This window comes from Thermobia domestica, chromosome 4 (genome assembly GCF_964235325.1).
Source record: "Thermobia domestica chromosome 4, izTheDome1.hap1.1, whole genome shotgun sequence".
NCBI classification, from domain to species: Eukaryota; Metazoa; Arthropoda; class Insecta; order Zygentoma; family Lepismatidae; genus Thermobia; species Thermobia domestica.
In genome coordinates, this window is record NC_137457.1 from 99,562,599 (window position 1) to 99,634,687 (window position 72,089).

Genomic DNA, 72,089 nt, shown 5'->3' on the forward strand with positions numbered 1-72,089 from the left:
ATATGACACTTACAAACCTCACTGTAACCAACAGAAAAATTTTAGCAACCCCAACAATTCCTACAATGAAAAACAAAAGTGGGGTAATACTGTCCCGTAATATTTTTACCCCCGTTCCATATTACTCATACTAGCGAACATAGGTAAAAGTTTAATACATATGTAACACCTACATCCCACAATAAAAACAACACCAAATTTCACCTCCAATAAAAATTCCAACAATGAGAAACACAAGGGGGTAAAACTGTCCCGGGAAATTTTTACCAGCTGCCATATTATTCATACTAGCGAACATAGGTAAAAGTTTGCTACATATATGAAACCAATATCCCTCGCTAAAACCAACAACAAAATTTCACCTCCCCTAAAATTTGCTAAAATGACAAACACAAGTGGGTAAAACTGTCCCGGAAAATTTTTACACCCTTGCCATATTATTCATACTTGCGTACATAGGTAAAAGTTTACAGTATACGAAACTTACAAACCTCACTGTAACCAAAAACAAAATTTCACTTCCCCCAACAATTGCTACAATGAAAAGAAGAGGGGGGTAAATCTGTATCGGGAAATTTTGCCCCCTTCCATATTATTCACACTAGCGTACATATATAAAAGTTTACTACATATAGGACACCTACCTCTCTCACTAATAGGTAATAGCTTACATAGGTAATAGCTTATTACATATATGACAACTACATCCCTCACTGATACCAACAATGAAATTTCTTTTCCCCCAACAATTCCAACAATGAGAAAAAAAGGTGGGTAAAACTGACCCGAAAAATTTTACCCCCTTTCCATATTATTCATACTAATATAGATAAAAGTTTTCTACATACATGACAGCTACATCCCTCACTAAAACCAACAGAAAATTTCAACTCCCCCAACTACTCCAACATTGTGAAACACAAGGGTGTTAAAACTTACACGGCAATTTGCCCCCTGCCATAATATTCATAGAAGCGTACACAGGTAAAAGGTTACTATATATGTGACACCTGCCTCCCACAGTAAAACCAACACAAAACTTCACCTTGTTCAACCATTCCTACAATGAGAATCTTAAGGGGGTAAAACTTTCCCGGAAAATTGTTACCAACTGCCATATTATTCAAACTAACTTACATAGGTAAACGTTTACTCATATACGACACATATATCCCTCACTAAAACCAAAATCGAAATTTCACCTCCAACAATAATTCCTGCAATTAGAAATATAAGAGCGATAAAACTGTCCCGCGAAATCTTTACCCCTGATATATTATTCATGCTAGTGTACATAGGTAAAAGGTTACTACATATATGACCCCTAAAACGCCCACTGAAAACAACAACAAAATTTCACATCCCTCAAAAATTCTTACAATGACAAACACAAGAATGGTAAAATTGTCCCGGAAAATTTTAACACCCTGCATATTATTCATACTAGCGTACACAGGTAAAAGCTTACAACATATATGACACCTACATCCCTCACTAAGACCAACAACGAAATTTCTTTTACCCCAGCAATTCCAACAATGAGAAACAGAGGTGGGTAAAACTGACCCGAAACATTTTAACCGCATGTCATATTATTCATACTTGCGTACATAGGTAAATGCTTACAATATATGACACCTACATCCCACACTAAAACCAAAACTAACGAATATAGGAAAAATTTACTACATATATTACACCTACATCCCTCACTAAAGAAAGAACAAAATTTCACCTACCCCAACCTCTCATACAACGAGAAACAAAAGGGTGGCAAAACTGTCCCGGGAAGTTTTTAACCCCCTGCCATATTATTCATACTAGTGAACATAGATTAGAGTTTACTACATACATGACACCTACATCCCACTCTTAAACCAACAACCAAATTTCACCTTCCCCAACAATTCCAACAATAAGGAACGCGAGTGGGTAAAACTCACCGGGAAAATTTTTACCTCCCCCTGTCATATTATTTATACTAACGTAAATAGGTAAACGTTTACTACAGATGTGATAGCTACATCCCACACTAAAACCAACAACAAAATTTCACCTCTCCCAACAATTACAACAATGAGAAACACAAGGGGGTAAAAGTGTCCCAGGAAATTTTTACCCCCCTTCCATATTATTCATACTAGCGATCATAAGTAAAAGTTTACTACATATAGGACACCTACATCCCTCAGTAAATCAAAAACAACAAATTTCACCTTCCCCAACAATTCCAGGAATGACAAACACAAGGTGTGTAAAACTGACCGGAAAAATTTTTAGCCCCGGCCATATTATTCATACTAACGTACAAAGGTAAAAGTTTAATCTATATATATAAAAGAGAACGTACAAATCCTTTGTTAGCTCATCACGCTAATACGGCTGAACCAATTTCTTTCATTTTTGGGGGGTTATTAAGATTTGGACCCTAGATGGTTTTTATCATATCACTTTAATTTTCAATTACCAGTGTCTTGAGATAATTGACCATTCAAGTGTCCATAACGTAGAAATCCTTTGTTAGCTCATCATAGCTAAATCTAACCGTATTTATATGCAACCCACATGACCGTGTCACTCGGCGGGTTAACATAAATGACAGGCGATATAATGTTAACATTTACTGCAATCTTCTATGGTTTTTATCATATCACTTGAAAGCGAAAAACTAAAAATTATCTAAGTAACAAAGTTTATTGCGTTCCGAGGTGACCCCAGCGAAGCGGGGTGAACGCTGCTAGTACATATATAAAACCAAAATCCCTCACTTAAACCAACAGAAAATTTCACCTCCTCCAACAACTCCAACATTGAGAAACACACGGGTAGTAAAACTGATTCGGAAAATTGTAACCCTCTGCCATAATATTCATAGCAGCGTACACAGGTAAAAGGTTAATATATTAATGGCACTTAGATCCCACAGTAAAACCAACAACAAAATTTCCCCTGATCAAACAATTCCTACAATGAGAAACACAAGGGGGGTAAAAGTGTCACTGGAAATTTTACCCCTGTCATATTATTCTACTAGCGTACATAAAAAATGCTACATACATGAAAAATCCATTCCTCTCCAAAACAAAAAACAAAATTTCACCTCACTCAACAATCCCTACAATGAGAAAAACAAGGGGGGAAAACTGTCCCGGGAGATTTTTACCCCTTCCATATTATTCATACTATAGTACATAGGTATAAGTAAACTACATATATGACACGTACACCCGTCATTAAAACAAACAACAAAAATTCCCCTCCCCCAGCAATTCCAACAATCAGAAACACAAACGGGGTAACACTGTCCCAGGAAATTTTAACCCCTTGCCATATTAATCATACTAGCGTACATGGGTAAAAGTTTACTCTATATGTGACACCTACATCCCACACTAACACCAACAAAGAAATTTCATCTCCTCCAACAATTCCAACAACGAGAAACACAATGGCAGTTAAACTCTCCCGGGAAATTTCTACCCCCTGCCATATTATTCATACTAGCATAAAATGGTAAAAGTTTACTACATATATGAAACCTACTTCCGCCCTAAAACCAACAACCGAATTTCTGTTACCCCAACAATTCCAACACTGAGAAACACTAGAGAGGCAAAACTGACATGGGAAATGATTACCCCTGCCATATTATTCATACTAGCGTACATAGGTAAACGTTTTCCACATATATTACACCTACATACATAAGTAAAACCAACAACATAATTTGACCTCCCCCAACATTTCCTACAATGAGAAAGACGAGACGGTAAAACTTTCGCGGTGGTTTTAACCGCCCTGCCATTTTGTTCATAATATCGTACATAAGTAGAATTTTACTACATATATGAAACCTACATCCCTCACTAAAAGCAAAACCAAATTTCACCTCCCCAACAATTCCAACAATGAGAGACACAAAAGGGTACATCTGTCCATGGAAATTTTTAACCCCTGCAATATTATTCATACTAGCGTACATAGGGAAACGTTTACTCATATACGACACCTATATCCCTCACTAAAACCAACAAAAAATTTTCACCTCCCTCAACTATTCCATCAATGAGAAACAAAAGGGGGGTAAAACTATCCCGGGAAATTTTTACCAGTGCCATATTTTTCATACTACGTACATACGTAAACGCTTACTAAATACAATAAACCTACATTCCTCATTAAAACCAACAACAAAATTCCACCAGCCCGAAATATTCGTACAACGAGAAACAAAAGGGTGGCAAAATTGACACGGGAAACTTTTAACCCCCTGTCATATTATTCATACCAACGTACATAGGTTAGAGTACACTACATACGTGACACCTACATCACACTCTAAAATCAACAAAAAAAATTCACCTCCCGCAACAATTCCAACAATGAGAAACTCAAGTGGGTAAAACTCTCCGGGATAATTTTAACCCCAGTCATATTATCCATACTAGCGAAAATAGGTAAAAGTTTACAAGATATGTTACACCTACAACCCACACTAAAACCAACACATAATTTCACCACTGCCAACAAGTACAACAATGAGAAACCAAAGTAGGTAAAAGTTTCAGGGGAAATTTTTACCCCTTCCATATTGTTCATACTAGCGTACATAGGTAAATGTATACTACATATATGAAACCTATATCCCGCACAAAAGCCAACAACAAAATTTTACCTCTCCAAATATCCCTATAATGAGAAACAAAAGGGGGAAGATCTGTCCCTGAAAATTTACAGTCCGCTGCCATATTATTCGTACTAGCGTACATAGCTAACGTTTGCTACGTATATGATACCTACATCTATCACATTTTTAACCCCACCCAATATTATTCATACTAGCGTACATAGGTAAACGTTTTCAACATATATTACAAATACATACATTACTAAAACCAACAACATAATTTGACCTCCCCGAACATTTCCTACAATGAGAAACACGAGACAGTAAAACTGTCGCGGGAAGTTTTAACCGCCCTGCCATATTGTTCATAGTATTGTACATAGGTAAAATTTACTACATATAGGACACTTACATCCCTCACTCAAGCAAACCAAAAAAAATTAACCCCCCCAGCCATTCCTACAATTATAAACTTAGGGGGGGTAAAGCTGTCCCGGGAAATTTTTACCCCTTCCATATTATTCAAACTAGAGTGCGTAGTTAAAAGCTTATATGAAGTTATAAGTTACATATATGAAACCTATATCCCTCACTAAAACCAACACCAAATTTCACCTCCCCAACAATTCCAACAATTAGAGACACAAGGGGTAAATCTGTCCCTGGAATTTTTACCCCCTGCCATATTATTCATACTAGCTTACATAGATAAAAATTTACAATATATGACACATACAAACCTCACTGTAACCAACAACAAAATTTCACCTCCCCCAACCATTCCTACAATGAAAAACAAAAAAGGGCTAGAAACAAAAGGGTGGCAAAACTGTTTATTCGTACTAGCTTACATAGATTAGAGTTTACTACATACACCCACTCTTAAACCAACAACCATATTTCACGTTCCCCAACAATTCCAACAATGAGGAACGCGAGTTGGTAAAACACTCCGGGAAAATTTTTACCTCCCCCTGTCATATTATTTATACTAACGTAAATAGGAAAGGGTTTAATACATATGTGACACCTACATCCCACACTAAAACCAACAACAAGATTTAACCTCTGCCAATAATTACAACAATGAGAAACACAACGGGGTAAAACTGTCCCATAAAATTTTTACCCCGCTTCCATATTATTCATACTAGCGTTCATAAATAAAGGTTTACTACATATAGGACACCTACATCCCTCAGTAAATCAAAAACAACAAAATTTCACCTTCCCCAACAATTCCAGCAATGACAAACACAAGGTGGGTAAAACTTACACGAAAAATTTTTAACCCCTGCAATATTATTCATACTAACGTTCATAGGTAAAAGTTTAATACATATATAAAACCAACATTCCTCACTAAATCCAACATAATGTTTCACCTCCCCCAGCAACTCCAACATTGAGAAACACAAGGGGGGTAAAACTGACTCGGGAAATTGTTAACCCCTGCCATATTATTCACACTAGCGTACATAGGTAAACGTTTACTGATATAAGACACCTATATCCCTAACTAAAACTAACAACAAAATTTCACCTCTCTAAACAATTCCTGCAATGACAAACACAATGGGGATTGCTCTCCCGGGAGATTTTAACCCCCTGCCATATTAATCATACTAGCGTACATGGGTAAAAGTTTACAACATGTGTGACACCTACATCCCACACTAACACATACAAAAGAAATTTAATCTCCTCATACAATTATAACAATGAGAAACACAATGGCGGTAAAACTGTCCCGGGAAATTTCTACCCCCTGCCATATTATTCATACTAGCGTAAAATGGTAAAAGTTTACTACATATATGTAACCTACTTCCGCCCTAAAACCAACAACCGAATTTCTGTTATCCCAACAATTCCAAAAATGAGAAACACAAGAGAAGCAAAACTAACATGGGAAATGATTACCCCTGCCATATTATTCATACTAGCGTACGTAGGTAAACGTTTTCCACATATATTACACCTACATACATCAATAAAAGCAACAACATAATTTGACCTCCCCCAACATTTTCTACAATGAGAAACACAAGGTGGTAAAACCGTCGCCGGAAGTTTTCACCGCACTGCCATATTGTTCATACTATCGTACGTAGGAAAAATTTTACTAGGACACCTAGGAATATTTTACCCCCATGCCATATTACTCATACTAGCGTAAATAGGTAAACGTTTACTTATATACGACACCTATATCCCTCACTAAAACCAACAACAAAATTTCACTTCACTCAACTATTCCAACAATGAGAAACAAAGGGGGGGTAAAACTATCCCGGGAATTTTTTACCCCTTTACATATTATTCATACTAGCGTACAGAGGTAAAAGTTTATTACATATGTGACACCTATATCCACCACTAAAACCAACAACAAAATTTCAGCTCCCTCAAAAATACCTACAATGAAAAACACAAGGAGAAGAACTGTCCCGAAAATTTTATAGTCCTCTGCCATATTATTCGTACTAGCGTACATAGGTAAACGTTTACTATATATATGACACCTACATCTATCACTAAAACAAACAACGAAATTTTACCTCCCCAACAATTCCTAGAATGACAAACACAAGGGAGGAAAGCTTTCCCGGGAAATGTTTACCCCATCCCATATTATTTACACTATCGTATATAGGTATAAGTTTACTACATATAAGACAGGTACATATGTCATTAAAACGAACAGCAAAAATTCCCCTCCCCCAACAATTCCAACATTCAGAAACACAAACGGGGTCATACTGTCCCGGGAAATTTTAACCCCCTGCAATAGTAATCATACTGGCCTACATTCCACATTAACACCAGCAAAGAAATTTCATCTGGTCCAACAATTCCAACAATGAGAAAAACAATGACGGTAAAACTGTCCCGGGAAATTTTCAACCCTTTCCATATTATTCTTAGTAGCGTAAAAAGCTAAAAGTTTACTACATATATGACACACAATGTCGGTAAAACTGTACTTGGAAATTATTACTCCTTGCCATATTATTCATACTACTGTAAAAAGTCTTAAAGCTTACTACATATGTGAAACCTACATCCCTCACTAAAAGCAAAACCAAAATTTTCCCACCTCCAATATCCCTACAATGAGAAACACAAGGGGGAAGAACTGTCCCGGAAAATTTATAGTTTCCTGACATATTATTCGTACTAGCGTACATAGGTAAACGTTTACTACATGTATGACACGTACATCCATCATTAAAACGAACAACAAAAATTCCTATTCCCCAACAAGTCCGATAATCAGAAACACAAACGGGGTAATACTGTTTCGGGAAATTTTAACCCCCCTGCCATATTAATCATACTAGAGTACATGGGTAAACGTTTACTACATATGTGACACCTACATCTCACACTAACACCAACAAAAGAAATTTCATCTCCTCCAACAATTCCAACAATGAGAAAAACAATGACGGTAAAACTGTCCCGGGAAATTTTCACCCCTTTCCATATTATTCTTACTAGCGTAAAAAGCTAAAAGTTTACTACATATATGAAACCTACTTCCACCCTAAAATCAACAACCAAATTTCTCTTACCCCAAAATTTCAACAATGAAAAACACAAGAGAGGTAAAACTGACATGGGAAATGACGGTAAAACTGTCCCGGGAAATTTTCACCCCTTCCATATTATTCATACTAGCGTACATAGGTAAACGTTTTCAACATATATTACACCTACATACATTACTAAAACCAACAACATAATTTGACCTCGCCGAACATTTCCTACAATGAGAAACACGAGGGGGTAAAACTGTCGCGGGAAGTTTTAACCGCCTGCCATATTGTTCATACTATCGTACATAGGTAAAAGTTTACTACATATAGGACACCTACATCCCTCACTTAAGCAAACCACAAAATTTCAACTTCCTCAGCCATTCCTACAATTAGAAACTAAGGGGGGGTTAAACTGTCGCGGGAATTTTTTACCCCTTCCATATTATTCATAATAGAGTACATAGTTAAAAGCTTACTACATATATGAAACTTACATCCCTCACTAAAACCAACACCAAATTTCAACTCCCCAACAATTCCAACAAAGGGAGAAACAAAGGGGTAAATCTGTCCGTGGAAATTTTTACTCCCTGAAATATTACTCATACTAGCGTAAATAGGTAAAAGTTTACAATATACGACACCTACATTAGATACTATAACCAACATGAAAATAAAAACTCCTACAACAATTCCAACAATGACAAACACAAGGGGGGTAAAATTGTCCCGGGAAACTTTTACCTCCTGCCATATTATACATACTAGCGTACATAGATAAACGTTTACTCATATACGACACATTTATCCCTCACTAAAACCAGAAACGAAATTTCACATCCCCCAACAATTCCTGCAATTAGAAATATAAGAGCGGTAAAACTGTCCCGGGAAATTTTTACCCCTGATATATTATTCATGCTAGCGTACATAGGTAAAAGGTTACTACATATATGACACCCAAAACGACCACTGAAAACAACAACAAATTTCACCTCCCTCAAAAATTCTTACAATGACAAACCAAAGAAGGGAAATATTGTCCCGGAAAATTTTAACCCCCTGCATATTATTCATACTAGCGTACATAGGTAAAAGCTTACAACATATATGACACCTACATCCCTCACAAAGACCAACAACGAAATTTCTATTTCCCCAACAATTCCAACAATGAGAAACACGAGGTGGGTAAAACTGACCCGAAAAATTTTTACCGCATGCCACCTTATTCATACCTGCGTACATAGGTAAATGCTTAAAATATATGACACCTACATCCCACGCTAAAACCAATACTAACGTACATAGGTAAAAGTTTACTACATATATGACAGCTACATCCCTCACTAAAAGAAACAACAAAATTTCACCTACCCCAACCTTTCCTACAACGAGAAACAAATGGGTGGTGAAACTGTCCCGGGAAATTTTTAACCGCCTGCCATATTACACGTACTAGCGAACATTGACTAGAGTTTACTGCATACATGACACCTACATCCCACTCTTAAACAAACAACTAAATTTCACCTCTGCCAACAATTACAACAATGAGAAACACAAGGGGTAAAACAGTCCCAGGAAATTTTTACCCCCCTTCCATATTATTCATACTAGCGTTCATAAGTAAAAGTTTACTACATATAGGAAACCTACATCCCTCAGTAAATAAAAAAAACAAAATTTCACCTTCCCCAACAATACCAGGAATGACAAACACGAGGTGGGTAAAACTGACCCGAAATATTTTTAACCACTGCCATATTATTCATACTAACGTACATAGGTAAAAGTGTAATACATATATAACACCAACATCCCTCACTAAAACCAACAGAAAATTTCACCTCTCCCAACAACTACAAAATTGAGAAACACAAGGGGACAAAACTGTCGCGAAAAAATTTTTAACCCCCCCTGCTATATTATTCATACTAGCGTGCATAGGTAAACGTTTACTCATATACGACACCTATATCCCTCACTTAAACAAACAACAAAATTTCACCTCTCTCAACAATTCCTAAAACGACAGCACAAGGGGGGAAACCTGCCCCGGTAGATTATTACGCCCTTCCATATTATTCATACGACACATACACCCGTCATTAAAACGAACAACAAAAATTCCCCTCCCGCAACAATTCTAACAATAAGAAACACAATGGCGGTAAAACTGTCCCGGGAAATTTCTACCCCCTGCCATACTATTCATACTAGCGTAAAATGGTAAAAGTTTACTACATATATGCCACTTATTTCCGCCCAAAACCAACAACTAAATTTCTCTTTCCCCAACATTTCCAACAATTAGAAACACAAGAGAGCAAAACTGACATGGGAAATGATTACCCCTGCCATATTATTCATACTAGCGTACATAGGTAAGCGTTTTCTACATATATTACACCTACATACATCAGTAAAAAAAAAAAAACATAATTTGACTTCCCCCAACTTTTTCTACAATGAGAAACACAATAGGGTAAAACTGTCGAGGAAATTTTAGCCGCCCTGCCATATTGTTCATACTATTGTACATAGGAAAAATTTTAGTACATATAGGACACCTACATCCCTCGCTAAAGCAAAAAACAAAATTTTACCTCCCCCAGCCATTCTTACAATTAGAAACTTAGGGGGGTAAACTGTCCCGGGAAATTTCTACCCCCTTCAATATTATTCATACTAGCGTACATAGGTAAAAAAAAATACAATATACGACACCTACATTAGACACTATAACCAACATGAAAATAAAACCTCCTACAATTCCAACAATGACAAACAAAAGGAGGGTAAAATTGTCCCGGGAAACTTTTATCTCGTGCCATATTATACATTCTAGCGTACATAGGTAAAGTTTACAATATAGGACACATAAAAAACTCACCGTAACCAACAACAAAATTTCACCTCCCGCAACAATTCCTACATTGAAAAACAAAAGGCGGTTAAAACTGTCCCGGAATATTTTACCCCCATGTCATATTTCTCCTACTAGCGTACATAGGTAAACGTTTACTCATGTACGACACCTATATCCCTCACTAAAACCATCAACAAATTTTCACCTCCCTCAGCTATTCCATCAATGAGAAACAAAAAGGGGGTAAAACTATCCCGGGAAATTTTTACCAGTGCCATATTTTTCATACTAGCGTACATATGTGAACGCTTACTACATACATGAAACATATTTCCCACACTATAACCGACAACAAAATTTCACCTTCCCAAAATATTCTTAAAATGAAAGACACAAGGGGTAAAACTCTCCCGGGAAATTTTTAACACGTGGCATATTACGCATACTGGCGAACATAGGTAAAATTTACTACATATATGACACTTACATTCCTTATTAAAACTAACAACAAAATTCCACCAGCCCGAAATATTCGTACAATGAGAAACAAAAGGGTGGCAAACTTTCAACCCTCTGTCATATTATTCATACTACCGTACATAAGTTAGATTATACGTGACACCTACATCACACTCTAAAATCAACAACAAAATTTCACCTCTCCCAATAATTCCAACAATTAGAAACACAAGTGGTTAAAACTCTCCGGGAAATTTTTACCCATATTATTCATACTAGATAAATAGCTAAAGTTTACTACATATGTGACTCCTATAACCCACACTAAAACCAACAACAAAATTTCACCACCGCCAACAATTACAACAATGATAAACACAAGGTGTGTAAAACAGTCCCGGGAAATTTTTACTCCCTTCCATATTATTCATACTAGCGAACATATGTAAAAGTTTATTACTTATATGAAACCTATATCAGCTGCTAAAACCAACAGCAAAATTTCAGCTCCTTCAAAAATACCTACAATGAGAAACACAAGGGGTAGAACTGTCCCGGAAATTTTATAGTCCTCTGCCATATTATTAGTACTAGCGTACATAGGTAAACGTTTACTATATATATGACACCTACATTTATCACTAAAATAAACAATGAAATTTCACCTCCCCAAATTCCTACAATGACAAACACAAGGGGGGAAAACTGTCCCGGGAAATGTTTACTCCATTCCATATTATTTATACTATCGTACATAAGTAAAATTTGGTACATATACGAAACGTATATCCGTCAATAAAAAGAATAACAAAATTTCACCTCCCTAAAATTTTTCTAAAATGACAAACACAAGAGGATAAATTGTCCCGGGAAATTTTTACCCCTTGCCAGATTATTCATACTATCGTACAAAGGTAAAGATTTACTACATATAAGAAAACTAGAAACCACACTGTAACAAGCAACAAAATTTCACCTCCCCAACTATTCCTACAATGAAAAACCAAGGGGGGTAAAACTGTCCCGGAATATTTTTACTCCCGTGCCATATTACTCATACTAGCGAACATAGGTAAAATTTCAGTACATACATGACACCTTCATCACTCATTAAAACCAACAAAATTCCAACTCCTCCAACAATTTGTACAATTAGAAACAAAAGGCTGGCAAAACTGTACCGGGAAATTTTGAATCTCCTGCCATATTATTCATGCTAGCGTACAAAGGTTAGAGTTTACTCCATACGTGACACCTACATCACACTCTAAAACCAACAACAAAATATAATCCCCCCAACAATTTCAACAACGAGAAACACAAGTGGGTAAAACTCTCCGGGAAAATTTTTACCCCATTCAATATTATTCATACTAGCGTAAATAGGTATAAGTTTACTAGATATGTGACTCCTACAACCCACACTAAAACCAACACCGAAATTTCACCACCGCCAACAATTACAACAATGATAAACACAAGGTGGGTAAAACTATCCCGGGAAATTTTTACCCAACTTCCATATTATTCATACTAGCGTACATAGGTAAATGTTTACTACATATATTAAACCTATATTCCGCACAAAAACCAACAACAAAATTTTACCTCCTCAAATATCCTACAATGAGAAACACAAGGAGGAAGAACTGTCCCGGAAAATTTATAGTCCCCTGCCATATTATTCGTACTAGCGTACATAGGTAAACGTTTACCATGTATATGACACCAACATCTATCACTAAAACTAAAATCGAAATCTCACCTCCCCAACAATTCCTACAATGACAAAAACAAAGTGGAAATCTGTCCCGGGAAATTTTTACCCCCTCCCATATTATTCATACTATCGTACATAGGTAAACGTTTTCAACATATATTACACCTACATACATCACTAAAACCAACAACATAATTTGATCTCCCCGAACATTTCCTACAATGAGAAACAAGGGGGTAAAACTGTTGCGGGATGTATTAACCGCCCTGCCATATTGTTCATACTATCGTACATGGGTAAAAGTTTACTAAATATATGACACCTACATCCCTCACTCAAGCAAACCACAAAATTTCACCTCCCCCAGCCATTCCTATAAATAGAAGCTTAAGGGGGGGCTAAAACTGTCCCAGGGAATTTTTACCCCTTCCATTTTATTCATAAATGAGTACGTAGTTAAAAGCTTACTACATATATGAAACCTACATCCCTCACTGAAACCAACACCAAATTTCACCAACCCAAAAATTCCAACAATGAGAGACACAAGGTGGTAAATCTGTCTCTAGAATTTTTTATGCCCTGTCATATTATTCACACTAGCGTACATAGGTAATAGTTTACAATATACGACACCTACATTAGACACTATAACCAACATGAAAATAAAACCTCCTACAACAATTCCAACAATGACAAACACAAGGTGAATAAAATTGTTCCGGAAAAATTTTACCTCCTGCCATATTATACATACTAGCGTTCATAGGTAAAAGTTTACAATATATAACACATATAAAACTCACTGTAACCAGAAACAAAATTTCACCTCCCCCAACAATTCCTACAATGAAAAACAAAAGGGGGTAAAACTGTCCCGGAATATTTTTACCCCCATGCCATATTACTCATACTAGCGAACATAGAAAAAAGTTTACTACATATGTGAAACCTACTTCCGCCCTAAAACCAACAACCGAATTTCTCTTACCCCAACAATACCAACAATGAGAAACACAAGAGAGGTAAAAATCACATGGGAAATGTGTAACCCTGCTATATTATTCATACTAGCGTACATAAATAAACGTTTTTCACATATATTAAACCTACATCCGTCACTGAAACCAACAATATAATTTGACCTCCCCAACATTTCGTACAATGAGAAAACCAAGGAGGTAAACTGTCGCGGGAAGTTTTAACCGCCCTGCCATATTGTTCATACTATCGTACATAGGTAAAAATTTACTACCTAAAGGACACCTGCATCCCTCACTAAAGCAAACAACAATCTTTCATCTCCCCCAGCCATTCCTACAATTATAAATTTAGGGGGGTGAAACTGTCTCGTGAAATTTTTACCCCATTTCATATTATTCATACTAGAGTACATAGGTAAAAGCTTACTACACATACGAACCCTACATCCCTCACTAAAAGCAACACTAAATTTCACCTCCCCAACAATTCCACAAATGAGAGACACAAGGGGGAAAATTGTCCCTGGAAATTTTTACCCCCTGCTACATTATTCATACTAGCGTACATAGGTAATAGTTTACAATATACGACAACTACATTAGACACTATAACCAACATGAAAATAAAACATCCTACAACAATTCCAACAATGAAAAACACAAGGTGGGTAAAATTGTCCCGGAAAAATTTTACCTCTTGCCATATTATACATACTAGCGTTCATTGGTAAAAGTTTACAATATATGACACATATAAAACTCACTGTAACCAGCAACAAAATTTCACCTCCCCCAACAATTCCTACAATGAAAAAAAAACGAGGGGTAAAACTGTCCCGGAATATTTTTACCCCCATGCCATATTACTCATACTAGCGAACATAGAAAAAAGTTTACTACATATGTGACACCTACATCCCACAGTAAATCCATCACCATATTTCACCTGCCCCAACAATTTCAACAATGAGAGACACAAGGGGGTACAACTGTCCCAGGAAATTTTTACCACCTGCCATATTATTCATACTAGCGTACATAGGTAGGAGTTTACTCCATACGTGACACCTACATCCCACTCTAAAACCAACAACAAAATTTCACCTCCCCCAACAATTCCAACAATGAGAAACAAAAGTTGGTAAAACTCTCCGGGAAAATTTTTACCCTCTTCAATTTTATTCATACTAGCGTAAAAAGGTAAAAGTTTACTACATATGTGACTCCTACAACCCACACTAAAACCGACAACAAAATTTTACCTCCTCAAATATCCCTACAATGAGAAACACAAGGGGGAAGAACTGTCCCGGAAAATTTATAGTACCCTGCCATATTATCCGTTCTAGCGTACATAGGTAAACATTTACTATGTATATGACACCTACATCTATCACTAAAACTAAAAGCGAAATTTCTCCTCGCCAACTATTCCTACAATGACAAAAACAAAGTGGAAAATTGTCCCGGGAAATGTTTACTCCATCCCATATTATTTATACTATCGTACATAAATAAAGTTTGGTACATATACGAAACCTATATCCCTCAATAAAACAAACAACAAAATTTCACCTCCCCAAACATTTCCTCAAATGACAAACACAAGGGGATAAATTGTCCGGGGACATATTCACCCCTCTGCTATATTATTCATACTTGCAACTATAGGTAAATGTTTACAATATATGACACCTACATCCCACACTAAAACTAACAACAAAATATCACCTCTCCCAGCAATTAAAGAAATGAGAAAAACAAAGTGGGTAAAACTGTCCCGGGAAATTTTTACCCCCTGCCACATTATTCATACTAGCGTACAAACGTAAAGATTTACTACATATAAGAAACCTAAAAACCACACTGTAACCAGCAACAAAATTTTACCTCTCCCAACTATTTCTACAATGAAAAACCAAGGGGGGTAAAACTGTCCAGGAATATTTTTACTCCCGTGCCATATTACTCATACTAGCGAACATAGGTAGAAATTTACTACATTCATGACACCTTAATCCCTCATTAAAACCAATAACAAAATTCCACCTCCCCCAACAATTTGTACAATGAGAAACAAAAGGTTGGCAAAACGGTCCCGGGAAATTTTTAATCCCCTGCCATATTATTCATACTAGCGTACATAGGTAAATGTTTACTACATATATAAAACATATATTCCGCACAAAAACCAACAACAAAATTTTACCTCCTCAAATATGCTACAATGAGAAACACAAGAGGGAAGAACTGTCCCGGAAAATTTATAGTCCCCTGCCATATTGTTCATACTATCGTACATAGGTAAAAGTTTACTACATATAGAACGCCTACATCCCTTGCTAAAGCAAACAACAAAATTTCACCTCCCCCAACCATTCCTACAATTAGAATCTTAGGAAGGGTATAACTGCCCTGGGAAATTTTTAACCCATTCCATATTATTCATACTAGAGTACATAGGTAAAAGCTTACTACATATATGAAACCTACATCGCTCACTAAAACCAACAACAAAATTTCACCTCCTCAAGCATTTCCTAAAATGATAAACACAAGGGGATAAAACTGTCCGGAGAAATTTTTACCCCCCTGCTTATATTACTCATACTTGCAACTATAGGAAATGCTTACAATTAATGACACCTATATCCAACATTAAAACTAACAACAAAATTTCACTTCCCCCACAATTAATGAAATAAAAAAACACAAACTGGGTAAAACTGTCCCGGGAAATTTTTACACGCTGCCAAATTATTAATACTAGCGAACATAGGTAAAAGTTTACTACATACATGACACCTACATCCCTCATTAAAACCAACAACAAAATTTCACCTCCCCCAACAATTCCTACAATGAAAAACCAAGGGGGGTTAAACAGTCCCGGAATATTTTTACCCCCGTGCCATATTACTCATACTAGCGAACATAGGTAAAATTTTACTACATACATGAAACCTTCATCCCTCATTAAAACCAACAACAAAATTCCACTTCCCCCAACAATTTGTACAATGAGAAACAAAAGGGTGGCAAAACTGCCCCGGGAAATTATTAATCCTCTGCCATATTATTTATACTAGCGTACATAGGTTAAAGTTTACTCCATACGTGACACCTACATCCCACTCTAAAACCAACAACAAAATTTCACCTCCAGACAATTCCTAGAGTGACAAAAAAGGGGAAAGTCGTCCCGGGAAATTTTTACCCCCTCCCATATTATTCATACTATCGTACATAGGTATAAGATTACAACATGTATGACACGTGCATCCATCATTAAAACGAACAACAAAAATTCCCCTCCCCCAACAATTCCGATAATCAGGATCACAAACGCGGTAATACTGTCCCGGGAAATTTAAACCCCCTGCAATATTATTATTACTGGCGTAAAAAAGGAAAGGTTTATTACATATATGAAACCTACTTCCACCCAAAAACCAACAACCGAATTTTTCTTACCCCAATAATTTCAAAATTGAGAAACACAAGAGAGGTAAAACTGACATGGGAAATGTTTACCCCTGCCTTATTATTCATACTAGCGTACATAGGTAAACGTTTTTACATATATTTTACCTACATACATTACTAAAACCAACAACATAATTTGACCTCCCCGAACATTTCCTACAATGAGAAACACAAGGGGACAAAACTGTCGCGGAAAATTTTTACCCCCCTGCTATATTATTCATACTAGCGTGCATAGGTAAACGTTTACTCATATACGACACCTATATCCCTCACTAAAACAAACAACAAAATTTCACCTCTCTCAACAATTCCTAAAACGACAGCACAAGGGGGGGAAACCTGCCCCGGTAGATTTTTACCCCCTTCCATATTATTCATACTATCGTACATAGGTATAAGTTTACTACATATAAGACACGTACACCCGGCCTTAAAACGAACAATAAAAATTCCCCTCCCGCAACAATTCTAACAATGTGAAACACAATGGCGGTAAAACTGTCCCGGGAAATTTCTACCCCCTGCCATATTATTCATACTAGCGTAAAATGTTAAAAGTTTATTACATATATGCCACTTATTTCCGCCCAAAACCAACAACTGAATTTCTCTTACCCCAACATTTCCAACAATTAGAAACACAAGAGAGCAAAACTGACATGGGAAATGATTACCCCTGCCATATTATTCATACTAGCGTACATAGGTAAACGTTTTCTACATATATTACACCTACATACATCAGTAAAACGAACAACATAATTTGACTTCCCCATACTTTTTCTACAATGAGAAACACAATAGGGTAAAACTGTCGCGGAAATTTTAGCCGCCCTGCCATATTGTTCATACTATTGTACATAGGAAAAATTTTAGTACATATAGGACACCTACATCCCTCGCTGAAACAAAAAATCAAAATTACACCTCCCCCAGCCATTCTTTCAATTAGAAACTTAGGGGGGTAAACTGTCCCGGGAAATTTCTACCCCCTTCAATATTATTCATTCTAGCGTACATAGGTAAAAAAAAATACAATATACGACACCTACATTAGACACTATAACCAACATGAAAATAAAACCTCCTACAATTCCAACAATGACAAACAAAAGGAGGGTAAAATTGTCCCGGGAAACTTTTATCTCGTGCCATATTATACATTCTAGCGTACATAGGTATAAGTTTACAATATAGGACACATAAAAAACTCACCGTAACCAACAACAAAATTTCACCTCCCCCAACAATTTCTACATTGAAAAACAAAAGGCGGTTAAAACTGTCCCGGAATATTTTACCCCCATGTCATATTTCTCATACTAGTGTACATAGGTAAACGTTTAGTCATGTACGACACCTATATCCCTCACTAAAACCATCAGCAAATTTTCACCTCCCTCAACTATTCCATCAATGAGAAACAAAAAGGGGGTAAAACTATCCCGGGAAATTTTTACCAGTGCCATATTTTTCATACTAGCGTACATATGTGAACGCTTACTACATACATGAAACATATTTCCCACACTATAACCGACAACAAAATTTCACCTTCCCAAAATATTCTTAAAATGAAAGACAAAAGGGGGTAAAACTCTCCCGGGAAATTTTTAACACGTGGCATATTACGCATACTGGCGAACATAGGTAAAATTTACTACATATATGACACTTACATTCCTTATTAAAACTAACCAGAAAATTCCACCAGCCCGAAATATTCGTACAATGAGAAACAAAAGGGTGGCAAACTTTCAACCCTCTGTCATATTATTCATACTACCGTACATAAGTTAGATTATACGTGAAACCTACATCACACTCTAAAATCAACAACAAAATTTCACCTCTCCCAATAATTCCAACAATTAGAAACACAAGTGGTTAAAACTATCCGGGAAATTTTTACCCATATTATTCATACTAGCGTAAATAGCTAAAGTTTACTACATATGTGACTCCTATAACCCACACTAAAACCAACAACAAAATTTCACCACCGCCAACAATTACAACAATGATAAACACAAGGTGTGTAAAACAGTCCCGGGAAATTTTTACTCCCTTCTATATTATTCATACTAGCGTACATATGTAAAAGTTTATTACTTATATGAAACCTATATCAGCCGCTAAAACCAACAGCAAAATTTCAGCTCCTTCAAGAATACCTACAATGAGAAACACAAGGGGTAGAACTGTCCCGGAAATTTTATAGTCCTCTGCCATATTATTAGTACTAGCGTACATAGGTAAACGTTTACTATATATATGACACCTACATTTATCACTAAAATAAACAATGAAATTTCACCTCCCAACAATTCCTACAATGACAAACACAAGGGGGGAAAACTGTCCCGGGAAATGTTTACTCCATTCCATATTATTTATACTATCGTACATATGTAAAATTTGGTACATATACGAAACCTATATCCATCAATAAAAAGAATAACAAAATTTCACCTCCCCAAAAATTTTCTAAAATGACAAACACAAGAGGATAAATTGTCCCGGGAAATTTTTACCCCTTGCCAGATTATTCATACTATCGTACAAAGGTAAAGATTTACTACATATAAGAAAACTAGAAACCACACTGTAACAAGCAACAAAATTTCACCTCCCCAACTATTCCTACAATGAAAAACCAAGGGGGGTAAAACTGTCCCGGAATATTTTTACTCCCGTGCCATATTACTCATACTAGCGAACATAGGTAAAATTTTAGTACATACATGACACCTTCATCCCTCATTAAAACCAACAAAATTCCAACTCCTCCAACAATTTGTACAATTAGAAACAAAAGGCTGGCAAAACTGTACCGGGAAATTTTGAATCTCCTGCCATATTATTCATGCTAGCGTACAAAGGTTAGAGTTTACTCCATACGTGACACCTACATTACACTCTAAAACCAACAGCAAAATTTATCCCCCCCAACAACTTCAACAACGAGAAACACAAGTGGGTAAAACTCTCCGGGAAAATTTTTAACCCATTCAATATTATTCATACTAGCGTAAATAGGTATAAGTTTACTAGATATGTGACTCCTACAACCCACACTAAAACCAACACCGAAATTTCACCACCGCCAACAATTACAACAATGATAAACACAAGGTGGGTGAAACTGTCCCGGGAAATTTTTACCCACCTTCCATATTATTCATACTAGCGTACATAGGTAAATGTTTACTACATATATTAAACCTATATTCCGCACAAAAACCAACAACGAAATTTTACCTCCTCAAATATCCTACAATGAGAAACACAAGGAGGAAGAACTGTCCCGGAAAATTTATAGTCCCCTGCCATATTATTCGTACTAGCGTACATAGGTAAACGTTTACCATGTATATGACACGAACATCTATCACTAAAACTAAAGTCGAAATCTCACTTCCCCAACAATTCCTACAATGACAAAAACAAAGTGGAAATCTGTCCCGGGAAATTTTTACCCCCTCCCATATTATTTATGCTATCGTAAATAGGTAAACGTTTTCAACATATATTACACTTACATACATCACTAAAACCAACAACATAATTTGATCTCCCCGAACATTTCCTACAATGAGAAACAAGGGGGTAAAACTGTTGCGGGATGTATTAACCGCCCTGCCATATTGTTCATACTATCGTACATGGGTAAAAGTTTACTACATATATGACACCTACATCCCTCACTCAAGCAAACCACAAAATTTCACCTCCCCCAGCCATTCCTACAAATAGAAGCTTAAGGGGGGGCTAAAACTGTCCCAGGGGATTTTTACCCCTTCCATTTTATTCATAAATGAGTACGTAGTTAAAAGCTTACTACATATATGAAACCTACATCGCTCACTGAAACCAACACCAAATTTCACCTCCCCAAAAATTCCAACAATGAGAGACACAAGGTGGTAAATCTGTCTCTAGATTTTTTATGCCCTGTCATATTATTCATACTAGCGTACATAGGTAATAGTTTACAATATACGACACCTACATTAGACACTATAACCAACATGAAAATAAAACCTCCTACAACAATTCCAACAATGACAAACACAAGGTGGGTAAAATTGTTCCAGAAAACTTTTACCTCCTGCCATATTATACATACTAGCGTTCATAGGTAAAAGTTTACAATATATGTCACATATAAAACTCACTGTAACCAGCAACAAAATTTCACCTCCCCCAACAATTCCTACAATGAAAAACAAAAGGTTGTAAAACTGTCCCGGAATATTTTTACCCCCATGCCATATTACTCATAATAGCGAACATAGAAAAAAGTTTACAACATATGTGAAACCTACTTCCGCCCTAAAACCAACAACCGAATTTCTCTTACCCCAACAATTCCAACAATGAGAAACACAAGAGAGGTAAAAATCACATGGGAAATGTGTAACCCTGCTATATTATTCATACTAGCGTACATAAATAAACGTTTTTCACATATATTACACCTACATACGTCACTGAAACCAACAATATAATTTGACCTCCACAACATTTCGTACAATGAGAAAACCAAGGAGGTAAACTGTCGCGGGAAGTTTTAACCGCCCTGCCATATTGTTCATACTATCGTACATAGGTAAAAATTTACTACATAAAGGACACCTACATCCCTCACGAAAGCAAACAACAAAATTTCACCTCCCCCAGCCATTCCTACAATTATAAATTTAGGGGGTGAAACTGAATCGTGAAATTTTTAGCCCATTCCATATTATTCATACTAGAGTACATAGGTAAAAGCTTACTACACATACGAACCTTACATCCCTCACTAAAAGCAACACCAAATTTCACCTCCCCAACAATTCCAACAATGAGAGACACAAGGGGGGAAAATTGTCCCTTAAAATTTTTACCCCCTGCTACATTATTCATACTACCGTACATAGGTAATAGTTTACAATATACGACACCTACATTAGACACTATAACCAACATGAAAATAAAACCTCCCACAACAATTCCAACAATGAAAAACACAAGGTGGGTAAAATTGTCCCGGAAAAATTTTACCTCCTGCCATATTATACATACTAGCGTTCATTGGTAAAAGTTTACAATATATGACACATATAAAACTCACTGTAACCAGCAACAAAATTTCACCTCCCCCAACAATTCCTACAATGAAAAACAAACGGGGGGTAAAACTGTCCCGGAATATTTTTACCCCCATGCCATATTACTCATACTATCGAACATAGGTAAAAATTTACTACATTCATGACACCTTAATCCCTCATTAAAACCAATAACAAAATTCCACCTCCCCAACAATTTGTACAATGAGAAACAAAAGGATGGCAAAACTGTCCCAGAAAATTTTCACCACCTGCCATATTATTCATACTAGCGTACATAGGTAGGAGTTTACTCCATACGTGACACCTACATCCCACTCTAAAACCAACAACAAAATTTCACCTCCCCCAACAATTCCAACAATGAGAAACAAAAGTTGGTAAAACTCTCCGGGAAAATTTTTACCCTCTTCAATTTTATTCATACTAGCGTAAAAAGGTAAAAGTTTACTACATATGTGACTCCTATAACCCACACTAAAACCAACAACAAAATTTTACCTCCTCAAATATCCCTACAATGAGAAACACAAGGGGAAAGAACTGTCCCGGAAAATTTATAGTACCCTGCCATATTATCCGTTCTAGCGTACATAGGTAAACATTTACTATGTATATGACACCTACATCTATCACTAAAACTAAAAGCGAAATTTTTCCTCTCCAACTATTCCTACAATGACAAAAACACAGTGGAAAATTGTCCCGGGAAATGTTTACTCCCTCCCATATTATTTATACTATCGTACATAAATAAAGTTTGGTACATATACGAAACCTATATCCCTCAATAAAACCAATAACAAAATTACACCTCCCCCAACTTTTCATTAAATGACAAACACAAGGGGATAAATTGTCCGGGGACATATTTACCCCTCTGCTATATTATTCATACTTGCAACTATAGGTAAATGTTTACAATATATGACACCTACATCCCACACTAAAACTTACAACAAAATATCACCTCTCCCAGCAATTAAAGAAATGAGAAAAACAAAGTGGGTAAAACTGTCTCGGAAAATTTTTACCCCTTGCCATATTATTCATACTAGCGTACAAACGTAAAGATTTACTACATATAAGAAACCTAAAAACCACACTGTAACCAGCAACAAAATTTTACCTCTCCCAACTATTCCTACAATGAAAAACCAAGGGGGGTAAAACTGTCCCGGAATATTTTTACTCCCGTGCCATATTACTCATACTATCGAACATAGGTAAAAATTTACTACATTCATGACACCTTAATCCCTCATTAAAACCAATAACAAAATTCCACCTCCCCCAACAATTTGTACAATGAGAAACAAAAGGATGGCAAAACTGTCCCGGGAAATTTTTAATCCCTTGACATATTATTCATACTAGCGTACATAGGTTAGAGTTTACTCCATACGTGACACCTAAATCCCACTCTAAAACCAACAACAAAGTTTCACCCCACCCAACAATTTTATCAATGAGAAACACAAGTGGGTAAAACTATCCGGGAAAATTTTTACCCCATTCAATATTATTCATACTAGCGTAAAAAGGTATAAGTTTACTAGATATGTGACTCCTACAACCTACACTAAAACCAACACCGAAATTTCACCACCGCCAACAATTACAACAATGATAAACACAAGTTGGGTAAAACTGTCCCGGGAAATTTTTACCTACCTTCCATATTATTCATACTAGCGTACATAGGTAAATGTTTACTACATATATAAAACCTATATTCCGCACAAAAACCAACAACAAAATTTTACCTCCTCAAATATCTTACAATGAGAAACACAAGAGGGAAGAACTGTCCCGGAAAATTTATAGTCCCCTGTCATATTGTTCATACTATCGCACATAGGTAAAAGTTTACTACATATAGAACGCCTACATCCCTTGCTAAAGCAAACAACAAAATTTCACCTCCCCCAACCATTCCTACAATTAGAATCTTAGGAAGGGTATAACTGCCCCGGGAAATTTTTAACCCATTCCATATTATTCATACTAGAGTACATAGGTAAAAGCTTACTACATATATGAAACCTACATCGCTCACTAAAACCAACAACAAAATTTCACCTCCTCAAGCATTTCCTAAAATGATAAACACAAGGGAATAAAACTGTCCGGAGAAATTTTTACCCCCCCGCTTATATTACTCATACTTGCAACTATAGGAAATGCTTACAATATATGACACCTATATCCAACATTAAAACTAACAACAAAATTTCACTTCCCCCACAATTAAAGAAATAAAAAACACAAACTGGGTAAAACTGTCCCGGGAAATTTTTACACGCTGCCAAATTATTAATACTAGCGAACATAGGTAAAAGTTTACTACATACATGACACCTACATCCCTCATTAAAACCAACAACAAAATTTCACCTCCCCCAACAATTCCTACAATGAAAAACTAAGGGGAGTTAAACAGTACCGGAATATTTTTACCCCCGTGCCATATTACTCATACTAGTTAACATAGGTAAAATTTTACTACATACATGAAACCTTCATCCCTCATTAAAACCAACAACAAAATTCCACCTACCCCAACAATTTGTACAATGAGAAACAAAAGGGTGGCAAAACTGCCCCGGGAAATTATTAATCCTCTGCCATATTATTTATACTAGCGTACATAGGTTAAAGTTTACTCCATGCGTGACACCTACATCCCACTCTAAAACCAACAACAAAATTTCACCTCCCCAACAATTCCTAGAATGACAAAAAAGGGGAAAGTCGTCCCGGGAAATTTTTACCCCCTCCCATATTATTCATACTATCGTACATAGGTATAAGATTACAACATGTATGACACGTGCATCCATCATTAAAACGAACAACAAAAATTCCCCTCCCCCAACAATTCCGATAATCAGGATCACAAACGCGGTAATACTGTCCCGGGAAATTTAAACCCTGCAATATTATTATTACCTGCGTAAAAAGGGAAAAGTTTATTACATATATGAAACCTACTTCCACCCTAAAACCAACAACCGAATTTTTCTTACCCCAATAATTTCAAAATTGAGAAACACAAGAGAGGTAAAACTGACATGGGAAATGTTTACCCCTGCCTTATTATTCATACTAACGTACATAGGTAAACGTTTTTAACATATATGCCAGCTACATACATTACTAAAACCAACAACATAATTTGGCCTCCCCGAACATTTCCTACAATGAGAAACACGAGAGGGTAAAACTGTCGCGGGAAGTTTTAACCGCCATGCCATATTGTTCATACTATTGTACATAGGTCAAAGTTTACTACATATAGGACACCTAAATCCCTCAGTCAAGCAAAGCACAAAATTTCCACTCCCCCAACCATTCCTACAATTATAAACTTATGGGGAGTAAAACTGTCCCAGGAAATTTTTATGATTTCCATATTATTCATACTAGCGAACATAGGTAAAAGTTTACTACATATATGACACCAAGATCACTCAGTGAAACCAAACACAAAATTTAACCTCCACCAACAATTCCTACAATGAGATAGACAAGGGGGTATAACTGCCCCGGGAAATTTTTAACCCATTCCATATTATTCATACTAGAGTACATAGGTAAAAGCTTACTACATATATGAAACCTACATCGCTCACTAAAACCAACAACAAAATTTCACCTCCTCAAGCATTTCCTAAAATGATAAACACAAGGGAATAAAACTGTCCGGAGAAATTTTTACCCCCCTGCTTATATTACTCATACTTGCAACTATAGGAAATGCTTACAATATATGACACCTACATCCCACACTAAAACCAACAACAGAATTTCACCTCCCGAACAAGTCCAACAATGAGAAACACAAGTGTGGTAAAACTGAAACGGGAAATTTTAACCCCCTCTCATATTAATCATACTAGCGCACACAGGTAAAAGATTACTACATATATGATACCCACATTCCTCGTTAAAGCAAACAACAAAATTTCACCTCCCCAGTAATTCCTATAATGAAAACAAAAGGGGGGTAAAACTGTCCCGGAATATTTTTACCCCTTTTCCATATTATTCATACTTGAGTACATAGGTAAAAGCTTACTACATATATGAAACCTACATCCCTCACTGAAAGCAACACCAAATTACACCTCCCAAACAATTCCAAAAATGAGAGACACAAAGGGGTAAATCTGTCCCTGGAAATTTTTACCCCTGTTTATTATTCATACTAGCGTACATAGGTAAAACTTTACAATATATGACACCTACATCCCACACTAAAATCAACAACAAAGTTTCACCTTCCCCAGAAATTCCAAAAATCAGAAACACAAGTGGGTAAAACTGTCCCGTGAAATTTTTACCCCCTTGCCATATTATTCTTACTAGCGTACATAGGTAAAAGTTTAATACATATGAGATATCTACATCCCACACTAAAACCAACAACAAAATTTCATCTCCACCAACAATTCCAACAATGAGAACCACAACTGGGGTAAAACTGTCCCGGGAAATTTTTACCCTCCTGCAATATTATCCATACTTCGGTACATAGGTAAATGCTTACAATATGTGACACCTACATCCCACACTAAAACCAAGACCAAAATTTCAACTCCCCCAACAATTCCCAAAATGAGAAACACAAAATGGGTAAAACTGTCCGTTGAAATTCTTACCCTCTTGCCATGTTATTTATACTATGGTACAAAGGTAAAGATTTACTACATACAAGTAGGGGAGATATGTATGTTTTGCCCCACTTTCCCCCTCCAACCCCTAACTGCCAAAAAAATTTATGAAGCCACCACTGACCATTACACTTTAACAGAGAAGGATACCCCCAAGTGAGATTGAATATGCTTTTATGACATTTAAAACCAAACAAAAATGATCTAACTATTTTGGATATTTTATATTTAATAAATCATGAAAAAGTGTGTAATTTGTGGAGAATTAAAACAATTCCAAGAGTTCGCTAGAAATGGAAACAAGAGGTCTGATAATTGTAAAAGATGTTATAGAGCAGAGAATCTCAATAAAGAAGCTGAACAGGGTTTAAAATATTCTGGACCGCTGCTAGATTATTCACTCTCATCAAAAGAACGTGTGGTTGAAATACATAATAAAATGTTAGAGCATGACTTTATAAAAATAATGTATCAATTCTTTAAGGATGCAGATACACCATTTATGATTTTAAGACCTGCTACATTATCAGAATGTAAGTTTGTAGATCCAACATATAACCCCGTAGGTATTACATTACCAGCACCACAAGTTATTTTATTTAAAGATATAATACGTGTTGGTTTCCCGCCACATCTTTCTAGAAGGAGCGAAACTACATCTTGTTATGACTTAACTAATGAGCGAAATATTGATAATAAGTGTGTTGTATGTGGAATTCCTGCATATTATAATGAGAACTTTTGTTCCATATCCCATATAAAACTTCATGATTGGATACAAAAAAGATTGCCAGAATTTAAAGAAAACGGCTATAATGTCACTAACTATAAATCACCACTAGATGACTAACGTAATTACTAAGCACTTTCTTTGATTTTTTTTGTTCTAACATTAGTTGAATATCACATAAGAGCCCATAATTACAATGTTAAAGCAAGATCGCATATGCTTTTATGATATAAAAATCATAAAAACTTATAGTGCTGTCTTTGATTGAAAAAATAGTTTTTGTTTGATCGAAATCGGCGCACAGATGGCTGAATGATGATAAGTTAAGTATGTTGATTCGCTCTTTTATACATATACACTTTCACCACACACATATACATATATTCAGTTGAAGAGAACATGAGTATATATAGCAAAGAAGAACTAGGAAGTAAAACTTGTACGCTTGCCAATTTTTTCCTCTCTCTCTCATTCTTTCTCTCTTTCCTTCCCATCAGCTCTGAACGACAGAGAGGTTTATGCAATAGAAAACAGAGAGAGAGAATGATTAACGGCGGCATATACGTCGCCTCTCATATACTTAGTATTGAAATTAACGGCTTCACATTGCTCGGGCGCTGTATCCTTCGCTAAACTTTTCTCTCGTAACGATTCGTAACGATCAGAATTCAAGCGAAGAATGTTGCGCTGTTACACGGCGGACTTTGGCTGTGAACATCCTTGTCGACAGAGCCGCTATTTAGTTCCAAAACGTGCCACATGCGCGCGCTATTGTTCCCCATATACAAAATGTATTTTCTCGCATCTCTTTTAATCTCAACATTTCTAGAGTTGAAAGCATTCAATAGCTGAGTTGTATTTGTATATCCAAAGATCTCAGTTTTATGGCTTTATTACCATAAAACACTTAGAACATACTTAAAATTACAAGTTCGGATACTGATAATGGAATCTTCTGTTAACCTCGTTCTCTATAGGAAACAATGATTTCTTAAACTCTGTCCACTGATCGTGATTCAAACTGAATAGACAGCCGTTAATATCAAAAACCACTTGAACTTCGGTTTGCACATTTTTCACAATTACATTTAAGTTATTAGTAAGAATAAACTTTTTTTGAGGATCCATTTCTAAACACTCCATTTTTTGGTTCTGACAACATACTTTTGTTCATTATCGTTCATTTTTTGGATTTACATACAGAACTCAACAGTTGGATAGTTACCTTTTAGACCAGTGTATTTGATTTTTATTCCATCTTTAACGATCTCATCAATCATTTTATCTGTTAAGTGTTTTGTAAATCTAGGTGGAAGAAAAATCTTGAACTTCTCACATTCGACTAATATGCTCTTCCCAAACTTAGTTTTAATCTTTTCCATTTTCACAATTTTATATTCTGTATTTAATTCTAATTCTCTTAATCCAATAACCTGTTTTTGTTCAAGACTTCCAAGCTCGTTTGAAAAATCAACGTGTTTTGCCATCGTATTTATTATATAGAAAATCAACGGTCACTCTTCAATTTTTATCTTCACCAAAAAATATTTAATCATTTTTATTAATTTCGTTTGATGGAAAAACTTCCATAAAACAATCGTTAATGAAAACAGTTTGAGGGTATCTTTTCGATACCCTTATGCCCGTTGATATTTTGCTAACTAACTAAAACTCTTCTATTACTTTTTCATTCTTGGGATCATATGTAAAGTTCTTTCGCCCAATTAAAATCGCATAACATATAGTATCACCAGCCACAGCTTCTGCAAAGTCTACAACAATCTTTATGTTTGTTCTCTCACTTACCAATACATTTTTCCTCTTACTACAATTAATCACATACATTGGTCTGTTATCTATAAACTCTTTAGGGTCATAGTACATTTCGGTGTTGCCACATGTTATTCTCTTAAATGCAGTGTAATCTTCGTACATCTTCAAATAATCCTTGTTAGCAATATCTAAGTTTCTTGATTCTTTTGGAAATACCTCATTCCTCCCATTCTTAACATAGATATTCTTTACCTTACAATGATCAAACTTACTTGCATCCGCCGTTTGTTTGCCACTTCTATCAGTTTGGAACATTACAACTACGAAATCAGGCATATCAAATTGTCTAGAATTAAATTGAGTAGTAACATCAAACTCCAAGAAAGAACCTACAACAGTCTTTCGAACACATTGATAAGTATGGAATGAAAACATGATTTTTGGTTATTTAAGAATATTCAACTTTAACTTGTTTTCGTAATAGGCATTCTTATCTCCATACTCTTTATTGTAATTTTTCCATCATGAGGAGCTGCTCCCGATCCAGTCCATTTGTACAGAACATCGTTATTGTTGTTAGCTTTGTAAATGTTATTCTCAATCCACCTTTCCACATAACCTTTTTTATAATCACTTAAGAAGCCTGGAATTAATCTTAATGGATACAAAACGCTAAAGTTCTTTCTTAGACCAAGTTTATCATCTGTTTCAAATCCTGCTTGTTTTAAATATTCAACTTCTGGCTTGGAAATCTTTAATGTTCCGACAGCTGTAGATGTTATCCCTGGTAGTTCGATCTTATCTATAACAACTCCATGCTTTCTAACCTCAATTTGAGAAAAGAAGAATGGGAAGAAGTTATCTACAAGTTTTATAGTATTGTTTGCACCAAATGTTCCTCCAGCTGATGCACCAACAACTTCAAAAGTCATATGACAATCTGCTTTGTGTGGATGTACGAACCCATCGCCCACGTTGAAATCAAACTCAATATCTTTGTTAGCTTCATTCAAATTATTAAATGTTCTTGTGTTAGCTTTAAAACTCTGTAACTCATAACTCTCAACACTATCCATTTATTATAAAGAAAATCTTGAAACAACGCTGTTTGATGAAGATTGTTTTAACATCTACACAACAGCCGTCGATTTTCCCGACGTCTATAAAGGACTTCAAACAACGCTTTGATGGGATATACCCATAAAAGACTCATACATAATAACAATTAAAAACTTATAATCCCCATCCCAACTTAACCTTAGCATTCGTAGCAGTACCAACCCCAAAAGCAGCTAATCGTTCACCAATTGGCGCATCACTACTAAATGCTCTTTTCCATGCTTTAGTTTCCAGTTCCTTATCTGCAATATGTCTCGACTCTGTATCTTTATTGTCTCTGCAGTATATATCGTGTTCTTTACAAGCCTCATCTAATGGGTTAACGCCTTTATCACCTTTTTCTAACCTTTCTTGAAGCTTAGTCCCAGGCCCGCAAAATTTAAAACCTGGAATATGTAATTGAAATGGGAGTTTATTAATCAAGTCATTTACTAATCCTTTTCCAAGCTTCTCATCATTCCAGAATCGTGGTGGTAACGTATTTAAGATCTTAATCAAATACCCTATACCTTTTGGATCATTAGGAATAAATTGTGAAACTTATTATTAATCATACTCAATACCTACTTTCTCATTGTAAAAGTTATGATTACCAGCCCTTTCTTCTCCATCTATAACTATTAACCGATCAATTAACTTTCTCACATCATCCATCCATATATATTCTTTAGGTATCTCTGTATATTGTTTAATTCCTTCACCAGTCCTTTTAGGTGTCGTGTTCTTTTTAGGAGTTGGAGGTAAAGTTGGTTTAATATAATTATCCCAAATAGGCTTGATAATATTAATGTACTTTGAACCTCTACTAGATGCTACCTTTTTATCTCGATTATATTTTTGGAAGGCAGCATGTGAGTCTATTACTATTTCCTTGTATTGTTCAAAATCATCATCATCATAATCTTCAATGGTTGTACTAGTATTCGTCGTTAACAATTCCCATAGACCTTCTGTTCCTTTATAAGTTTTAGCATTAATTATCAAATCATCACCATTCACTTTAACTTCCAAATTTCCTATCTTGTTTATTATTTTTCCATCTTCTTCTACAGTTCTTATTCCAAATACACTATCATTTCTTTTACTATAATATTTCGTTGCAATCTTACCAAATGACTGTGCTGTTGTTAAAGGTTCTACTCCTTCCACTTTGTCTTTAATTTGTTTTCTCATTTGTTTTATTTCTCCCGTTATAGGCGTATCACTACTACTTGGAGAACTATCATAAGTTATTTTTTAGGTGTTTCTAGTAGACTGGGATCTATTGAGACCGTCTTATGTGCAACTGGAACAAGTTCAGTTATTAGATTTTTATTTTGTTCTGCTACTTCTTTGATTTCACTTCCCAAGTTTTGAATAGCATCGATTACAGGTTGCTCTTGTGTTTTAAATTTATCATATATACCTGCTCTTTCTTTCTTCCAAGATTTGAAGCCCTTTATCAAGAACTCCTTCAGCTTAATATTCTTTTCAATTTCTTTCTTATCCATTTATTGTATAGCAAACGAACGAACGTCAATGAACGTCAATGAACGTCAAAGAACGTCAATGAACGTCAATAAACGTCAAAGAACGTCAAACGTTAAAACGTCAAACGTCAATAAATATCAAACGTTCAAGAAGTGTTTTATCTTGTTCCTATACTTACCATTGTTTACCTTCCTTGTCATATCAATTACTATGAAACCATAACCTTCTTGCCAACATTTTGAACACAACTCTTTAAATTTATCATAAGACATATCTCCTCCAACAAACTCATTATACACATGTTTAAGATTAGTGTCATCTTGTCTGAATATACATAGGAAGTTGACGTTATCTCTTGTAAGCTGTTTAGGTACTTTTGAATATGTTTGTGCAAGATAGAAACAGTCTAAATAGCTATGCCTACCTCTTGTAAAGTAATTTCTAACAGTATCTTGATTCTCCAAAATGTAATCGTCAAACACAACAACGGAGTATTTTTCACATTCATCAATAGGTACAATAGAATCTTTACCGCATAAAAACGTTGCTATTTGCTTCTTAAACTTTAGTTCTGCCTTTTCAAATCGATCTTTTAACTGTTCATACTTTGGTTGATTCATGCTTTTAGAATATATGTAGAAGTAATTATTGTTTAACCAACCTGGCTGTAATAAAAAATTAAATAGCAGAAACGTTTTACCAGGCCCCGACGAACCTACGATAAGGCATCGAACATCATCAGGTATAAGCTCCCCATTTCTTTTCTTAGCTGTTGTTTCTTTTATCATCTCTTTTACATCCCAATTAATAGTTTTCTTACTCATTTATTATAGAGAAAATCATCACCTTTGACCTCATATGATGCTTGTTTGAAACCCTCGGAATTTCGATGATTAATTTTCTGCTCATAGTACTAGTACAGACCCGGTTCGTTGACGAAGGTTGTGTGAGGCTGTTCATTTGTAGTCTCCAGGTCTTCAAATCTACTCTGAAACTTTGGTCTTACGTGATGCGAAGGAAACAGTTGAAACGCTTACAAGACTTTTAGGCTCTTCACATGTGAAGGGCCAAGGATTAGAGACTTGACTTGTATTTACATAGCGTATCTTATATCTTTAAGTTGTTCTCTGGTCTTAAGCAACGTATCTTTTATATATTCGCTATCCATTTCACCATTCAATGTTATTATCATCTCTAACTGTTCTTTAAATGAGTTAATACAAGTGACAATGGTTTTATATTCGTCTTTTCTTTTGCTTATGTTTAACTTCGAAGACAAACCTGTTATTATAGCACTTCCAGTTGCAAGAGACGTTGTTAATATCGAGTAAATTGTTACAGGTATAAAAATATTAATAAACCCAGTTGTGGCAGAAAGAATAACCGACAACGTGATCAAAGTGTAGTATGCATATTTAACAATTCGTAATTTTCTCTTTTTCTTCTTTAAACTGCATTCTAACTTTCGAATGACACCCTCTATTAACTTGATTACTTTCTCTCTTGTAATATCTCTAGGTAAATCAAACTCATTCATTTATTATATAATAAATGGCTAAGGTATTTAAGCTAACGAGTGATACTTCTGTTTTAAAGAAGAAACTCCACTACGAATTAGACAACAGGAGCAACTATTTAAGTATAGGACTAGTTGGGTTTTATAGTACATATCTGACACCAAACATAACAACACAAAAGAACAGTTTCTCATATGGTGATAGACAAATTTTTATACCAGAAGGGCAATACAGCTTAAACAGTCTTAATGAATATTTAAAATCTCAATCCATCAACATAACGTTATCAGAAGATCATTTAAGAAATAGAGTTAAAATTGAAACTGATAGTAATGATGTTACAATTGGGAGTATAGGCACTGTCCTCGGGTTTAATGTTTTTGAAGTTTTAGAAAAGAACAAAGCACATATTGGAAGAAAGTTGCCAAAGTTTCATCCGTTTAATACTATAAATGTTGACTGTAATATAGCAGATGGCATGTTTGTTAAAGATACAGAATACACACATAGAGAAACAGGAATTATTGCCTCATTCAAAACAGATGCTGAGTTCAAACATAGTATTATTTACGAGCCTACTTATCCATTATTTTTCCCTATATCCAAAGACAAGGTTGATAATTTTGAGATAAGGATAACAGATGAGAATGATTCCTTAATTGATTTTGATGGAGCAACAACAACTGTACTTTAGCAAACCAAGATATTCTCTTAGATAAATTGGAAGATGTGTTCTATTAAAGGTTGTATGTTTAGTGTTCCTTATAACGAACTAAAGGATTTAAATATTGATCATGTATTAACAAAGAAACAACTTAACGATAAAGCCAAGAAAATTAAAGAAGGTAAAGGAATGGATTTAACTTTAACTACTGCACAAATGAAAAAGATTAAGAAAGAGCATATTGGCGGTTTTATCTTTACAATTCCATCCATTCTAGCAGCTTTAGGAGCAGTTGGCTCATTAGCAGGTGGTGCAGCAGCGATTACTAAAACTGTACTTGATGCTAAGAAAAATAAACAAGAACTTGAAGAACAAAAAAGACACAATATGGCTATGGAAGAAAAGCAGGTAGCAGGTAAACCAAAGAAGTCAAAAAACTAAAACCATTGACCAACTTCGATATAGAGAGGTTGGCTAAAGAATTAAAGATAAAACGATTTAGAGGTGTATTTATGAGTGATAAACTTCCACAAAAACCTTATATACATGAGTGTGGCGTAGTTAACCTTGATAAATCAGAAAACATTGGTACTCATTGGATATGCTATTGGAAAGATAACAACATAAAGTACGTGTTCGATTCTTATGGTGGTGTTCCTCCTAAACAACTGGTGCAATATCTTGGTACCGAAAACTTATTCTACAATGACGAACGAATACAAGACTTTAACTCAGTTATATGTGGTCATCTTTGTGTTAAGGTTTTAAATCTTCTAAATCAAGGGTATTCTTTTAGCGACGTTATGTATATGATTAAAAATGATTAAGCGCTTTTATGGTTTGTATCCATAAAAGTTTTATCCATCTCTTAAACTCTTTAGCTTTGGGCTTCTTTGATGATAACACTAAGGAATACAGACCAGATTCGTTGATGAAGATTGTATGAGGCTGTGAATTAACAGGGGGCGTTTCCTGTACAACCCCCTTTATATGTGACAGTTGTGTTTTATCATCTTCGTCTACATGATCTTGAATAGCATCTCTTGGTCGTGAATACTCTAAAATTGTGGCGACGTCTTTACGAGATAAGGATATCCATAAAAGTTTTGCTTTAAGATAAATATGGAAGCTATACACAATAGGTTTTTAGATTATTTTGAGAAGTATGAGGATGAACTAGATGCACTAGATAGATATAATTTTTATCAGTATTTTCAGCATGTTAGCGAGATAGACTTAAAAGATAAAAACAGCGTATATAATGTTATTGATTTATGGAAAATGCTAATACCAAAATTTTTGTACACGGAAGAAGAGTTGGAAAAGTTACGTCCAATAATTACCTTAAAGGACTTGTTGTCAAATTATAGCTCTAGACCATTAGAATGCAGTAATTGTGGTAGTAAGTCCTTAACAAAAGGTATGAGTAGTTAAATTTGTGATAATTGTTGTGTAGAGAGTGGTTGGGTTTACAGTTCTTGTGAAGAAACGAAAGCTGCTTGTGCGAGAAAACCCTGGTACGATACTATAAAAAGATTTAAGTTACAGATATCTAATTTGCAAGCTTTACAGGATAGAATTATTCCCGAAGGGGTGCTCAAGGTGTTAAATGATAAACTTAGAGATATACCAAGAGATTTAATATCAACAAAAGATGTTCTAGAAGTACTAAAGAAAAACAAATACACAAAATATTATGATGATGTCTATTTAATACACTATCACCTTACCGATCAAAAACCATTAAAATTACAACATATGGAAGAAACATTTATAAATGAGTTCGAAAACTTACACGAGGTCTTTAGGGAGCTGTATCCGAAAAGAGTGTTGTTTATTAACCTAAAATGTGTATTGTACTATCTGTTGAAAAAGCACGATGTTCATGTTGATATTGATTTTAAACGCTCACCTAGACAAATAGAGATGTTAAAGAAATGTTTTGAAAAATTAGGATGGGCATTTTCTGTATAATAAATGAGTATGGATATATTTGGTAATGTTGTAGATAGAAAAGGTAATATTGATATTAGTGAAGAAAAATTAAAATTGTTGGAGAATTTAAATCATGTTGTTAGCGTTAGTCAGCTTAGGTCAATAGAAGCTCAATTAGAGAACGATAGAAAACGATTTGAAGATGCATTAGAAACGTTACAAGACACATACGTCAAGAAAGAAGATTTTCAAAAGATTAGGATGGATACTACTAGATTGATTATGCAAAAAGAAACCATGTCTCTACTATATCGATTAAGAGCTAAAAACGTTAAGGAGCCAATCTTTAGAATATTTAATCTCTCTAATGGTTACAAATTTCTTTATAATGGGAAAATAATGAACATGGACTTAAGTTTGGATAAATACTTTCTAGATATATATTTGGGCGATACTTTGATTAAAGAGATACCTTTTGACTTTAAGAAGAACGATATAATTACGATTAAACCAAATAAAAATTCAGCTATGGAAGAAGGACAATTATTGTTTGTTGTAATGTACATAGACAGAGAGAGCTTTCCTAAAGACGTTTGCTATATAATAAATATGGATATATTTGGTAATGTTAAAATGACATCAGAGTTAGATAATACAGTTGTGAGAAAAGATATTGCCAAGTTAAAAGAAGAGCTTAACTTCATCAAACGGAGTTATCTTATAGAGCTTCATAGTCGATTGATATCAGAAAATGTTGAAACTCCGTTCTTTTTAATACATAATCTCTCTATCACATACAAATTTCTTTATAAAGGTAGGATAATGCATATAGAGTCATCTTACAATACGTATTATATAGATATATATTTAAATGATTTTCTAGTTGAAACTTTTCCATTGCACTTTAATACAAATGATAATTTGGCAATTAGACCATCTAAAGATTCTGATCTGAAACATGGTAAATTACTATTGCTTCTTATGTATGTAGAAAGAGAAGACGAAGATAGTGATGATGAAGGTGAGAATGTTGATAGCATAATATTAAACAGCGATAGTTATTGATTTTCTATATAATAAACAGGATGTATTGTGTTAAGTGTAAGAAATCGACAGATACGAAGAAAGATACTATTAGAATTGAACAAACAAAGAATGGAAGATATCTAAAGAAAGGTATTTGTTCTGTATGTGGTGTTACTAAAACTCAATTCGTTAAAAAGCCTGATTGACTAGAAGAAGGTAAAGGTGTTAGAGAAGACATTATAGAAGAAATTCACAAACCATCTAGAAAAAACTTTGACAGATTAAGTGTAGTTATAAAAGGTATCGATGATCTTTGGCAGGCTGATCTTGTAGAAATGGATAGTGGAGTATTAAAAGGTGTTTCGAAAATCAATAAAGGTTATAAATATTTGCTAACGATTATAGATGTGTTCTCGAAATATGCGTTTGCTGTTCTTGTTAAAGATAAGAGTGGGAAGAATGTTACAGAAGCATTCGAATCCATATTAAGAACGAGAAAACCTAGTAACTTACAAACAGATCAAGGTAAAGAGTTTTACAATAAAGAGTTTAAGAAGTTAATAGATGAAAATAAGATTAATCACTACTCAACCTATAGTAGTAAGAAAGCTTCCGTTGTTGAGAGATTTAATCGAACGTTTAAACAGAACATGTGGAAAAGATTCACAACACAAGGAAATTATAAATGGATAGAGATATTACCAACACTAGTTAAAGAGTATAATCATCAAATTCATAGAACAATTGGTTTAAAACACATAGAAGTTAATAAGAAGAATGAGCGAACAATATTGGAGAAAGTGTATCAAAAAGAATATAAGCGTGTTAAGCCCAAGTACAAGTTAGGTGATCATCTTCGTATAAGTAAGTCGAAAGGGTTATTTGAGAAAGGATATACACCTAATTGGTCAACAGAAGTATTTGTTATTAGTGAAGTTATTCCATCTAATCCGCCTACATATAGAATTAAAGATTTGGAAGAAGAGGATGTGCAAGGTAGATTTTACGAACCAGAACTATTAAAGACGAAACACAAAGATGAATACTTGGTGGAGAAAGTGTTGAGAAAGAAAGGTGATAAAGTATATGTCAAATGGCTAGGGTTTGATGATTCACATAATAGTTGGATAGATAAGAGTAATGTTGTAGTGTAAATATAAATGTTTGTCTTTTATGGTTATTATACCATAAAAGGTTGGTTTAAATGAGATAAGGGGGTAACGAAACGATACCCCCATAACATATATTTCCAGCGCTTGTATTCGAGCTGTGGAAATTATCAAAAAATAACCGACTCCCAGATTTCTGGGAGTCGCTCCAAAATAAAATTATATACAAACAAATCAAGGTCCCGAAAACGGGGACCTACGTTAATCCACAACAACATACAATCTTCATTAACGAGATAAGCGGTTTAGATATAGGCCACTTTAAAGAAGCGACGTATGCATGTTTGAAAGGGGTCCAGTGCTGGTGGACCCACGAAAATGAAGTTAAAAATAAAGATTTTCTATATAATAAATATGGATACTATGGATAGTCCTCTTAGTTTAAATGATATTTGCTATGAACAGATCAAAGATAACTATTGGTATGGTATTTTTGGTGATTTCAAATTGATTATAGATAAGAATACAGGATACTTCAATGCTACTAAGTTGTGTCAGAGTGGTGGTAAGAGGTTTGACAACTGGCTGAAAAATAAAGATTCTAAAGAGTTATTAGATTACTACAACAAACTTCGAAGTCCCTCGGATCCTAGGAACTTCAGAAACTTATCTTACACAGTAAAACTAGCTGGTAACGAAATAAACAATCTAATCTCAGGAACATATATGTATAAAAAGATATTTCTCGCTATTGCTTTATGGGTATCACAAGACTTCTATGACAAATGCTATGATATTATCGAAGACTATTTAGTTTCTAATTTTAAACAGATTCAAGAAGATCAAGACGAGTTGCAAAGAAGAGTAGAAGAGATAGAACAACAAATGAACGATTTAAGAATAGAAAACACAAGACTTAGAGATATAGCAGCTGAACATACAGAAGATCCAGGGAAAGTACAGAAACTAGTTATTGTTAAAAATAACCTCACGGCTGGTCAGCTTCAAGACATAGTAGACAAGTACGACACAGACAAACATGATCAGGTTAGGCGTTACGAGTCATACAAATATTGGGTTGGAAGGGTTCAGCAGCGAAACATCAAAGCAAGACTTCAGTGTTTCAAAGAAAAGTACCCAAGAATGTCAGTGTTATCAGAAACCAAAGATCCAAACTCGGTCAACCTCCTAAACAAAGTCAAAGAAAAGTATGATTGTGTTATTTCGCATCGTTGTCATATAGACCTACAGATTGCGGATGGAGGAGAAGAAGATGATGAGTTTGTTATTGATTTGTTTTTAAGTATAAGAGATTTGTAGAGGTAAAGGTAATGAGTTTTGAACATCCCTACCAGAAGAAGTTTTGGTTACAACTTTTATGGTTTAATAGCCATAAAAGATAATTAGTTATGCATTAACCCTCTGCTGCAACAGCGAATGCTACATTCAACATATCACCTAAATTGGGATTATTATGATATTTTCTTATTATGGCTCTCCAATCTACGTAATGTCTAAATGAATATATAAAGTCTACAGATAGGTCTTGATAAGTTGAAATGTTAGTCCAATGAACTCTGCTTTCAAACTCTGCAATAAATTCTTCTCTTAAATTTTGAGACATTGAAATCATTGCCCAATCTACTTTGTCAGCGTAATCTCTTATAAAGTTTTCTGATAATTGACGAGTTCCAGATATGTACCACCAATTAACTCTATCTGTATGTTCTCGTATAAAGGCTTTAGAGAGTTCGTTTTTGTAAGATATAGCATCAAAATCAACTTTATCTATAAACTCATTAATAAATTCTTCAGATAGCTTTTGATGATACGATACTTCTTTCCAATCAACTCTATCTGCAAATTCTCTTATAAAGTCTTCTGATAAGTCTTGACTTCCTGAAATAATCTCCCAATAAACTTTATCAGCGAATTCTCTTATAAACTCTTCCGATAACTCTTTCCATAAACATATTTCACTCAAATTAACTTTCGACAGATATTTGCGTATGAAATCTTCTGTAATGTGATCATAGTTATATTCCTCCTCATAATTATCATAACCTATAGATAACCATTGTTCATCAGTCAGTGAATCTAATATTTCATCTGACAAGTTCATAACGTTCGCATAGAGAATGTTTTGTGTAAGAAATGAGTTGTTTTCTTTAGTGGCTTTCTTGAACAAATGATCTAACATACCTATGGACACGCTAAAATTTATTTTGTCTTTATCATTATAACCACCAATATCTAAATATTTACATACACAATCAAATATAGGTTTGTAAGATAATATTTCCTTAGCACTAGTCATGTTTGTTTTTATTCTTAGATTTTTAAATTTATTTCATTTTTGTTGGTTTTCCATATAACAAATATGGAGAAAGATTTTGATTTATTACATGATAGACTTGAACTAATTCATCATTCTTCCATTTCTCTACGAAGTTTTTGTTTTGCATGATGTATATATTCACTTAAGTCAGTTGATTCTAATATTCTCTCGTTTGATGTTTTGAAATTGTGCTCTTGTATTTCTTTATCTTTAATATAGTCACAAATGAAAACAAGGTTAACTTTAACAGGGTGAAATTTTAGTTCCTCTTTGATTTTGTTAATAGCAACTCTTCCACTTGTGTCTAAAAATTTTATTGGGTCTTTATATCCGCCTGTGTTTTCGACTTTAATGGTTTGTAAACGCTTCTTGAGTGCTGTTTCTTCTAATTCAACTTTGATGGGTATACGTGCTGGCTTCGGTTCTTCAATTACTTCTTGTTTAAATGGGAATACATTTCTAATCTGCCTTCTGCTTTGTTCATCGTCATGTGGTTTAAGAAGGTCTATTAGTTCTGCTTTAAGAAGGTCTGGCACTAGATTCCTCGGACGATAAAAGATATATAGCGCGAGATGGTGTAAATACGCTAGCTTGGGGATATTATAAGATAGAAGAGGAGTAGATATAATTATATGTAGTGTAGTTTTAGTTATAAGTTTTAGATGTAAGTTTTTATGATTTTAAATGTCATAAAAGCATATTCAATCTCACTTGGGGGTATCCTTCTGTGTTAAAGTGTAATGGTCAGTGGCGGCTTCATAAATTTTTTTGGCAGTTAGGGGGTGGAGGGGGAAAGTGGGGCAGAACATACATATCTCCCCTACTCATATAATATACCTACAAACCTCACTTTAAAAAAGAACAAAATTTCACCTCTCCCAACAATTCCTACAATGAAAAACAAAAGGGGGAAAATTGTCCCGGAATATTTTTACCCCGTGCCATGTTACTCATACTAACGAACATAGGTAAAAGTTTTCTATATATATGACACCTACATCCCTCATTAAAACCAACAACAAAATTCCACCTCCCCCATCATTTCCTACAACGAGAAACAAAAGAGTGGTAAAACTGTCCTGGGAACTTTTTAACCCCCTGCCATATTATTCGTACTAGCTTACATAGATTAGAGTTTACTACATACATGAAACCTACATCCCACTCTTAAACCAACAAGCAAATTTCACTTTTCCAACAATGAGGAACGCGAGTGGGTAAAACTCTCCGGGAAAATTTTTACCTCCCCGTGTCATATTATTTATACTAATTTAAAAAGGTAAAAGTTTACTACACATGTGACACCTACATCCCACACGAAAACCAACAACAAAATTTCACCTTTGCCAATAATTATAACAATGATAAACACAAGGGGGTAAAACTGTCCCAGGAAATTTTTATCCCCTTCCATATTATTCATACTAGCGTTCATAAGTAAAAGTTTACTACATATAGGACACCTACATCCCTCAGTAAATCAAAAACAACAAAATTTTACCTTCCCCAAAAATTCCAACAATCACATACACAAGGTGGGTAAAACTGACCCGAACAAATTATAACCCCTGCCATATTATTCATATTAACGTACATAGGTAAATGTTTAATACATATATAACACCATCCCCCACTAAAACCAACAGAAAATTTTACCTCCCCCAACAAATCCAAGATTGAGAAACACAAGGGAGGTGAATCTGACTCGGGAAATTGTTACTCTCTGCCGTAATATTCATAGAAGCGTACACAGGTAAAAGGTTACTACATTAATGACACTTAGCTCCCACACGAAAACAAACAGCAAAATTTGCCCTGATCAAAAATTCCTACAATGAGAAACAGAAGGGAGGGAAAAGTGTCGCTGGAAATTTTGCCCCTGTCATATTATTCTACTAGCGTACATAAATAAAATTTGCTTCATACATGACAAATCCATTCCTCTCCAAAACAAAAATCAAAACTTCACCTCCCTCAACAATTCCTACAATGAGAAACACAAGGGGAGTAAAAGTGTCACTGGATATTTTACCCCGTGCCATATTATTCATACTAGCGTACATAGGTAAACGTTTACTCATATACGACACCTATATCCCTCACTAAAACAAAAAAGAAAATTTCACGTCTCTCAACAATTCCTGCAATGACAAACACAAGGGTGGAAAGCTCTCCAGGGAAATTTTTAGCCCTTACCATATTATTCATACTATCGTACATAGGTATAAGCTACTACATATAAGATACGTACACCCATGATTAAAACGAACAACAAAAGTTCCCCTTCCCCAAACAATTCCAACAATCAGAAACACAAAAGGGGTAATACTGTCCCGGGAAAATTTAACCCCCTACCATATTAATCATATTAGGGTACATAGGTAAAACTTTACTACATATGTGACACCTACATCCCACGGTAAAACCAACAAAGAAATTTCATCTCCTCCAACAATGAGAAACACAATGGCGGTAAAACTGTCCCGGGAAATTTCTACCCCCTGCCATATTATTCACACTAGCGTACATAGGTAAACTTTTTCCACATATATTAAACCTACATACATCAATAAAACAAACAACATAATTTGACCTCCCCCAACATTTCCTACAATGAAATACACAAGGGGGTAAAACTGTCGCGGGAAGTTTTGACCGCACTGCCATATTGTTCATACTGTTGTACATAGGTAAAATTTTACTAGGACACCTAGGAATATTTTACCCCCATGCCATATCACTCATACTAGCGTACATAGGTAATCGTTTACTCATATACGACACCTATATCCCTCACTAAAACCAACAACAAAATTTTCACCTCATCAACTAATCCAACGATGAGAAACAAAAAGGGGGTAAAACTATCCCGGGAAATTTTTACCAGTGCCAAATTTTTCATACTAGCATACATGTGTAAAAGCTTACTACATACATGAAACCTATATCCCTCCCTAAAACCAACAACAAAATTTCACCTTTCCAATATTTTTTTTAAATTGAACACAAGGGGGTAAAACTCTCCCGGGAAATTTTTAACACGTGGCATATTACTCATACTAGCAAACATAGGTAAAATTTACTAAATATATGAAACATACATTCCTCATCAAATTCAACAACATAATTCCACCAGCCCGAAGTATTAGTACAATGAGAAACAAAAGGTGGCAAAATTGACCCCGGAACTTTTAACCTCCTGTCATATTATTCACACTAGCGTACATAGGTTAGTGTATACTACATACGTGACACCTACATCACACTCTAAAACCAACAACAAAGTTTCACCTCTCCGAGTAATTCCAACAATGAGAAACAAAAGGTGGGGAAAACTGTTCCGGGAATTTTTACCCCCTTCCATATTATTCATACTATCGTACATAAGTAAAAGTTTATTACATATATGAAAACTATATCCGCCACTATAACCAACAACGAAATTTCAGCTCCCTGAAAAATACCTACAATGAAAAAGACAAGGGGTAGATCTGTCCCGGAAATTTTATAGTCCTCTGCCATATTATTCGTACTAGCGTACATAGGTAAACGTTTACTATATATATGGCACCTACATCTATCACTAAAACAAACAACGAAATTTCACCTCCCCAACAATTCCTACAATGAAAAACACAAGGGAGGAAAACTGTCCCATGAAACGTTTACCCCATCCCATATTATTTATACAATCGTACATAGGTATAAGGTTACTACATATATGACACGTACATCCGTCATCTAAACGAACCACAAGAATTCCCCTCCCCCAACAATTCCAACAATCAGAAACACAAACGGGGTCATACTGTCCCGGGAAAATTTAACCCCCCTGCCATATTAATCATACTAGAGTACATGGGTAATCGTTTAAAACATATGTGACACCTACATCTCACAATAACATCCACAAAAGAAATTCCATCTCCTCCAACAATTCCAACAATGAGAAAAACAATGACGGTAACAATGTCCCGGAAAATTTTTACCCCTTGCCATATTATTCATACTAGTGTAAAAAGCTAAAAGTTTACTACACAGACAAAACCTACTTCCACCCTAAAACCAACAACCGAATTTCTCTTACCCCAACAATTTCAACAATGATAAACACAAGAGAGGTAAAACTGACATGGGAAATGTTTACCCCTTCCATATTATTCATACTAGCGTTCATAAGTAAAAGTTTACAACATATAGGACACCTACATCCCTCAGTAAATCAAAAACAACAAAAAATTACCTTCCCCAAAAATTCCAACAATGACAAACACAAGGTGGGTAAAACTGACCCCAAAAAATTATAACCCCTGCCATATTATTCATATTAACGTACATAGGTAAATGTTTAATACATATATAACACCAACATCCCTCACTAAAACCAACAGAAAATTTTACCTCCCCCAACAAATCCTAGATTGAGAAACACAAGGGAGGTGAATCTGACTCGGAAAATTGTTACCCTCTGCCGAAATATACATAGAAGCGTAGACAGGTAAAAGGTTACTACATTAATGACACTTAGATCTCACACGAAAACCAACAACAAAATTTCCCCTGATCAAACAATTCCTACAATGAGAAACACAAGGGGGGTAAAAGTGTCGCTGGAAAATTTACCAATGTCATATTATTCTACTAGCGTACATAAATAAAATTTGCTACATACATGACAAATCCATTCCTCTCCAAAACAAAAAACAAAATTACACCTCCCCCAACAATTTTTACAGTGAGAAACAAAAGGGGGAAGATTTGTTCCGGAAAATTTATAGTCCGCTGCCATATTGTTTGTACTACCGTACATAGGTAAACGTTTACTATGTATGTGACACCTACATCTATCACTAAAACTAAAAACCAAATTTCATCTCCCGAACAATTCCTACAATGACAAAAACAAGGGGGAGACTGTCCCGGAAAACGTTTTACCCCCTGCAATATTATTCATACTAGCGTACATAGGTTAGAGTTTACTACGTACATGACACCTACATCCCACTCTAAAATCAACAACAAAATCTCACCTCCCGCAACAATTCCAAAAATGATTAACACATGTGGGATAAACTCTCCGGGATAATTTTTACTCCCTGTTTATTATTGATACTAGCGTAAATAGGTAAAAGTTTACAACATATGTCACACCTGCAACCCACACTTAAACCAACAAAAAATTTCATCACCGCCAACAATTACAACAATGAGAAAACAAGGTAGGTAAACTGTCACGGGAAATTTTTACCCACCTTTTATATTATTCAGAGTAGCGTACATAGGTAAATATTTACTACATATATGAAACCTATATCCCGCACAAAAACCAACAGCAAAATTTTACCTCCCCAAATATCCCTACAATAAGAAACACAAGGGGGAAGATCTGTCCCGGAAAATTTATAGTCCGCTGCCATATTATTCGTACTAGCGTTTATAGGTAAACGTTTACTATGTATATGACACCTACATCTATCACTAAAATTAAAAACGAAATTTCACCTCGCCAACAATTCCTACAATGATAAAAACAAAAGAGAAAGCTGTCCCGGGAATTTTTACCCCCTCCCATATTATTCATACTATAGTACATAGGTAAACGAATACATAGGTCGGTACATATATGACAAGTACATCCATCATTAAAACGAACAATAAAAATTCCCCTCCCCCAACAATTCCAATAATCAGAAACACAAACGGGGTAAAACTGTCCCGGAAATTTTAACCGCCTGACATATTATTCATGCTAGCGTACATAGGTAAAAGTTTATTACATATATGACACCTAAAACCGTCACTGAAAAAAAACAAAAGAATTTTCACCTCCCCCAACAATTCCTACAATAACAAACACAAGGGGGTAAAACAGTCTCTGAAAATGTTTACCCCCTGCCATATTATTCATACTAGCGTACATAGGTAAAAGATTACTAAATATATGACACCAACATCCCTCAGTAAAACCAAACACAAAATTTAACCTCCACCAACAATTATTACATGGAGAAACACAAGGAGGTATAACTGTCACGAGAATTTTTCCCCCTGCCATATTATTCATACTAACGTAAAAAGGTAAATGTTTACTACATATATGAAACCTACTTCAGACCTAAAACCAACAACAGAATTTCAAAACCGGAACATATCCAACAATGAGAAACACAAGTGTGTTAAAACTGAAACGGGAAACTTTAACCTCCCTCCCATATTAATCATACTAGCGTACACAGGTGAAAGATTATTACATATATAGGACACCTACATTCATCACTAAAGGAAACAACAAAATTTCATCTCCCCAATAATTCCTATAATGAAAAACAAAAGGGAGTAAATCTAACCCGGAAAATTTTTACCCCTTTCCCATATTATTCATATTTGAGTACATAGGTAAAAGCTTACTACATATATGAAACCTACATCCCTCACTGAAAGCAACACCAAATTTCACCTCCCAAACAATTCCAACAATGAGAGTCACAAGGGGGTAAATTTGTCCCTGGAAATTTCTACCTCCTGCCATATTTTCATACTAGCGTACATAGGTAAAACTTTACAATATATGACAGCTACATCCCAGACTAAAACCAACAACAAAATTCCACCTACCCCAACAATTCCTACAATGAAAAAAGGGTGTAAAACTCTCCTTGGAAATTTTTACTCTTTCCCGTATTATTCATACTATCGTACAAAGGTATACATTTACTACATATATGACACCTACATCCATCATTAAAACGAACAAAAAAATCTCTTCCATCAATGAATCCAACAATCAGAAACACAAACCGTAATACTGTCCCGGGAAATTTTAGCCCCTTGCCATATTGTTCATACTAGCGTACATGGGTAAACGTTTACTACCTGTGTGACACCTACATCCCACACTAACACCAACTACAAATTTTCATCTCCTCCTACAATTTCAAGAATGAGAAACACGGGGTCTAAAACTGACCCGAAAAATGTTTACCACCTTACATATTATTCATACTATCGTACATAGTTAAAAGTTTATTACATATATGACACCTATATCCCTCATTAAAACCAACAGAAAATTTCACCTCTCCCACCAATTCCAACAACGAGAAACAAAAGGGGTAAAACAGTCCGTGGAATTTTTACCCCTTGCCATATTATTCATAGAAGCACACACAGGTAAAAGATTACTACATATATGATACCTACATACCGCACTGAAATCAACAACAAAATTTCACCTCCCCAAAAAATTCCGACAATGAGAAACAAGGGGGGGGGTGGTAAAACTGTCCCTGGAAATTTTACCCCTGTCATATTATTCTTCTGGCGTACATATGTAAAATTTAACTAGAGATATCACACCTCCATTCCACCCCAAAACCAAAAACGAAATTTCACCCCCGAACAATTCCAACAATAAGAAACACAAGTGGGTAAAACTCCTGGAAAATTTTTATTCCCCCTGTCGTCTTCACACTAGCGTACATAGGTTAAAGTTTACTACATATAGGACACCTACATCTCTCACTAAAGCAAACAACAATATTTCACCACCCCCAGCCATTAATACAATTATAAACTTAAAGGGGGTAAAACTGTCCCGGGAAATTTTTACCCCTTTGCCACATCATTCATACTAGCATACATAGGTAAAAGCTTACTACATATATGACACCCACATTCTTCTCTAAGACAAACAACGGAATTTGTTTTCCGCCAACAATTCCGACAATGAGAAACACACGGGGTGTAAAACTGACCCGAAACATTTTGCCCCTTGCAATATTATTCGTATTAACGTACATAGGTAACTTTAATACATATATGACTCCTACATCCCTCACTAAAACCAACAGAAAATTTCACCTCCTCCAACAACTCCAACATTCAGAAACACAAGGAGGTAAAACTGACCCGGGAAATTTTTACCCCCTGCCATATTATTCTACTAGCGTAAACAGATAAGATTTAACTACACGTATCACACATCCATTCCTCCCCAAAACAAGAAACAAAATTTCACCCCCGAACAATTCGAACAATGAGAAACACAAGTGGGTAAATCTCTCCCGGACAAATTTTACCCCACCTGTTATATTATTCACACTAGCGTACATAGGTAGGGATGGGACTTGGGTATTTACCCACTGGGTAGGTAAATAAAAATTGGGTAAATACCCGGTAAATACCGAAATTTTATTTACCTACCCAAAAAATGGGTATTTATTACAAACCGCAACATTACATAATAAGAAGACGTGGTGAGTTCTAAAATAGCAGAATAAAATCTTCCAGATACAAATGTGGTTAAAGAAAGATGCAAACCTGCAACACTGGGAACTCAAAATTTATATCTGGTAACATTGCTTCGAACAATTCCTTTTCTAATTAAGTTCAGTACTGGTACTGATTTGAGACTTTTTGAGAGCAGATGTGCCTCTTATCTTAATTGAATTTTCTAAGTTTTCTTTTATTCAGGGAGAGAAAGAAAATTGAAAATGGATAGAAAGAAAAGCAATGTTTGGAGCGCATATAATGTACGAAGTGATAAATCAGTAAACTGCAAGTACCGTGGTAAAAACTGTAAACACAAATGTAAATGAAATGTCAGATCATGTGAATAAATGTTTTAGGAGTCCTGAAAGTCTAAAGAAAACTATTTTAAAAGATTTACAAGGGAGAAGTTTGTCTGATTGTTGTCAAAATACTGGGACAGAACAAGTGAATGAAAGTGAACAACCTACGTCAAGTTGTAGTAACAATAAAAGCATTGATGACTCTTTAGTGACGAGGCTGGCTGATAAAACTTTGATGCAGTTTCATATATGAAGAGTTCCTCCATCAATGTACAAAGTTCATCTAGTAGCATTATCACTTTTATGGATAAAATTACAGCTGATGAAAACGTAAGTAGCCTATATATGGATACCGTAACACATGTAAATTAATGAGTTAATTAGCTCACACGCACATCACATATCAAGTTAACTTTTGGGTTGAGCGATAAGGGAGTAGTTTGCTGGCTTGCAGTGTCTATTAAGTTGTCTGAAAGTTGAGATAAAAATTCCAAATTGGAAAGGACAGTTAACTACTTATGTAATAAATTCAACAATTAATTCCTTATATATGTCATTGCATTTACCCTAGCCCAGTGCAAGTGTTTCCTATTAATGTACAAGTAATTTTATTTCATATAATTCAAGGACTTGCCATATGACCTTGCGAAACGAGTCAAAAAACGATGGCTGAAAAGGAGTTGGTAAAAAAATTTCCAGGTATTTTCAAATAGCTTATATTTTGCAGATATTTTGAAGTGTTCTTCAATTTCATTTATGGCAAATGTTATAGACGTCATAAAATGGTTAGAAATACTCAGGTACTGAATGCACTTTTCATGCAATTAACAATGAGAAAAGCATTCACACTTCTTTTAGTCTTCCATGTAAACCCCGCTGGGGAAGCTACTTAAAATCTCTTTAAAGTTTGATTGCTACAAAAGTCACCCTACAGAACTTTAACTGTTCATGAAACCACTGCAAGATATACAGCATTTATCAAAGACCACATAGCAAAGTTGCTTGATGATGAGGTTTTCTGGGTGACAGTTGAAAAGCTAATAAACATTCTGAAACCAATAGTGCCCTGGATAAATATATTACAGTGATGAATGTAACATACATCTAGTTTTTCCTGCTGTCAAAAAATTCGAACAGCAACTAAGAAAGACTCTTCCCGAATGCCCATTGTCCAAAGCAGAAGAAAAAAATAATATTCTTAATAATTTCGAAAACAGAAAAGCTCCAGCACTGCAACCGATTCACTATGTCGCAGCATTGCTAGATCCATCATCACAGGGGTTTGACTTGAGTCAAGAACAATATGACGATGGATTGTAGTTCATAACACAAGGTTGCAGATAATATGAAAGCAGATCTTGTAAATGTTATAAAGGATTTTGCACATTACAAGATAAAGAAAATTTTGTGAGTCAAGAAGTTCATTTGGAAAAGTTCTGCTGAAATGAACCCAGTAATTTGGTGGCAAGTTTTGTGTGGAAGTATCCATTATCTGAAGTCGCACAGTGGATATTAACAGCATTGGTATCAGCAGCCACCACAGAAAGATCCTTCAGTACCTTCTCAAAAATTCACACAAAGTCAAGGAACAGACTGACTGCTTCCAGAGCCGGAAAAATTACGTATATAGCTTATAACTGGAAGTTGCATCACCTGGAACAGAAGCCAAAAGTATCAACACAGCGTAAAGAGACTGAGAAGACTGTTGAGTCAGAGCAGCAGAAAATAAGTTATCGGGGGATACAAGTTCAACACACTTGAAATGCACCATGGTAGCAAGAAAAAGGAGAACCCTTGAAGAAGACAGTGACAGTGACACTTCTTCGGTGTGAGAGATAGATGGAGACATTACCAGCGATGATTCCATATATTCATTTCATGTATCCGATGAATCTAATGAGTAATCTTGGTAGAAATGCCATCTCATAACGAGATAAAGTTTTGTCCTTATGTGTATAGAATATTTCGAGAACGTTACTAAGTCCTGAATGTTCCGTAATTCTTTTGTATTTTATTAGCTTGATGCTGCCAATTGAGGTGTTTGAAACCAGAGAAAACTAACTGAATTTTGCTCAATTCTAAATTAAAGAATGAAATCATTGAACTAGGTGTATGATTCTGATACCACCCAATCAGAAACTAATTAAAGAAACTGACGTAACCGTCATGTGAAGTCCATTATCCAATGGCATTTTGTCTATTTTGTTTCCAAGAATGCTAATTTCTCGCAAAATAGGAAAATGCAGTTACTTCATTCTTGCTTCAGACAGCTCACATTTTATTATATTTTGATGCCTAGCTAGCAAGTGTAGTGAAGTGTGAAAGTCCTAGCATATACTCCTACTCCTACGTGTTTCATTTGTAGTTATTAAAGCATGTATGATGTAACAGAAAATATATAATTAAGTTATATCAGTTGTAATGACTTGTCGCTCATAGTCACTTACAGAATGTAAATTAAAAGAAAAACCCTTATCTGCGTTCCGTGTACTTGTTTAGTTTCTTTACTTGTAGAAGAAATAAATGTTGTCTTTTTCAGAGTCAGCAGTTTTTAAAAATATGTTCTCTGGACAAATATCAAAACAGGAACGACCACATAACTCATATCTATTAATGAAAATAATAAATCGACATTTGTTGTAGCTTCTACTGGATCTACTGTTACTTTTTCATTATTTTTATGTACAGCTCAAGAACGTCTGTACACATATATGTTTGAAAAGAAAAAAAAACCTTATATTTACCCAATTTGGGTAAATACCTGGGTATTTACCCAAGGTAAATACCCAAAAAATATTTACCGGTAAAAACCTCATCACTATACATAGGTAAAATTTATTACATATATCACACCTACATCCCAAATTAAAACCAAAACCGAATTTCACCTCCCCCAAGATTTCCAACAATGAGAAACAAAAGGGGAGTAAAACTGTCCCGGGAAATTTTTACCCCGTCCATATTATACATACTAGAGTACATAGGTAAAAGGTTACTACATATACGAAAACTATATATCACACTAAACCCACAACATAATTTCACATCCGACAACAATTCCTACAATGAGAAACACAAGGTGGTAAAACTGTCAACGGATATTTTCCCCCTGCATTATTATTCATACTAGAGTATATATGTAAGAATTTACCAATACATGACACCTAAATCCCACGTAAAAACCAACAACAAAATTTCAAATCCCTAAACAATTCCAGCAATGAGAAACAAATGGGGGAAAAACTATGCCGGGAAATTCTTTCCAGTGCCGTATAATTCATACTAGAGTACATAGGTATACATTTACTACATATATGACACCTACATCCCGCACTAAAACCAACAGAAAATATCACCCCCAACAATTCCAACAATGAGAAACACAGGGGGGAAACTATCCAGGGAAATTTTAACCCCTTACCATATTAATCATACTAGCGTACATAAGTAAAAGTTCATTACATATATGAAACCTATACCCCTCACTAAAACCAACAACAAAATTTCACCTACCCCAACAAATCCAAAAATGAGAAACACAAGTGAGTAAAACTCTCCCGGAAAATTTTTACCCCCGTGTTATATTATTCACACTAGAGCACATAGGTGAAACTTAACTACACATATTACAGATCCGTCCCACACTAAAGCAAACACCGAATTTCACCTCCTCCAAAAATTCCAACAATGAGAAACAAAAGGGGCAAAGCTGCCCCGGGAAATTTTTAGCAAATGCTTTATTATTCATACTGTGGTACATAGGTGAAAGTTTACTACATATATGACACCTGCATCCCACACTAAAGCAAACAACAAAATTTCAACTCCCCCAACCATTCCTACAATTAGAAACTTAGGGGAGGGATAAAAGTGTCCCGGGAAATTTTTACCCCATTCAATATTATTCATACTAGAGTACATAGGTAAAAGCTTACTACATATATGAAACCTACATCCCTCACTAAAACCAACACCAAGTTTCACCTTCCCCAAATATTCCAACAATGAGAAACAAAAGGGGGTTAAAACTGTCACGGGAAATTTTTACCCCATGCATATTATACATACTAGAGTACATAGATAAAAGGTTACTACATATATGAAAACTATATATCACACTAAAACCTACAAAAAAATTTCACCTCCGCCAACATTTCCTACAATGAGAAACACAAGGCGGTAAAACTGTCCCGGAAAATTTTTACCACCCCTGCCATATTATTCATACTAGCGTACATAGGTAAAAGTTTGGTACATATATGAAACCTATATCCCTCAATAAAACCAACAACAAAATTTAACCTCCTCCAACTTTTCCTAATATGACAAACACAAGGGGATAAAACTCTCCAGAGAAATTTTTACCTCTATGCTATATTATTCATACTTGCAACCATAGTTAAATGCTTACAATTAATGACACCTACATCCCAAACTAAAACTAAACACAAAATTACATTTCCCCAAACAATTAAAGAGATAAGAAACACAAACTGGGTAAAACTGTCCCGGAAAATTTTTACCCCCTGATATATTATTCATACTATCGTATACATTTTAGAGTTTACTACGTACATGACACCTACATCGCACCCTAAAATCAACAACAAAATTTCACCTCCCCCAACAATTCCAACAATGAGAAACACATGTGGGTAAAACTCTCCGGGAAAATTTTTACCCCCTGTCATATTATTCATACTAGCGTAAAAAGGTAAAAGTTTACAACATATGTTACACCTACAACCCACACTAAAACCAACAGCAAAATATCATCACCGCCAACAATTACAATGAGAAACCAAGGTAGGTAAACTGTCACGGGAAATGTTTACCCCTTCCATATTTTTAAGACTACTGTTCATAGATAAATGTTTACTACATATATGAAACCTATATCCCGCACAAAAACCAACAACAAAATTTTACCTCCCCAAATATCCTCACATTGAGAAACACAAGGGGGAAGATCTGTCCCGGAAAATTTAGAGTCCGCTAAAATATTATTCGTACAAGCGTACATAGGTAAACGTTTACTATGTATATGACACCTACATCTATCACTGAAACGAAAAACGAAATTTCACCTCCCCAACAATTCCTACAATTATAAAAACAAAGGGGAAAGATGTCCCGGGAATTTTTTACCCCCTCCCATATTATTCATACTATCGTACATAGGTATAAGTTTAATACATATATGACAATTTCATCCATCATTAAAACGAACAACAGAAATTCCCCGACCCCAACAATTCCAATAATCAGAAACACGAACGGAGTAATACTGTCCAGGGTAATTTTAACCCCCTGCCATATTAATCATAATAGCGTACATAGGTAAAACTTTACAATATATGACACCTACATCCCACACTAAAACCAACAACAAAATTTCACCTCCCCCAAAATTCCAAAAAATCAGAAACACAAAGTGGGTAAAACTGTCCCGTGAAATTTTTACCTCCTTGCCATATTATTCATACTAGCGTAAATAGGTAAAATTTAATACATATGAGACACCTACATCCCACACTAAAACCAACAACAAAATTTCACCTCCGCCAACAATTCCAACAATGAGAAACACAACTGTGGTAATATCGTCCTGTAAAATTATTACCCTCCTGCCAAATGATTCATACTAGCGTACATAGGTAAAGATTTACTACATATATCACTAATAGAAACCTCACTAATATAAACAACAAAATTTCACCTCCTCCAACAATTCCTACAATGAAAAACACAAGCGGGGTTAAACTGTCCCGGGAAATTTTTAACCATCTGCCATATTATTCTTACTAGCGTACATGCGTAAAACTTTACAACATATATGGCTCATATATCCCACATTAAAACCGATACCAAACTACATCTCTTACAACAATTCGAACAATCAGAAACACAAGGTGGGTAAAACTGTCCCGGGAAATTTTTACCCCCTTCCATACTATTCATACCAGCGTAAATATGTACAAGTTTACTAAATATACGAAACCTATATATCGCACTAATACCAACAAAAAAATTTCACCTCTCTCAAAATCCCTACAATGAGAAACGCAAGTTGGAAGAACTGTCCCTGTAAATATTTAGTCCACTGCCATATTAATCATACTAGCCATATTAACCACTGCCATATTAACTTTTATTATATATATGAAACCAACATCTCTCACTAAAATTAACAGAAAATTGCACCTCTCCCACCAATTCCAACAATGAGAAACACAAGGGGGGTTAAACTGTCCGTGGAAATTTTTACCCATTGCCTTAATATTTAGTCCACTGCCATATTAACTTTTATTATATATATGAAACCTACATCTCTCACTAAAATTAACAGAAAATTTCACCTTTCCCACCAATTCCAACAATGAGAAACACAAGGGGGGTTAAACTGTCCGTGGAAATTTTTACCCATTGCCATAATATTCATAAAAGCGTACACAGGAAAAAGATTACTACATATATGACACCTACATCCCTTATTAAAAACCAAAACAAAATTCCACCTACCACAACAATTCCTACAATGAGAAAAAGAGGGGGTAAAACTGTCCGGGGAAATTTTTACCATCTCCAGTATTATTCATACTATCGTACATAGGTATAAATTTCTACGTATATGACACCTACATCCATCATTAAAACGAACAAAAATTCTCTTCCATCAATAAATCCAACAATCAGAAACACAAACGGGTAATACTGTCCCGGGAAATTTTAACCCCTTGCCATATTGTTCATACTAGCGTACATGGGTAAACGTTTACAACCTATGTGACACCTACATCCCACACTAACACCAACTACAAAATTTCATTTCCTCCAACAATTCCAAGAATGAGAAGCACTAGGGGGCTAAAACTAACCCGAAAAATATTTACCCCCTTACATATTATTCATACTATCGTACATAGTTAAAAGTTTATTACATATATGACACCTACATCCCTCATTAAAACCAACAGAAAATATCACATCCCCCACCAATTCCAACAATGATTCACACAAGGGAGGTAAAACTGTCCGTGGAAATTTTTACCCCTTGCCATATTATTCATAGAAGCGTACACAGGTAAAAGATTACTACATATATGACACCTACATACCACACTAAAACCAACAACAAAATTTCACCTCCCCATAAAATTCCTACAATGAGAAACACAAGGGGATAAAACTGTCCCTGGAAATTTTACCCCTGTCATATTATTCTTCTAGCGTACATATGTTAAATTTAACTACATATATCACACCTCCATCCCTCCCCAAAACCAAAAACTAAATTTCACTCCCGAACAATTCCAACAATGAGAAAAACAAATGGTTAAAACTCTCCCGGAAATTTTTTACCCCCCCCCCCTGTCGTATTATTTACACTAGCGTACATAGGTAAAATTTAGTACATATAGGACACCTACATCTCTCTCTAAAGCAAACAACAATATTTCACCTCCCCGAACCATTCAACAATTAGAAACTTAAGGGAGGTAAAACTGTTCCGGAAAATTTTTACCCCCTGCCATATCATTCATACTAGCGTACATAGATAAAAGCTTACTACATATATGACACCTACATTCTTCTCTAAGACCAACAACGAAATTTATTTTCCGCCAACAATTACAACAATGGGAAACACATAGGGTGTAAAACTGAACCAGAACATTTTACCCCCTGCCATATTATTCATACTAAAGTACATAGGTAACTTTACTACATATATGACTCCTACATCCCTCACTAATACCAACAGAAAATTTCACCTCCTCCAATAACTCCAACATTCAGAAACACAAGGAGGTAAACCTGACCCGGGGAAATTTTTACCCCTGCCATATTAATTATAGAAGTGTGCACAGGTAAAAGATTACTACATATGTGACAACAACATCACATACTAAACCAACAACAAAATTTCACCACCCCAAACAATTAATGCAATGAGAAACACATGGGGTGTAAAATTGTCCCTGGAAATTTTTCCCCTGTCATATTATTCTACTATCGTACACAGGTAAGATTTAACTACACGTATCACACCTTCATTCCTCCCCAAAACCATAAACAAAATTTCATCCCCGAAAAATTCCAACAATGAGAAACAATAGGGGTGTAAAACTGTCCAGGAAAATTTTTACCCCATCCATATTATACATACTAGGGTACATAGGTAAAACGTTACTACATATATGAAAACTATATATCACACTAAATCCCACAACAAAATTTCACCTCCGCCAACAATTCCTATAATGAGAAGCACAAGGGGGTAAAACTGTCCCCGGATATTTTCCCTCTGCATTATTATTCATATTAGAGTACATATGTAAGAGTTTACCACATACATGAAACCTAAATCCCACGTTAAAACCAACAACAAAATTTCAAATCCTCCAACAATTCCAACATTGGGAAACAAATGGGGGAAAGACTCTCCCGGGAAATTCTTTCCAGTGCCTTATCATTCATACTAGAGCACATAGGTAAACGTTTACTACATATATGACACATAAATCCCGCACTAAACCCAACAGAAAAATTTCACCATCCAACAATTCTAACAAAGAGAAACACAGGGGGTAAAACTATCCAGGGAAATTTTTACCCCTTACCATATTAATCATACTAGCGTACATAAGTAAAAGTTCACTACATATATGAAACCTATAACCCTCACTAAAACCAACAACAAAATTTCACCTACCCCAACAAATCCAACAATGACAAACACAAGTGAGTAAAACTCTCCCCGAAATTTTTTTCCCCCGTGTCATATTATTCACACTAGAGTACATAGGTGAAAGTTAATTACCTTTATTACACCTGCGTCCCACACTAAAGCCAACACCGAATTTCACCTCCTCCAATAATTCCAACAATGAGAAACAAAAGGGGGCAAAACTGCCGCGCGAAATTTTTAGCAAATGCTTTATCATTCATACTGCAGTACATAGGGGAAAGTTTACTACACATATAAAACCTATATCCCACACTAAAACCAACAACGAAATTTCACTTCCCTCAAAAATTCCTACAATGAGAAACACAAGGGGGTAAAACTGTCCCGGAAAATTTTTACCTTCCTGCCATATTATTCATACTAGCATATATAGGTAAAATTTACTACATATATGACACCTACATCCCTCATTGAGACGAATAACAAAATTTGACCTCCCCCAGCAATTCTAACATTGAGAAAGGGAAGACGGGAAAAACGGTCCCGGAAAATTTTTACCCCTTGCCATATTATTCATACTAGCATAAATAGGTAAAAGTTTACTACATATATGATACCTGCATCCCACGCTAAAGCAAACAAAAAAATTTCAACTCCCCCAGAAATTCCTACAATTAGAAACCTAGGGGAGGGATAACACTGTCCCGGGAAATTTTTACCCCTTGCAATATTATTCACACTAGCATAAATAGGTAAAAGTTTACTACATATATGAAACCTATATCCCACTCTAAAACCAACAACAAAATTTCACTTCCGTCAACAATTAAAACAATGAGAAACACAACGGCGGTAAAACAGACCCGGGAAATTTTTACCCAGCCATATTATTCATGCCAGCATACATAGGTAATAGTTTACTACATATATTACACCTAAAGGGCTCACTGAAAACAACAACAAAATTTTCCTCCCCTAACAATCTCTAGAATGAGAAACACAAAGGGGTAAAACTGTCCCCGGAAATCATACTCCTGCCATATTATTCATACTAGCGTACATACGTAAAAATTTACTTCATATGTAACAGCTACATCCCACTTTAAAACCGAGAACAAAATTTACCTACTCCAACAATTCCAACAATGAGAAACACAAGGGGGTAAAACAGTCCCAGCAACTTTTTACTATTGCAATATTATTCATACTAGAGTACATAGGTAAACGTTTACTTCATATATGTCACATATATAACACACTAAAATAAACAAAATATTTCACCTTCCCAACAATTGCAACAATGAGAAACACAAGGATGTAAAACTGTCCCGGGAAATTTTAACCCTCTTACCATATTAATCATACTAGCATATATAGGTGAAAGTTTATTAAATATATCACATCTATATCCGAGACTAAAACCAACAACAAAACTTGTTCTCCCCCAACAATCCCTAAAAACACAATTGATGTAAAACTCTTCCGGGAATTTTTCCCCTTGTCTTATTATTCATTCTAGCGTTCATAGGTGACAGTTTGCCACATTTATGACATCTACATCCCACACTAAAACCAACACCAAATTTCATCTCCCCCTACAATTCTAACAATGAGAAACGGAAAATGGGTAAACGGTGCCGGGAAATTTTTACTCCCTTGCCATGTTATTCATACTAGCGTACATAGGTAAGAGTTTACTATGTACATGGCACGTACATCGCATACTAAAACAAAAAAACAAAATTTAACCTCCCCAACAATTCCAATAATGAGAAACGCAATTCGATAAAACTCTCCGGAAAAATTTATACTTCCCTGTCATATTATTCATACTAGCGTACATAGGTAAAATTTTACTACATATATGACACCTTTTACCCACACTAAAACCAACACCAAATTTCACCTTCTCAAGAATTCCAACAATGAGAAACACAAGGTAGGTAAAACTGTCCCGGGATCTTTTACCATCCTGCCAAATTATTCATACTATCGTACAAAGGTATAGATTTACTACATATATGACACGTGCACCCCACACTAAAACCAACAAAAAATAACTTCAACCAACAATTCCTACATTGACAAACACAAAGCGGTAAAACTGTCCCGGAATATTTTTACCCCGTGCCATATTACTCATACTAACGTACATAGGTAAAAGTTTACTACATATATGACATCTACATCCTTCACTAAATCCAACAAGAAAATTCCACCTACCCCAACAATTCCTTCAATGAGAAAAAAGGGTCGTAAAACTGGCCCAGGAAATTTTTAACCCCCTGCCATATTATTCATATTAGCGTAAATAGGTAACAGTTTACTACATATATGACACCTACATCGCACACAAAAGCCAACAACAAATTTTCACCTCCCCCAACCATGCAAACAATGATAAACGCAAGTGGGTAAAACTCTCTGGGAAAATTTACACTTCCCTGTTATATTATTCATTCTAGCGTACATAAATAAAAGCTTACTACATATATGGCACATACATACCACACTAAAACCAACGCCAAATTTCACTTCCCCCAACAATTCGAACAATGAGAAGCATAAGGTGAGTAAAACTCTCCGGAAAATTTTTACCCCCTGTCATATTGTTAATACTAGCGTACATAGGTGAAAATTTACTAAATATATAACACATACATCCGACACTAAAACCAACACCATATTTCACGTCCCCCAACAATTCCAACATTGAGAAACACAAGGTGGGTAAAACTGTCCCGGAAAATTTTTACCCCCCTTCCATATTATTCATACTAACGTAGATAAGTAAAAGTTTAATACATATAATAAACCTACATCCCTCATTACAACGAACACCAAAACTTCATTTCCCCCAACAATTCCAACAATGAGAAACAGAAGAGGTGTAAAACGTTCCCGGGAAATTTTTACCCTCTTGCCATTTTATTCATACTACCATTCATAGTTAAAAGTTTACTACATATATTACGTCTACATCCCACACTAAAACCAGCAACAAAATTTCATGTCCGCAAACAATTCTAAGAATGAGAAGTAGAATTGAGGCTGGATAGATGGCCGAGTCAGCAAAAAATTATCTTGTTTTCCTAGAAATCGATGTCATTTCCTGGAATTGGGAGGCAAGTTTCGACAAGCCTTTAGTTGCTATGTTCATAGCCTTTTACGGGTAGTACAGAAGCGCGTGGGAAAATTTTGGTTTATTTGAATCCCCGTTACCCCCTACTCCTCTTGGAAAGCCAAAGAGCATAAGCGATTTAGCCCCTTGATCCTATTCCCACGAGATGACAGTAGAATATGAATTGATAACATGATATTCAAATGATCGAAGCTTCTCAGCAGATTGTATGAAATTGGTCTTAGTTGCTAAGGTAAATATTATATGTCATGATTTTTTTTTTAAAAGCGTGAGATAAAACACACTATATGAGTCTCATAACGAAACACATACTCATGCAAAATCGTGTTGATTAGCCCCTTGGCCCTATTCCCACAAAGTGTCTGTAGAAGACGTGATAGTCAAATGATCAAAGCCTCTCACGAAATTGGCTTAGTTGCTAAGGTAAATATTGTATTTCACAATTTTTTTAAAGACGTGAGACATGAAACCAGATATAAGTCTCATAACGAAACACATACCTATACACTCCTTTCCCCAGACCTCCTGCGAATGGATTCCATTGATTGAGCAAATTCTAATAATGGAAACTTCTCATAGCATATCATATTGTTTAAAACGTAGGGTGTGAAGTATGTTATATGAATATTCACATGACGATGTCTGCTATGATAAGTAAATCGATATCACTTCCTGTTTAGTTGTTATGTTCATAGCCTTTGAGAACATCATGTTGCTAGAAACAAGATGAAACATGCCTTTTAGGGTTACCATCAGCTATAGGTTCATGAAAAAACATGCCTTTTCTAGTCGTCTTGTATTGGTTAGCTAATTTGAATTCCCAAGCCCCGCCCCTCCCGTAAAGACTCTTGAACGTCTACCAGATCTTCATCAGAGTCCTTTCAGTTACCACGATTGAAACCTGCCAATTGATTGTGTTTTCAGCTTAAACTGTAGTGAGTGTTTTGTGCTTTAAGTTCTTACGAATAAATCCTATCAATTGATTGTGTTTTCAACCTAAAACTGAAGTGTATGTGTGTTTTGTGATACCGCTCGTTCTTATTAAAATAGGTAAGTAAAATATATATATATATATATATATATATGTTCTTTCTTCATTTAGTTATAAAGGCAGTTGAAAGAACAAGTGTATTTATTCAAAGTTCCGTTCATGTTCTAACATTTAAAAAAAAACACAGACACATATGTGAATGTCTGTTTTGTTAGTCTCTTTCTTCCTCTGTTTTGTTAGTACATTGAACTACATCTTAAAATGGTTTAGTTTCAAGAGCAACAGATAAGATGCTATTCTCAAATGTTTTGATGATACGTACTACAACGAGATAACAAGACTGCCCTAGTTAAAAACAGATAAGTGAACTTCTATGAGGCTTCTAAGAAAAATGATAAGATGGAATTCTTGAATGTTTTCTGGTTCGCATTGCAATTGACGCAAGAAGTGTCTGTAGACTTGGTATTTTAATTTTGATAATATGATGTATACGTCTGTCTTTCTGTCTGTAAATGAAATCTTTTAAACAATGAAGAGTTTTACGTCCAACAATAAAGACAACAAGGTCTGTCTGTCTTTCTATGTCGGCTATGCTAATGGAGGCGATGGTAATGAGTTGAGTTGATTTTAGTTCAGCGTCCCTTTCAGCAGCGAGGCTATATGAGACGTGGACCTACTGATTAACGTGGAATCTGAACCACTAAGTTTTACGTCTTACAGTTATGTCGGCTATGCTAATGCAGGCGGTGATGATGAGTTGTTGAGTTGAGTTGATTTTAGTTTAGCGTCCCTTTCAGCAGTGAGGCTATATGAGACGTTGACCTAATGATTAACGTGGAATCAGAATCACATGAGCTCCAGCCGGGACGATGGTAATGAGAAATGAATGAATGAAATGTTGCATTAAATTCACGTACACGGTGTTTGTCCACCGAGTTTTACGTCCTACGGTTACGTCTACTAGGCTAATGAAGGAGAGGTGATAATGAAAAAATGAATGAAATGATGTAATGAAGAAAGTGGAAGGAAACTGGTGAACTCCGAAGGGAAATCCACGCATACGATGTTTGTCCACCACAAAGTTCATAGGGCACGAACTGGGATCGAATCATGGACCCAAGCACTTGAGGTGAACGCTCTACCACTGAGTCCACCGTGCCCTCTGGAACGTAAAAATGAAATGATAAGGACGGTTTTCCGGGGACAGTCAATAGCATCTTTTCGTTAAGTTGTAAAGGAAGCAGGGGATTTGTGGTCACTAAAATTAATGACAAGTATATAGAAAAAAGACATGTGATTTGAACACGGGACCTCATGCACCAGAGGTAAACACTCTACCACTGAGGCACTCAAGTTAATTTCATAATTTTCTAATGTTAATAAGAGTGAAATCTAACGTTAAATACACATACATAAGTCAACGAACTGAGAGAGAGTTTCTGTATTGAACACGGGACCTCATGCACCAGCGGTGAACACTCTACCACTGAGGCACTGAAGTTAATTTCATAATTTTCTAATGTTAATAAGAGTGAAACCTAACGTTAAATACACATACATAAGTCAACGAACTGAGAGAGAGTTTCTGTATCTGCAATGTCTACTTGCAAAGAGCAGAAAAATAAGATAACAGAACATGTTTTGTATTTCAATGTTATTCTCCAGCTGTCGCGTCAACATTATCTTAGGTCATGGTTTCAGACAACACGAAGCGAAGATATGTATGTGTGTGTGTGTGTGTGTGTGTGTGTTTTAGGTAATATTAAAACAGTGTTTGAGATCTAAAACTTGACAAAACTAGTGTTGCTTATTCATCTCGGATGTCGTTACCTATGTACACATGATGTTGATTGATTTTTGAGTTTAACGTTCCGTTCAGCAGCGAGGCTATATGCACCACAAAGTTCACACGGTAAGAGTTAGGATCGAACCAGGGACCCCAATCACAGAAGGTGAACGCTTTACCACTGATCCACAGCACCCCCCGATTTCATCATGGGGCACAAATCTTCAAGTTAAAACAATTGTCTATTCTCAAATAAGAGAACATTTCTCCATTTCTTTAAGTTGATCTAGGAAGTTGAACTTTATACAGTTTTCTCCATATTATAGTCTAAGCTGTATGTGATATTACTTTAAAAGGACGAAAGTAGTTAAAATATTCCCTATTATTATCATCATTTCTTCTAAAATGCTCAGATTCCCGTCATAGAATTCGTATACTAGCTATGTACACAGGCGTGCATTAAGAAATTTTTTGTTGGGAGAGGTCCAAGCTTTGGGCGACGGAGCTCAAATACTACAAGCCTCTGTGTAGTATTGAACGCGTATTATTTTGCACTCGAAAAGACAATAAGTACTTGTAAAATACTTTCATCTATATTGTCATAGCGTCCCTTTCAGCAGCGAGGCTATATGAGACGTGGACACTAAATCACCAAGGCCCCCTATCGCATCACAAGTGAACGCTTTACCATTGATTCACCGAGGCCCCCCTAGTACTTGTAAAAATTCTTTCATCTATATTGTCATAGCGTCCCTTTCAGCATCGAGGCTATATGAGACGTGGGCACTAAATCACCAAGGCCTCCTATCGCATCACAAGTGAACGCTTTACCATTGATTCACCGAGTCCCCTTAGTTCAAAGTACAGTACTCATGTAATAATATTATCTAACATAAAGTTCACTTGTCGAGGGGCTCCCTGGGGGTAATATTCATACACGTAAAATATTTTAAAATAAACAATATTAGTACCGATTCCATAGTTTTCGAAGGTGTTGTATTCAATAAAGACACTTTGAAAATAGTAATATGCCATCTAAGGGGTAAAAAAAGTGGTGAGCTCACGGGGTCTCCCTGGGGGGGTAATATTCATACATGTAAAATATTTTAAAATAAACAATATTAGTACCGATTCCATAGTTTTCGAAGGTGTTGTATTCAATAAAGACACTTTGAAAATAGTAACATGACATCTAAGGGGTAAAAAAGTGATGAGCTCACGGGGGGGTGATATTCATACACGTAAAATAATTTAAAATAAACAGTATTAGTTTCGATTCCATAGTTTTCGAAGATGTTGTATTCAATAAAGACACTTTGAAAACAGTAACGTGACATCTAAGGGGTAAAAAGTGTTGAGCTCCCCCGGGGGTGATATTCATACACGTAAAATAAACAACATTAGTATCGATTCTATAGTTTTCGAAGGTGTTGTATTCAATAAAGACACTTTGAAATCAGTAACATGACATCTAAGGGGTAAAAAGTTGTGGGCTCCCGGGGGTGGTATTCTTACACGTAAAAATAATATAAAAATAAACAATATTAGTATCGATTCCATAGTTTTCCTAGTGTTGATTCCATATCGTGACAGGATTCCAATCTGTGACTTCCCGTGCACTAAAGATGAACGCTGTATCACGTAAGAAAAAGAGATGAAATCTTTTAGTTTAAAATGTCTTCCCTCCCTCATTCACATGTTAAGGGGAGCATATGAATAAGACACATGTAGGAACGGTTTTCCGGGGAAAGTCAATAGCATCTTTTCGTTAAGTTGTAAAGAAGATAGCATTGAATTTGTGGTCGCTAAAATTAATGACAGTATAAAAGAAAGACGTGTAGAGAGGAGGAGGAGGAAATACGGATTTCGCGTTCACTAAAATTAACGATAAAATTCTAAAACAGAATAAGTATAAAAGGCCGTGTAATCTACATATCTTCATTAGTCAATACATTTGAAAGAGATTGTGAGCATACATTTGTTTCACTCCTCATCCCATGGAATAGGAAGAAAAGTTAAAAATATTTAAAAGGTATGATGAAAGATTATTTCATTGACATCATAAAGTTCTGTCTTATATAGTATATATTTATATATCTAATATATATATATATTGATTTATAAGTAACAAAATTCATTTCTTTTTTATTTTAGGTTGCATACAAATAAAGATAAGTGTAATCCTTTTCCCTATTCCCGTTGATATTATTATTATTATTCCTTTTTAATTACTTATATATCACATTTTACTTACTCGTATATTCTTTTAAACGCTTATATATCCTTTCAAAATATTTATATACATATATATATTCCATTTAAATAAGATTTATATATCCTATTATATATCATATTCATATACCGTTTACACATATTGCATTACGTATATATACATCTGAGGAAGAAAAATGGCAAAAGAGAGTACGCAAGATTTACTGAAGGAGATTACGGTCTTCATTAATGACATTGAAGAAGAAGAAGAAGAAGAGGTAGTGGTCGTAAATAACGAAACGCAAGTTCTTTTAAGTGAAATAAATGCCATAATCGGGATAGAAGAAGAAGAAGAAGAAGAAGAAGAAATGCAAGAAGAAGAAGAAGAAGACGCAAAAGAAGAAATGGAAATAGATCATCATGAAAAAATGCAAGAAGAAGAAGACGGAGAAGAACAAATGAAAATAGAAGAAAGAATAGAAGAAGCAGCAACAGCAACAGCATCAGCAACAGAAGAAGAAGAAGAAGAAAGAGAAAGAGAAACTAATGAAATTCAAATTCCAGTAGAAAAAGAAGAAGAATATGATGAAGAAGAACTATTACAAATATTGAACAGTGCTAGCAATAGAACGATAACAGAAGAAGCATCAGGCCGTATTAAAGAAATTATAAAGTGGTTACAAGAAGGAACAGAAGAAGACGTCGAAGAAAGGAGAAATGAAGAAGAAGAGCTGCTAAATTTCACGTTTTCCCAAATAATAGGAGAGGATTACAATAAGGAAGAGATGAAGATAGAAGAAGAAGATGATAAGTTTTACACGAATGAACTAGAAAATTGGATTAACAATTTGTTTCCCGATCCCAGAAAAGAAGAAGAAGAAGTAATATATCCCTCAATTATGGAAATATTGGCAGAGGCTAGTGCAGAACACGAAGAAATGGAAGTCGATTTAGACGATATAGAAAAAAGAATGGACGATTTGCTAGCCGTATTTCAAGCACAACGAAATTCAAATATACAAGTAGGATTCGGAAATAACAACCGTAATGATGGACACAATAGATTTCATATAATAGAAGAACGAAGAAGACAATACAGAAGATACAATATGGAGGGTAGAATGCTACGATTCCGTCTAGCCCCCGTGCGTGCAGATGAAAACCCTTTTACGGCAATTGAAGCAAGTCTACGGGCACTAATAGATTATTTACTACGTAATGTGGACCAGCATGATTACGTAGGAATAACAATCACAAACGAGAGAGAAGGACATCGACCATTTTGGTTGTCATTCAGAGAAGCAAGAAATCTTTCAGCAGAAGTTCTATGGATAAGTTATGAGAAAGTACTGCAAAGTAATGCGGCTTTTCTTATAAATGAAGATTGCATCGTGAATTTTCATCATGTACGTATGCCAAGAGGACAAGGTGGATTAAAACAACATATTTTGAATGCTGAAGAATATGTAAAGGCAAAACGTGGTATTATCACAATTAAGAATAAAGGCACAAGATGTTTAGCACATGCAATCGTCGTTGCCATAGGACTGAAAAAATACAAGGGAAGAAATCAAACTGAATATAATAGATATGTAAAAAATCAAAGTAAATATATAATAGAAAAAGAAGCAGAAGAACTGTGTGAAGCTGCCGATGTAGATCTTAGTCATGGTGGTGGAATTCCTGAAATTCGTAAATTTCAGGAATATTTAAAGGATTATAAAATTACAGTGTATAGGGGCTTTTCAGGAAGTGATGTCATGTTTGAAGCACCACCAAGTGATAATGAAAGAACACCTTTAAACTTAATCTTTGTAGATAACCATTACAACGTCATTGAAAGCTTGACATCATGTTTTAGCTGTAGTTATTATTGCGAAAGCTGTCATAAGAAATATGAAAACAAGCATGCACATTTGAAACATTGTACAGCTGTATGTTTTCGTTGTCATCAGAAGCCACCATGTGATTTTAAAGAAACCCATATTACATGCAATGATTGTAATCGAGAATTTTATGGACAGTCATGCTATGACTATCACAAGTCAGCTCCATATCAAAATGGAAAGCCTTTATGTTCCATTGTGAAATGTTGTGCCCAGTGTTTGAAAATTTATGTAGTAAAAGAGAAAGGTTCTCACGTGTGTGGAGAAACTTATTGCAACATTTGCTATGCTATAGTACCACCCAATCATGAGTGTTACATGAAAGTGAATGAAAGAAGAAAATCGAAAAAAGTCAATGAAAAAATCATCATGGAGAAGAAAGCTATGATTCTGTTTTATGATATTGAATGCACACAAGATACGAAAATAGAAGATGAGGACGCAAACATATATGAACACATACCTAATGTCTTGGTTAGTCAACATGTATGTTACCAGTGTTATGAAGATAACAACATCAAGAATGGTTGTGTCATTTGTGGAAAGCGAGAAAATATTTTTGACGGAGAAAATGTAATAGAAGATTTTCTAAAACATCTTCAACAACGTCGACCAAACATTAAATCAGTAATCTGTGTTGCCCATAACTCAAAGGGATATGACGCACATTTCATCATTAAGACCATGGTTGAGAAGATGAATTGGACTCCAGAAGTAATCATGAATGGAGCAAAAATTCTCTCTCTTAAAATAGGAAACGTAACCTTCATCGATTCACTAAGCTTTCTTCCTATGCCCTTAAGTAAATTAAGTGGTGCATTTGGGCTTCAATCGTGCAAAGGATATTTCCCACACTTCTTTAATCGACGTGAGAACCAAACCTATGAAGGGCCGCTTCCAGACATTAAATATTATGGAGCAGATACTATGAAAGTAGACGAAAGACGCAAGTTTCTCCAATGGTATACCGAACATCAAAACGACACATTTAAAATGAAAGAAGAACTCATCAAGTATTGTGTACAGGATGTCGAGGTATTACGTCAAGCCTGTATTTCATTTATGAATACATTTGAATCTGAAACTAATGTCAATCCCTTACTTGAATGTATTACAATTGCCAGTGCATGTAATTCGGTATATCGTAGAAATTTCTTAAAGGAAAATACAATTGGTATCATACCAAAGAACGGATATCGATGGAGAGATGTACAATCAGTTGAAGCAGTACAATGGATAGCTTGGGAAGAAAAAACCAGAAACATCCAAATTACCAATGCTGCACGTAGTAAGGAAAAACGAATAGCATCAATGAAAGTAGATGGTGTATGGACAGATCCCAACACAGGAAGAATACACGTCTGGGAGTATGAAGGCGATTTCACACATGGTTGTATCTACTGCTACCCTAACGACAGAGATAAACCCATCTATAACAATGCTACAGATACCATGGAATTTCGATATGAAGCAACAAAGAAGAAAATCCAAAAATTAAAAGATTTTGGCTGTGAAGTGCATGAAATATGGGGTTGTGAATTTAAAAAACAATTGGCAGGAAATGAAGAGATGAAGAAGTATGTTAGTAATCATCCGTATACAAAGAAAACACCACTAAAACCTCGTGACGCTTTTTATGGAGGACGTGTGAATGCCATACGTCTGTATCATAAAGCACAAGAATCTGAAGGAGAGACCATAAAATACAAAGATGTTATTTCATTGTACCCATTTATCTCTAAGACTAAGAAGTTTCCAATTCGTCATCCTACTATCTACCTGCCTGGAGATTCAAATATTCCCACCATTGAAGAAGTAGAAGGATTAGTTAAGCTCAGTATTTTGCCTCCAAAACAACTGTTTCATCCTGTCCTCCCTTATAAATCAAATGATAGATTGATGTTTCCACTCTGCCGTACATGTTGTGATGAATTAATCCAAGCACCTTGTAATCACAACGATGAAGACCGAGTGCTACATGGAACATGGGTAGCAGATGAAGTAAGAAAGGCATTAGAAAAAGGATATAAAATAATAGATATTCACGAAATATGGGCATATGACGTTGTTCAATATGATGAAAAAACAAAAAGTGGTGGCTTATTTGCAGAATACATAAACACCTTCCTGAAAGCAAAAACAGAAGCTAGTGGATGGCCATCATGGTGTGAAACAGATGAATTAAAGAAGAAGTACATTCAGCAATTTTATGAAAAGGAAGGAATACGTCTCGATGAGAACAAAATTAAACATAATCCAGCACTTAGAAGTTTAGCTAAATTAATGCTAAATTCATTTTGGGGAAAATTTGGTCAACGTGAGAACATGGGTCATGTCAGCATTATTAATGAACCCAAGGAATTATATGAAAAATTAACATCTCATGATATAGATGTTCATCAAATATTTCCAGTAAATGATGACATGTTATATGTATATTGGCAATACACCGATGACGTTCCTGTTTCACTACCAACAGTAAATGTTGTCATAGCCGCATACACAACAGCACAAGCAAGATTAGAATTGTACAAATATTTAGATCAACTACAAGAAAGAGTATTATATTTTGATACTGATTCCGTCATTTATACGCAAAAACCTGGTGAAAGTACAATTCCAACTGGTGACTTTTTAGGCGATTTAACAAATGAAGTCCTCGAATATGGTAAAGAAGCCTATATTTCAGAATATGTATCGGCGGGCCCGAAGAATTACAGCTTACGTATTTTTGATCCCAGCACGAAGAAGGAGTTTCAAGTATGCAAGATACGGGGCTTTTCATTAAACTATGAATCTTCAAAACACCTAAATTTTGATGTAATGAAGAAAATGATAGTAGATAGTGAAGAGGATGCAGAAGAAGAGGAAGAATCTCGTCCCACGGAAGTCAAAATTACCAATGAGAAAAAAATTTGCCGCAGGAAAGACCATACTATCGTCAGCATGCCCGAAACAAAAATTTATAAGATAAATTATATTAAACGACGTAGAATACCAAATTCATATGATACTCTTCCATATGGCTACACTACTTCCAACAAAAGAAGAAGAGAAATGTAATAAGGCCCTTTATAAATAAACGTATAAGGAAAGAATGATCATACTCTTTAACATGGACACGACGTGGAAACATCCCTTTTCATGTATTGTTGCCGGACCAAGTGGATGTGGAAAAACTTCCTTTGTAATACGTTTCCTGTCCAATTTATCACGTATGGTTAATACATCGTTTCGTCATATTTTTTGGTACTATGCAGAATGGCAAAATGCATACAGAGAAATTTCGACAAAAGTACAATTTATTGAAGGATTACCTCGAACAAAAGACTTTTTACCTGAAACTGGACCACATCTTATTATTATTGATGATCAAATGTGTGAAGTGAACCGCAATATAGTTGATTTCTTTACAAAGGGTTCTCATCATAGAAATCTTAGTGTACTATTTATTACACAAAACATATTTCATCAGGGAAAAGGAAGCAGAGATATGAGTTTGAATTGTTCTTATCTCGTATTATTTAAAAATCCAAGAGATAAATCACAAATTAAACATTTGAGTTATCAATTAACTCCTGAGAATCCAAAATTTCTTCAAGAAAGTTTCAACGACGCAACAAAGTTACCATATGGATATTT